This window comes from Helobdella robusta, assembly GCF_000326865.2.
Source record: "Helobdella robusta unplaced genomic scaffold HELROscaffold_5, whole genome shotgun sequence".
Lineage (NCBI taxonomy): Eukaryota > Metazoa > Annelida > Clitellata > Rhynchobdellida > Glossiphoniidae > Helobdella > Helobdella robusta.
In genome coordinates, this window is record NW_008705254.1 from 114,483 (window position 1) to 186,571 (window position 72,089).

The 72,089-nt window shown below is 34.6% G+C and overlaps 10 protein-coding genes across 10 annotated transcripts; 4 read left to right on the top strand and 6 right to left on the bottom strand.

The window, feature by feature from the left end:
* Positions 1–4,649: 4,649 nt before the first annotated feature.
* Positions 4,650–10,288, bottom strand: HELRODRAFT_129502 (hypothetical protein; the record flags this gene model as incomplete). Its single annotated transcript, XM_009027030.1, has 17 exons — positions 4,650–4,765; positions 4,939–5,109; positions 5,286–5,426; positions 5,526–5,598; positions 5,701–5,797; positions 5,872–5,966; positions 6,092–6,279; positions 6,389–6,569; positions 6,756–6,871; positions 7,216–7,355; positions 7,544–7,788; positions 7,860–7,920; positions 7,965–8,167; positions 8,389–8,591; positions 9,408–9,686; positions 9,816–9,941; positions 10,084–10,288. Coding segments are annotated over 17 exons (2,640 nt in total), but the record flags the coding sequence as incomplete, so codon positions are not given.
* A 1,126-nt stretch (positions 10,289–11,414) lies between these two features.
* On the top strand, positions 11,415–13,088 carry HELRODRAFT_163037 (hypothetical protein; the record flags this gene model as incomplete). Its single annotated transcript, XM_009027031.1, has 6 exons — positions 11,415–11,490; positions 11,678–11,775; positions 11,846–11,939; positions 12,017–12,110; positions 12,654–12,747; positions 12,933–13,088. The coding sequence occupies 6 exons, from the start codon at positions 11,415–11,417 to the stop codon at positions 13,086–13,088; spliced, it is 612 nt and encodes a 203-aa protein (XP_009025279.1).
* A 166-nt stretch (positions 13,089–13,254) lies between these two features.
* HELRODRAFT_163038 (hypothetical protein) lies at positions 13,255–14,447 on the top strand (the record flags this gene model as incomplete). The annotated part of the gene is made up of 6 exons (XM_009027032.1): positions 13,255–13,368; positions 13,467–13,656; positions 13,811–13,925; positions 14,031–14,105; positions 14,184–14,265; positions 14,358–14,447. The coding sequence occupies 6 exons, from the start codon at positions 13,255–13,257 to the stop codon at positions 14,445–14,447; spliced, it is 666 nt and encodes a 221-aa protein (XP_009025280.1).
* Positions 14,448–14,721: 274 nt separating this feature from the next.
* HELRODRAFT_189070 (hypothetical protein) lies at positions 14,722–21,567 on the bottom strand (the record flags this gene model as incomplete). The annotated part of the gene is made up of 12 exons (XM_009027033.1): positions 14,722–15,131; positions 15,209–15,357; positions 16,004–16,123; positions 16,355–16,438; positions 17,778–17,995; positions 18,083–18,460; positions 18,579–18,770; positions 19,504–19,638; positions 19,803–19,897; positions 20,546–20,663; positions 20,835–21,061; positions 21,520–21,567. 12 exons carry the CDS (start codon positions 21,565–21,567, stop codon positions 15,111–15,113), a joined length of 1,785 nt encoding a protein of 594 aa, XP_009025281.1. The 3' UTR covers positions 14,722–15,110.
* A 722-nt stretch (positions 21,568–22,289) lies between these two features.
* HELRODRAFT_189071 (hypothetical protein) lies at positions 22,290–29,395 on the top strand (the record flags this gene model as incomplete). Its single annotated transcript, XM_009027034.1, has 18 exons — positions 22,290–22,371; positions 22,544–22,602; positions 22,739–22,831; positions 23,153–23,301; positions 23,388–23,523; positions 23,592–23,800; positions 23,962–24,107; positions 25,452–25,529; positions 25,722–25,952; positions 26,134–26,282; positions 26,351–26,440; positions 26,571–26,674; positions 26,795–27,022; positions 27,130–27,208; positions 27,375–27,518; positions 27,724–27,810; positions 27,903–28,054; positions 28,241–29,395. The coding sequence occupies 18 exons, from the start codon at positions 22,290–22,292 to the stop codon at positions 29,196–29,198; spliced, it is 3,174 nt and encodes a 1,057-aa protein (XP_009025282.1). The 3' UTR covers positions 29,199–29,395.
* A 2,823-nt stretch (positions 29,396–32,218) lies between these two features.
* HELRODRAFT_68265 (hypothetical protein) lies at positions 32,219–36,954 on the bottom strand (the record flags this gene model as incomplete). The annotated part of the gene is made up of 9 exons (XM_009026957.1): positions 32,219–32,281; positions 34,674–34,749; positions 34,881–34,986; positions 35,064–35,212; positions 35,473–35,656; positions 35,761–35,851; positions 36,026–36,139; positions 36,530–36,624; positions 36,855–36,954. The coding sequence occupies 9 exons, from the start codon at positions 36,952–36,954 to the stop codon at positions 32,219–32,221; spliced, it is 978 nt and encodes a 325-aa protein (XP_009025205.1).
* A 1,359-nt stretch (positions 36,955–38,313) lies between these two features.
* On the bottom strand, positions 38,314–39,572 carry HELRODRAFT_163043 (hypothetical protein; the record flags this gene model as incomplete). Its single annotated transcript, XM_009027035.1, has 3 exons — positions 38,314–38,623; positions 38,968–39,121; positions 39,392–39,572. The coding sequence occupies 3 exons, from the start codon at positions 39,570–39,572 to the stop codon at positions 38,314–38,316; spliced, it is 645 nt and encodes a 214-aa protein (XP_009025283.1).
* A 2,217-nt stretch (positions 39,573–41,789) lies between these two features.
* HELRODRAFT_189072 (hypothetical protein) lies at positions 41,790–48,093 on the bottom strand (the record flags this gene model as incomplete). Its single annotated transcript, XM_009027036.1, has 12 exons — positions 41,790–43,603; positions 43,689–43,723; positions 43,903–43,932; positions 44,113–44,211; positions 44,359–44,953; positions 45,125–45,346; positions 45,488–45,850; positions 46,083–46,233; positions 46,379–46,495; positions 46,730–46,827; positions 46,968–47,413; positions 48,051–48,093. 12 exons carry the CDS (start codon positions 48,091–48,093, stop codon positions 42,329–42,331), a joined length of 3,474 nt encoding a protein of 1,157 aa, XP_009025284.1. The 3' UTR covers positions 41,790–42,328.
* Positions 48,094–58,521: 10,428 nt separating this feature from the next.
* On the top strand, positions 58,522–58,829 carry HELRODRAFT_128268 (hypothetical protein; the record flags this gene model as incomplete). Its single annotated transcript, XM_009027037.1, has 2 exons — positions 58,522–58,665; positions 58,797–58,829. Coding segments are annotated over 2 exons (177 nt in total), but the record flags the coding sequence as incomplete, so codon positions are not given.
* Positions 58,830–67,432: 8,603 nt separating this feature from the next.
* Positions 67,433–70,129, bottom strand: HELRODRAFT_68417 (hypothetical protein; the record flags this gene model as incomplete). Its single annotated transcript, XM_009026977.1, has 7 exons — positions 67,433–67,742; positions 67,984–68,144; positions 68,365–68,534; positions 68,745–68,918; positions 69,225–69,370; positions 69,617–69,841; positions 70,050–70,129. Coding segments are annotated over 7 exons (1,266 nt in total), but the record flags the coding sequence as incomplete, so codon positions are not given.
* Positions 70,130–72,089: the final 1,960 nt, after the last annotated feature.

The window sequence follows — 72,089 nt, forward strand, 5'->3', positions numbered from 1 at the left end:
ATTTTACTTCATTATATTTCTCAGTGTCGTCAACTATAGTCGACATTCTCGCTTCGTCGTCTTCAAAAATGGCTTTGATTTTCTTAAACCGTTTAATTTATTTTTACATTTTTGAAACTCGTTCAATGCAATTTATTTTTGATATTATTTTACGAATTCTCATTTTTCAAAAATCTTACCTTATTTAATACTTCATAATAATGGATGTGTGTGTTGATGCATGTGTTTTAATGCATGTGCGTGAGAGTGCACCCATCGGTGCTGTGAAGTGTTCATTATTTTACATTATTCACATCTGCATATGTTGATATTCCGTGACTTACTCGCCCTAGGTAAGTGTGCCTTGCTTCTTAAATTAATTTCGTATCAAATTTATAATAGCCCACTTACTAGAATATTAACTTCCATCATTAAACATTCTGTTTGTTCGATTCATCGCGCGTCTGATCTGCATCATCAACTACCTTATTTAATCAACTTGCAATCATTTTCGTTTTTCTGTTGATCGTTTGTTTTTGACGGCATCTAAGAAGTTGTTATTGTTTCTGAAAAAATTTCATTGTTATTATCATCGTTCATTTTTTTTCTGAGCAAGAAAGATGAGGTGTGTTTGCTTGAAGATGGATATTTGGAGAGGTCCGAAGTTCTCCATTCCTCTGCTAAGAAGCATAAAGCATACATGCACGATATTCCCTTCGTTACATTGCAGGAAACTTCCACATGCATGCCACAATATTTCTTCGTTGTTCCGTACATCCGCCAAGTTGAAATCTCACAACTAACATTATATAATTTATTGTTTTGAGTTTGTTCATACGTATCCATCTGTCTAGCACTTGCTGATTCATTTCAATCAACTAATCCTCACTATTTATTTGGACGTTTATTTGAAATCTAACAATTCAATTGTACCATGGAACGTTCAACCGATATTTTTGTGTTAGTTCGTGTGCGTGTGTCTGTTTTTGTTTATGTAGCGTGTATGTTTACTGGTTTGATTGTACTCTTGCAAGAGCGAATCCTCGTGAATTATTAATTAGCGTAGCTGACTTGAAAAAGAGCTATGAGAACAATGCACGCACGCATGCATGCACGTGAAGGATGTGGTGCTTTCATCATTAATACATCAGCTCACTATTTCTCTTCAAATTATTTACCGTGAGGTTTCTGTTGCATACATATATTTTTATACAATGAATAAATGAATGAAATATATATATATATATATATATATATATATATATATATATATATAATACCGTTAACAAATATCACTGCATTTTCAGCATTGATCAGTTTCTGGTTCAATTTTTCAATATTAAAAAATTGAACCAGAAATTTATATAATTCCATAAGTCGTGTTGAATAAAGGTTTATTGACCATAACATGAACAAGTACTTAACATTATCATTAAATGATCAGGTCTATTAAACATGCAACGAATCAATCAGCCATCCACTCGCCCGATCGATTGAACAATCAATAATTTAATCCATCAATCAAGAAATCGACATCTAAGAAATGATTTTAAAACAATATTATTATTATTGATGCATATATACATACGCTAGTTAGTCATTAGCATCAATGAATATTTAAAATGTGATTCCAGCTTAAATGTCTTGTTACCCATTTACCTGTATTTATTAACGTTCGTATGTTTAGTTAAAAATAATCACCCACCACTGATTGTTATTTATAACCACTTGGATTTCATTACCCTCATTTATGTTTTATTATCAACGCTGACGTAAGTATAGATACACACAGACTTACACACACACGCAAACACACACACACACACAAACATGTGACTGAGGAAATCAAATAGTGACCATCATGCATTTAAAATGAATTTAATGCATACTTCATCATCGTCACTATTATTATTACCATCATAAACTTTCTTCCAACAATGAAAATGTTAATAAATTATAAAATGATTAGTCATCGTTTTGTAATGAACATACATCTAAAAAGTTCCTCAACATTGTCATATGGATACATAATAGCAATCATGTTCTCGTTGTTTCTAATTAACATAATTTATTTGCTCATTAACATAGTTCATGTTGCTTAATCAATTCATAATAATTCACTTTGCATTATAATCCATTTGAAGATCAGAATTAAAAAATAAGATAAAAAGAAATTGTAGTCTGGTTGGTTTAACACGACGAGGTCATGTGCATGGTGCACAATAATCATGTACAATCACCACACACACGGGCAAGCAGGATTAGTTAGATGTTGTGGCAAGTAACATTCTCATTGTATCTCCTGAAGTACAGAAAAGCTCTTCATGTGGGAATTATAATATTTGTTATAATAATTCATCTAAACATAATTCAACATGTTGGATGGTTGATTGATTCGTTGCATGTTTAAACATAGGAGGAAAATTTTGATAAAAAATGAGCTAGGATTGAGAAAAAAAAATAATTAAATGAAAAAGTGGACTTACATTGAAACGCCGATGAGAAATGAGCAAGCATGGGTGATGAGGATGAATGTGATGCTGTTTCTTCCTTCGTTCTCGTACTTTGTGACACTTTCAATGACTGGCGACGGACATCCATCTACGTTACTCTGCATGATTTTGTAGCCAGCATCAACATCGACCTCACTCTGGTAGCCACTCAATGATGCTGCTGCAGATTGCTTGAAGCTGTTGCTGATGTTGGTGGATCTGTCAACCAACTTGTAATGTTTCATCTTGCTCTGCCATGTTGACACCTGCACAATTGATGAGGGATGGATGATGAATATTACAATCACATGCAAGAATGAAGAGCATGTGATGGAAACTGATGTGCAGTGCTGAGAATGTAAGTAATCATGTGACTGAATGGTTTTATGAAAGATTGATTAAATGATGAGGCAGATTAGTATAATTAATAAATGCATGAATAATTGATGAAATGAATGAAAAAATGATTGATTGATGGTACAAACAGAGATTGGGGATGAGGCTTCGGGACGACTCGACCAGTTCCAATTCCATTCCAAGTTTGCCAGCTCCTTCACAATCAATCAATAACATTCAATTTAACTTATATATCTTGTTATTTAATTAATTGATTTAATAATAATTGAATTAATGGGTTAATATTAACTTGAAGTAATAAAATAATGAAATTAAAATAATTGAACATGGTCAGGAACCTGTTCAGCACTGATGACAACATCCGACAAATTGTCAGGCATGATGGGAGCTTCTAAGATTGAGTGTGCTGCCTGAACTGGCATCTCATTCGCATCCACATGTGAACTATGTGTGTTCATAATTTTTGGGAATTGTATGCAGTTCAGTACACAAAAAAAAATTATAATATAATACAAATCAAATTTATAAATAACCCAAATCAAATTAATTATATAAATAAATAGCAGAAAAACAAGAAATCAACCTTATAGAGTTTGGAGGAGTGGACCCCCCCTCTCTAAGAGCGTCCAACAGACATTCTTGCATGGAACTGTTTAAAATGGAATTGCATGGAGATACAGATACAACATGTGAATTTTTCGTTGGAGTTGACAGGAACGATTGATCATCTATCTTCACCCACGAATCTGTTTTGAAGAATCAAACAAAATTTAATTGAATGGCTTCAATTTTCATGTCGTAAGAATTTTTAATTTAAATTTGAGATGCAAAAGCGCAAAAAGACGGAAACGACGACAAAAGACAAAACAATGAAATAAACTCTAAAAGTAGTAAATAGACTAAAAAAATAAACAAAGAAACTGCTTGAACTAGCAGCCATCATCGTCAAGTACCGTCGTCGTTGTCCGTAACTTTTTCGTCAAATGACATAGCAAATTCGTTTAATTTCGATTGAAAATTCGGTGAAATAAAAAATTTGAAATGAAAAATTGCAAGTTAGGTGGAAGTTTTATCTTAAATCTCAACCAAGAAATGAAATTCTATCAACAGCTGATAGTGTTTTGAAGTCACGTGACTTGGTGCAGCTAAACGACGCATATGACCAGAGATGGGCAATTTCTTGAAAAAAAGCTATCATGTTATAGTATACTTATAATACCAAAAATTATTAGTGGTATTAATTGAATTGAAACATCTTGTCTCCCACCTAAAACTCATCCAAGATCAACTAGTAAAAACTCAACTTAGACGTCTGAAACATCATTTTATTGAGAAGTCTTATAAATTGAAAAGCACAATTTTGGTCAATTGATATAATCAGTGAGTTGATTAGTACCACATTTGTAGGTAGATGGCCATAAAATTGGTCAATTGTTGGATTTACCATCGTCCTCGTCCTTACTGAAGTCATCATCATCATCATCTCCATCCACCGCTCCGTAGCCAAGCTCGCTAAAATCAAATATGTCATCCTCTAGCTGGTTTCGTAATAAAAACATTTAATTTTTGATTAATTCATTTAATTGTTATCAATTAAATAATTATTGAATGACCTTATGGGCCCTGAACAGTTTCAACAACTGTGTCTTGACGGTGGCCACAGAGAATATAATCGTATATACGTTCGTCAGAACCTTTTCAATAATTTGTGGCAGTTGTGCATTTTTGTTAATAATATTTGTCATCATCCTAATGATCATCATATTCATCGTCTCCAGCCAGCAACATCACCAGCAAGCAGAGACATCTTCTAACCACTTCCCACAAAAGTTCTCCAACTCCGAATGAAACGCACCACAGCCACTCATCAACCGTCAACTTGACAACGTGAAAAATCTCTACTTCAAATTCAATCAATAATACCTGTGTTGTTGTTGCTGCATTTATTAATGTTGTTGTCACACACACACGCACCCACAGGCACACAACACACCGTACCTACCTGTGCAATGAATGAGGTCAGCCAAATTAAGTTGAAAATCCAATTTCTCGGAAGGTCTGCATAGAAATAACAGCAGCAATCGCAACAAAATAATAATAATACTGAAACTAATAACAATAGACACGCCTCTAAACATGTTACAATCGTCCGATATTTTTCTGCAATTGATCTGGTTGAAGAGGGTCATCATGATTAATGAATTGTATATGATCGTGTTCTGACGGGAATCCACTTCCCTTGGATAGGACATGGCATTGTCTATCTCCAACGCTGTGTGACCTACAATGTTGTTTGCTTGTTCGTTCGTTTGATCGATTGTTCATTTATTAATTTATTAAAAAATAAACTCCCGTTTGTAGTTGAATCGTTCAATTAATATTATACGTACACGTCCGAGGATTTCCAATACAGCATCATCCATCTTCATCATCCCGACAACCAGGCAGGCAACTAACCGGCATATAATAAAGAGAAAAGAACGATAAGCTGGTAGGCGGCGTGCCCGCCAATGTTTCGCATGGCTTCCTTCGTTACGATGAAGTCGCTGTAGGCCGATGGTGGTTTCTTGCAGAGGTGCTTCGTTGGATACTGGGTGCCTGTTTGCCAGTAGAATGTCGATGCTTATGATGCATGAAGAGGATGTGTGTTGCTGGTGACGAGGAAGATGAAGAAAAAGAAGATGTTTATAATGTTACCGAAAGCAAAAGATGCAAATGGATCGATGATAAGGTTGATGAACATCATCTGCATCGGCTTCAATGGAACGTACTGTGTTGCGATTGCAATCATGTGATGGCGGTGATGGCAATATAAATGAGTAACATTTATCACTACCATCATCATTATTATCATCAATTATCATTATTAAACCTTGATGAGACATGCACAGATAAAGCAGAATGACATCACAACCAGATTAACAGTCAGTTGAAATTGCAGGAAATTAGATACACCCTTGTAAACGTTTCTGGGGATATATTAAAAGAAATTTATGATCGTTATAGTTTAAGGATATTTATTATTTTGTTCTTTCTCACTGACCTCCACCACATGACCGAGCGGACGACAGTTGAGAAGCTGTCGTCCAACACTGTCAAGTCACTCGCTCTTATCGCCACATCTGTTCCCGTTAAGCCCTTGTTATGGAAATGATGGTGACGGCGACGATTTCGTTAAGCATATAGAATTGTAGATGATGAAGAATTCGTAATGAAGCTTATTTCAATTTCAATCGGGCACCATTTATCAATTAAAGAGTTACCATGGCAACTCCGATGTCTGCCTCGACCAGTGATGTTCCGTCATTTGTTCCCGACCCGGTAACAAGCACAACTTGCTTTTCTTTCGCGTTCATATCACTTTTCATTATGCCGGAAACTAAATTGAATTTGTCTTGGGGGGTGCAGTTCGAGAGGACCACCAATTGTGGCCAGATCGAATCAAATAAGACTGGAATAATCTGGAAAGGACAAACATTCAAACAGATGAACAAACTAACACGTGAACGAACAAACACACAATGAAAACACAAACGACAAATAGACAAAATAGCATACACTATTATCTCTAGCTCTCCTGATGAGTTTATTGAATTGTGTACTTGTGAGAGCCATCGTCTGTTCCTTGCTCTTCAAAATTCCACACTTGTAGGCCATCGATTGAGCTGATTTCATTTTATCAGTCGTTGTAATTCGGACTTTGATCCCCGCTCGTTGACACAAACTCACATACTCAGCGGACTGCGTGGTGCCGAGTTTGGTATCGTGTTAGGTTTCGTTCAATGGAGTGTCTTGTTTTTCGCGTTTGTCAATTATTTCTTCTTCGCTACAACAACTATCACTACAATAATATTAAACTCGGAACCAAAACTAACACACCTCAAAATCAGAACCATCATCAACATCAGCGTCAGCATCAGTACAAACATCTGGCCTCAAAGGATCTTCGATTCCAAAGACAGCCAGTAGGATGAGGTTCGATTCAATGGTCTCCTCATCGTTGAAGTCGTGATCGTCGAACATGTCACGCACCTCCTCGTCCTCTGCATCTCGCGGCTCTCCAACTACATACAATAAAATTATCATTTGTATAAAAATAATAATTATTTTGTATAATATAATTATTTTATTATTGTTATTATAATTTATTGACTTGTGTGTTAGTGAGCTCATTTGCCGTCTAAACGAATTTTATATATGGAAGTAAAGATGTTATATTAAAAATCGAGCTGAACATTTTTAACCGAACAAGTTTTATTTATTGAACTGTTTGTGTTAAGGCGAACGCGATGCAAATCTATTCCCTTCTGTTCAGTTGTTATTATAAAAGATAATAAAAATAATAATAACAACAGCAATTTTATTAGCAAGGCAAACAAAAAGTTACTGAGCGAGATATCCCTAAAAGCCAGCATAAGTGTCTTGAGGGCGTAATTATGCATTCCGTGTATGATCTTTTCGATGTGATTTCTCTCTTCCTCGTCCAACTCAACAACTGCATCAACGCTGTTTATCTTGTAACGACATCTGTTGCCATGTTGTCAGTAGGCTTGGTGAATGAGTTTACGTTGGTTGGTTGGGTGGAATGTTAATACTGAACGATATCTGAATGCAGAAACACTCCTCATCGTCAATAGCCTCATTATCACTCATTGGTCACTACCATCGTTTCCATCATTTTATTTTTTTTCACCGTCACAAAACCGAAAAATTACTTGGGTAGCAGTTTGATGGCAGCACCTTTCGTCAACACGAGAAATCTTTCAGTGTATGGCGAATAAATCGTTGTCATCGTATTCTTGCCGGGCTTGAATGGAAAGACTTTGATGATGTTTTCAACGGGTACTCTCGTTCTTATCACCTGGTAGTTTATCTTTAACGTGCCCAAAAAACTTAACAGAGCGCATTCGATTTTGTTGCCAATCTGAATCGGTGGCTCTGATTCGTGCCGCTTCGACGTCTGATTTGAATTCATTCATTTGTTTATTCATTTATACACTCGTCCATCAATCCACTAATTCACTAACTGACCATCAACTCAGAGGCATAGTTGCAATTGATGGAGATGGAATCCTCCAAAAGTTCCATCTGCCTCTTCGTGAAGTGGGCGTCAGTAACTTTTGTCGTGAAGTGTACGTCTGAAATGTGTTGAATGCGTATTTGTGTGAGTGCGTCATCATCATCATCATCATCGTCATCTTGCCTCCGATGAAGCACTCGACGACAGTCATACGATCCGTAGATAGGATGCCTGTCTTCTCAGTGATGATGGTTGTCACGTTGGCCAGATTCTCGCAGGCCGTCATGTTCCGTAGTAAGATCTGGTCTTTCATCATCCGCTGGTTGGTCGGTCGGTCGGTCGGTCGGTCGGTCGGTTGGTTGTTTGGTTAGTTAGATGATTAGTTGTTTGGCTGATTTAATTGTTAATTAGTTGAATGATTGTTTAGTTAATCTTAATTTCTTTCTTGAAAGTATTACAAATTCAGTTTATTTTTAGTTTCATTAAAATATTTTAAGCAGAATATTTAAAACAAAAAACCTAACACTACTACACGCACACCTCAACGGTAAAAGCACTGGACAGTATGGAGATCATGGCAGCACCTTCTGGGATGGAGACGACGATCATGGTAAGGCCGAAGAGGAGGAAGCCGATGTAGACCTCGTTCATTTCGCGGGACCACTTCAACTGATCCTTCAAGTAGCTGTACGTGAACTTTATCGAGCATATCAACGTGGTGGCCAGCACGAGGCCCAAGCCTGCTCACGTGATCGTGATGGAGTGTGGGCGATAGAGGTGAGCGGGAATTGAAATTTATTCCCAATTCCCTCCCATTTTTTTCTCATTCCCGATTCTCTCTCGAAATCCTATTTATAACAACGTTCCCGAAAATTTCCATTCCCTATTTTTTTAACTTATTTCCGCGAAGATTTAGCAAAAAAGTGTTTAACACAAGTTAACAAGAAGGGAGAACAAGAAGACGATCAAAAACCGGGGCGTTTAGGTTTAATTAATATATCTGATAAGTACTTAGGAAAGAATTTAGATTGAGACTTAAACATTAAGTGCAAATTTTAAAAATCATTTTATATTTTAAAGGTGGTAGCCAGTGCAAGAAAACAAGACATGAAAATTTATATGAAAAGAAAGGGGCACGAGCAACTAGACGAGCAGCTGAATTAAAAGCAACTCGACAAACAAAACTCCGAAGACAAATCGATGTGGAAAACCAAATGAGATTATTAACCTAATACGATACACGTAGCTAGGCAGGAAATTTCTTTATAGTTTTGTTGATTTCAGGTGATTTCACACGGTTATCTTTTTTGTTAACGTATATATATATATATATATATATATATATATATATATATATAGGCTTTTATTTTAGCACGTAATTCGCACGTAGATGTCATTTTTCCATTTTTTCCCATTCCCGCCCGTCACTCCCGAGCAGCGACTATCTATTCCCTAAAATTTCCATTCCCGATAATTTTTACCAATTTGAAGAGGGAGAACAAGAAGATGATGATGGTGATGATGAGAAAAAGAATGAGTAATAATCTAACCAATAAAACAAATGGCCGTGTTGAATTTGATGAGTTGGTTGCGTATTATCGTCTGCTCTGCGTCGATAGCTGAACGTGTTTGTTTGTGTGCGGCGTGAATACCATTACAAATATTTATTGTCATTCTATAAAAATATGTTAAAATAATAAAAAAAGACGAAAGAGTTTGAGTTGGCATACAAAATCTAACGAAATCCTGGCTGTTGTCCCTCTTGTACTCTGCGATCTTCGTATGCTGGCCAACCACTGTGACCACCATCTTGCCTTTGCCATTCAATATGCCCGTTCCTGTTTGTTGTTCATCAAGTTAGTGCCATGCAAATACTTCTAAATAGTTCATCATAATGATAATGATCATGATGAGGATGATGACGGTAACATGATAGTGATGATGATGGGGTTTGAAGGCTTTTGAACCGGAAAGCATGATGTTGTCGTCAGTTTCGTCTTTTATCTTTAAGTTGGATTCATCAGGCACGAAACTTTCATCAACGAGCATGTTGACTGATTCAATGAGCACACCATCTGCTGGCACTGTTTCGCCTGTGTGCATTTTAACATTGATTGATTGCTTGATAGATTGATTGAGATTGATTGAGATTGATTGATTGATTGATATGTTTATTTTTAATCCATTGAATTCATCCATCCATCAGGGCATCCACTCAGCAGTCGCACAACGAACCGTGAACGATGTTGACGATATCACCGACGACGAGTTCGGAGGCAGGTACGTCGACAAGGATTCCATTGGCGAGGACGGGGACGAAGGGGTCGTTCTGGAGGTTCGCGCGGATGTCGCTGAATATCACGTCCTTCAACCACTTGCAGAATGTCGTGAAGAGCACAAGCACGAAGATGGAACATAACGCTCCCACACACTCAAAGAACACTGCAAGTTAGACGGAGAAAAGGAAAGTTAAAAATAAAGAAGAAACGAAAGGTTGATACGTACAAGTAGACCAACAGAAACCTGATTTATTTCAACAGCATTTCAATAGCACTAAACAACTAACATTTATTTTCTTCGCTGAAGCACCAGCCGAGCATGCTCAAGATGGAGCTGATGACGCAGATGATAATGAAGACTGAATTCTGCAGCGATTTGTAAAAATGATAGATCAGCGATCTTGACGTTCTGGTTTTTATGTAATTCTCGCCAAAGTACATCAGCCTGCGCTCCAAGTCTTCATAATCTCGCACCAAACCTTTCGTTGTTTATTTCAAATTAAAAAAATTCTTCTTTCTTTACAATTTTTTCCTCACATCCTTATCATAGATTTGGACAACAAGGTCTGCACTTGCACGCACATCCACACCACACGACGCACAGAAAGAAGTCTGAGCTAAAATTAGGTAGAATGTATTGGTCCAAACAACTCAAAACATAACATGACACTTCTTCTGTCTTCGCATCATTCACTCTTTTTTTGATAAATTTGCTCTATTACTTACTAAGTATAACTTCTTACCTCTGTCAGGATCAGTGTGAAGGATATCAAGCAGGTTTTCTATTGAGCCATATCTCTTCTTAACAGAATATTTGTTCTCCGATAACTTCTTCAAGTCATGAATTGTAACGTTGAAATCTGTCTGTATGTTCATTTGATTTGATGGCACTCCCTTAACCTCTTAACTTAACAATGCATTTTGTTTTCTATTTATATTCTGCTTTTCAAACATTTATAAACAATGATGACAAAGCATGACTCAATTTAAATTATATCAATCTTTATATTATCCCCATTTGTGATATCTATATTTCAATTATAGATCAAAGTATAAATCACCGTGAAACCGTTTTGTCCAATGTTTAACTCATGAGTTTGAGACCAAAGCAAACGCTTTTTTCATTCTTGAATACTAATTAAATACTAAACGAATGTTATTGTAAATAGTACTGCGCTATTATTAAGAGAAAAAAAACGTTACACTCACTTGGCTATTAGATAGCACTTGCTTAAGAGGAAAGCTTCGTTCCGTTGGCAAGGTAAGTTTATTTCAAAAATTTTCGCAATGGATAAGTTTGAATATTTAAATTTTTGGGGACACTCGCCTGCTCTTAATTTGATTTCTAACTCCAAAATCAAAAGTTAACTTAAACATTTATACTTTTTTAAAATTAAAATTTTTTATTAATTTTTTGTTTCTATTTTTTATTAATAAACAAAAAACATACTTTTTAAAATTGAAACAAAACAAAGTAAGCAGAATAATAAATACAGAAAAGATTAATTCATTAAAATTGAATAATTTACTGCATAATTGTTGATCACAAGAAGATGGAGATGATTCAGTGAACATCTTGGTGGTTGGGGGTGGTGATTGCAGACATGTTCTGCTAACTATTTCTAAAAATATGCACAAAAACATAAACGTAAGTTAAGTTGGTCTTGTTTCATTATTTAAACATTCAATTTTATATGTTGAATTTCTTTAAAACTAAGTTTTTTATAGTGGATAAATCAGTAGAATTGTATGCAAGGCAGATGCTTCTATTAGCTCTCATTTTGAAGCCACAAAGTAAAATTGGACTTCAAGGTTTTTTTAATTTTATTTACTTACTTTTGGGTGTTTTCTATGGAAAATTAATTATTTCAATTTATTCTTCCTAAAAGATAAAATAGAAATGTTCTTAGAAATACATGGTAACACTCTGATAAGAAAACAAACAGCTGACTATGTTGAACAACTATCTAGCCAACTAATCAAGTTGGTGTGGTCTATGTTAAAATAAATTATTATTGAAAATTAAAATGTTGTCAAATGTTAATCCTATTTCAACATGTTCATCATATATAAATTAGTATGATCACAAACAATGACCTTTTGAAAGAAGAACTACCATGCTTCAACATATCTCATTTAAAAGTACTTTTTTCATTATTTAAAAATTTGTTCTTGTTTGCTAAAATTATTAATTTTTTTTTGTCTTGTTTTTCAAAGTTATTCAATTTTTTTAAATTCTCTTCTCTTGCAATCTAGTATAAAGAGTTGGATATGTTGGAAAATTTGTTAAAGTATTGGAGCAAGCCTTTGAAAGGTGATAAGTTCAACATCATTAAATGCTGGTAGGTACACACGTATACACATACATGCAAACACACGCACACACACACACATACATACATACATACATATACACACAGTTACACATTAAAAAACACTAATAGTTTACACGAGATACAATAAACATAACTTCATAATTCAAGTTGATATTGTTGTTAGTTATATTTCCTAATTCAATAATTTCAGGGATTTCAGACTTCGGCAGTACCTCGGCCCCAGGTACGATGCAATTCCGAACGTGTTTGATTGGCACTTCCACATGAAACTTATAGATAGGGATGTAAGTGTAATGTAGGGTTGTAAAATTCGCTTTAAAATATTACAATGGCAGCACGCCAGCCGTAATCATTGCTATCTTGATAGATTGAATGATTGATCGTTTGAATGATTGACGGATAGATTGATAGATAGATTGATGGGTCGATTGATTGATTGATGGATTGAATGATTGATTGATGGACGCAGGCGGAAGTGATAGGGATAAGGAACTACACGAGATGGAGAACGAATGGAGTGGCGTACGAGTTGAGAGATGCAGATTATGACGTGCAGAACAAAACACTGGCATCATCTATAGCTCTTAAAAAGGCACACACATTTTTTATTTCAATTTCTTCTTGAAATTTAGTTTTTAGGAATCGAAATAATTTCGAAAAATAAAGTTTAAAAAACGAACTAACAGTTGAATATATGAGCGAACGAACGAACGAATGATTAAATGAATGAATGAATAAATGAACGAACAAATGAATGAATGGATGAGTGAACGAACAACAAGTCAGGTGATATGGTATCAATGAGAGGATATTGGGGAGATATCATATTGAGTCCCTACGTATCCTTCGCCATCCAATCCGATAATAAAGAATTCTTTCTACGGCGTAATAATAAGCTCGTTAAGGTAGGAACCGTTATTATTGTTATTATTTATTATTATATTATTTGTATTTTGTTAATCTTCTTGTTATTGTTATTATTATTATATTTTGTCATTTGTAGACGAGCCAAGAGGTGGCACAGTACAACACTGAAGAGATTATAAATATGATCTTCAAAAAGTCCTCCAATGTTAACAACTGCTGTGAAGGCGGGGAAGATGATGGAGGGAAGAAAGATGGAGATGATGGAAGGAATGAGGATGATGACGCTGCCCATGAAAGTAAACACTACAATGGCAACGACGACGATGGTGATGACGCTTATGTTGTTGATGATGTTGATGACGACGATGGTGTTGATGATTCTGTGATAATTTTGAAAAAATTATAATAATAATAATTGAAATTTAACAAATCTAATTCATCCATTTGTTAGTTCACTCATTCTTCCATTCAACATAACAGGTTTTCACAAGCTTGATAACGTCAGAATAAATTTTCTTCCGACAAGCATCATGGAGAAGATTCATGATAAATCGAAATTTCAAGAACTGTTCCACGTCGTTTATGTCGGCACAAGGTAGTAACAAGGGTTTAATCCATTTTCCATTCATTCATTCATTCATTCATTCATTCATTTATTCATTCATGCACTCGTTTGTTTTTTAACTGTATTCCAATAAAGTCATTGGGATTGTATAAATGAGAATTTGGCGTCAATTATGAAGTCGCCGTGCAACATCTACGTTGAAACCTGCAAGTTCGTTCCTTCTTTCTTTCTTTCTTAGTCAGTCAGTCAGTCAGTCTGTATTCTTTATATTTATTCATTCGTGGCCAGATTCCTGCTAGATTTGAAAGTTGATCAGATGAAATCGCTGAACGATAACGTAAATAATCTTTTGGCGAAAGTTCACTGTAAGGTCGTTTGTAAATTTTTATCCGTTCATCTATCGCTCTCCCCTTTTTTAACGTTATCACGCAGTTGAGTATTTAGTTATTCATCACCATTCAGGGCAAAGATATGGACGCCAACGATGCACATGCACACTACACATACGCCATACAAACCTCACCAACCAACCTTTCCAACCCATCCAATTAAGACGTTGTTTGCGATAGAGCGTTGTTTGTGGCTGAAAATTATGAAAACTTATCAGAAAAGGACGACGATCGTTAAATTGACAGCTCCCTTAATGAAAATTATAAATTTATTTTGTATTATTTGAAAGAAAAGATTGAGCTGTTTCTTTTTAATGGTGTGTTCGTCCATAACTGGAGCTCAAACATTTTGTAGTTTTAATTTAAAACGTATTTATTCAAACGTTCAACGCCCTTTCACGCATACGGAACGTGAGAGAAGTCAAAACTAGAAAACGTTCGGATGGAAGTCTGTTTATCATTTATAGTCAATCAATTAATGACTGATTCAAATTAAAAAAAAGCATTCAACACAAATTTTCTTCAAAGTTCGTACGTAAAAAAGCTTCTAAACATTGATCGTCAATATTAAACATTAGCTGCTTTGTTGAATACATTCTCATTTCGTTAATGTTAACCAAAAAATGATATTAAGAGAAATTACTTGAATCTGAATTCAACAAATTAGTTTTAGTGGATATTTAATTAAAAAATAATGTCTAAATCTATATTTTTCAATAACATTTTAAAATAAATAAACGGATGACAAAGCACTCACAACTGTTTAAAATGTCAGACATTTCAGACAATAAAAACTGATATGAAGTTGTCTGATCGAGTCCTTTCTTCAGTCAGACGTAGAGCTCCTTTTAATATATTTCGATATTTTATTAGATTTAAATGATCATAACATTCGAACAAACATCTGCTCGGTCATTCTCACCCGCAACTTGAACAACAGAAATCTTGGAACTTCGGCTCAATCCTACAGTGATGACGGCCAAAGAAAGAAATGTAACTTTCGCAATTGTACTTGTTCTCTTCGTTGTCGATGCTTCTGACGATGACTGTGTCGTGGTCGCCGTACATGCACTCTGCCGTCGTGTGTTCATTTTATCAAATATCAATTCAAGCTATGTTTCAATAAAACTTTTAATACATTCTCACGTGTACACAGACGGGTTAAAGTTTCAAACGAAATGATTTCAATAATGATTTAGCATGTTATTAATTATAAATATATTTAACTTTTAAACTTAATTCTGTTTCGTTTTTTATTTATATTGGTTAAATTTCGTTGCAACATTTGATTTTAAATGTTGTATTTTGTCTTTTACTTTTTTCAGTTTTATCTCTATTTTGATTCCTGACATTTCCCCTAATGCGATTTTATTCGTTTCATTTTATCTTTCAGTTTTCGCGTTTGACCTAAGTATAAATATAAGTAGAAGAGATATTTAGGAAAATGTTGAATATCATCTTCGCTGTTCATTCATTACACTGACACTACTACACCCAATATCAAATTCGCTCAAATGTTCAGAACTTTCATTCAATGGATTGCATTAACGAAGAACGCTCTTGCTTATGATGAAAGAAAGAACGCTGAAATCAGCGTTAGTTGCAAGCTATGTGTGATGATGCTAATATAAAATATCATTATAAATCTCTCAGATCCTTGTGAGAAAGCGGTAAATAGCGGCGATGAGCCTGACGTTACTAACAGATATTCGCACTCACTTGGATCGCTGGTTTCGTGTTCCCTACAGGTTTCACAGCACAAATTCCTGTTGTGTTCGATGTAGCAATGATGAGGTCTCAAGCGGTTCTCACACTCATGTTTGTCCGAATCGACACACTCTGTAGAGAGGAAGAAACAAATAAGCATTCAATTGTTTGTTCATCGGTTGTAGAGAGGAATGTATTACAAAATTGCAATCTTAATTTATCAAACATTTACATTTGTTATATAAGCTGCACTTGTTGATGTGCTGACTTGTGCTTCGTTCCTTGTGCATATTTGTAAAAATTTAAGATTTAATAAATTAATTCAGTAACGATAAATAAAATGAGAAGGAAAACCATACGGACGGGCTGAATATGACGGTATCGTGATGAGATGTAACGCCAGGACGGCAAACATGATCTGCAACTTTTTTAATCCACTCATACTCCCTGGTTTATTTATCCTTTACACTTGAACGTCAGATGTATTCAAATTTTAAAAATTTATCCAAAAATTATCAAACTTGAGAAGACAAGTTATTATAGATCCAAATTTTTTAAACGAAGTAAAAATATCCGAGCTTATAAAAATTAAATCAAAAATACTTGTGTCTAAAAAGTGTTAATAATATTTATTATTAATTTTTATTTTTACTATTACTATCATTAGCAGTGCATCTCATACACTTCGTTCGTTGCCAGCCCGTGTTATACAGAGTCCACAGTCTAGTTGAATGTTGGAGGAAAATATGATGCAGATTATAAACAATCAGAATGTCTGTGTGTGTGCCTGCCTGTGCGTTATAACATTTACTCTACAGATATATATATATATATATATATATATGTATATATATATATATATATATATATTTAATAGTTTTCCAATCCATTCTCAACTCTCTCTCTATATATAAATGTTTATATATGTATACATATATGTAAACATTTATATATATATAAAAACTGAATGTAGAAAAATAGCCTGTGAACAGTATATGTAGGTAGAGCAAACATTGTTGAATGTATGAATGAATGGATGGATGAGGCATGTATTTATGTACGAAATGTATGTAGGAATGTATGGGAGAGCAACAACAGTGATATATAAAACAATAAATAACATTAACAAACCCAACATAGAGGATAAAAGGACAATGATAATGACGTTCAGCTGAAATCAATTAGTTAGTCTAAAGTGCCTAAAATGAATGAAAGAGTGAACGAATGAATAAAAAATGAATGAACGGTAGTGGCGCTTTATGATTTATTAATGTTTTAAACAGCAACAACAATAACAAAACTATAAATAGAAACTTTCTTAGAAAAAAGTAAAAGTTTGAAAGCATAACCATAAAAACACACACACATTTATATTTAAAAAATTCAGTTGAAGTTGAACACACACACACACACACACACACACACACACACATGCACTGATATACACAATTAAACGAACTCTGCATGAAATCATTTGAACAATTTTGTTAAGCCCTTAATAATAAGAGAGCACTATTACAATCATATCATCATCGTTGTCGTCGTCATCATCATTATTATTACATTCAAGCATTCATTCAATCGATCAATATAAATACAAAGTCCATAACAATAACAAACAATATTTAACAACAAAACGCTAACAGTAACATCAACAGTAACAACGATATTGATGTTATTATTATTTCGAAGTATTCGGCCCATCAGCAAAGAACAAAAATATATTTCGATTTTCGGTTCTCAGGGAAATGACTGTGAAAAAATCGACCGCAAATTCTTTTAAAACCTTTAGATAAAAGATCAGTTCTCACTCTCTCATACAACCTATCAAACATGACGATGTAAGTTCGATTTGAATTTTGTTTAAGTGTCGACCAATCGTATTGCTCGATCCATTTTGATGGCGAGTTGAAGAACCAATCAGCTTCATCCACATAGTGTATGGCGTGATTCAGGTTCGGTTCGCAGGTTAGAAATTGCATTGTGACGTTCTTGTGTATGTAACTAGATAGAGGAATAAAAATAATTTTTACAGCAATAATAATAATATTCAACATTTATTATTATTATTAATTATAAGTAAATATAGACCTATAGAATGGCGTAGAATGGCAAGGCATGAGAAATAACACACTATCTCGATCGTCGAGATGTTTTGAAAGATATAGCGCTACATCAAGTGGACCCCTCTGATGAATAATGGACAGGTACATCCCTAGAATTATATTAGGAACAACGATCAGTGACACTGACAGATTTTTACACAATGTTCCCTTCAGGTGATGAGTAAGTTTTCCTACTCTATGCGTTACTGACGATGATGGTGATGATGACGACGATGAGTTTAGTGACTTCATTGCCTTGTGTATGATGGGCTGTTGAAAGAGTTTGTAGGCAGTGACACCAGAGACGTGCATGAAGATGGGAAGAAGACCTGACATGAACCTGAACTCCTTGTGACCCAACAGACTGGGTGGGGTTGTTAAATTCAACTCAAGTACACACACACGTACACACCAACACATACTAGCACACATTTAAAAACGCATTAAAACGAATTCATATAAATTAATAGACAAGAACCAACCTATAAATAAAGACGGTCCAAACAATGATGAACAGAAACATCCCATCACTTCCACACTCACTGACGAAGACACTGTCTCCAACAATCATCTCGTCAGTGCTTTTACTCTGCTTGCAGATGATGATGAAGATGCCAATGACGACGAAGATGATGTGAGTACACAGAACAACAGGCAAGCCCTCAGTTAAGTACCTACGTGTGTGTGTGTGTTTGAATACATCTTTGTTAATTTAATAAATTCTCTTTTAAACATTTTCCAGTGGTACCAACAACGAACGTGTACATTTGCATGCTCATAAGATTGAGTACTACACGAAACTATTAACAAACTACCAGCCTAATTCACCATATCGACGCCACGTTAAATAAAAATCGAACTATAGTGCGTGTTCAGTAATACATAATGGTAAGTGTTCGATCGATTCATAATACTATAAAACAAAAACGTCGGGATTTCTATAACCGATTTATACATTTCATGCTCGTGAGATTGAGTGCTACATTAATCTGATAGCAAACCGCCAGCTTAATTCACTACATAAGCGCCACATTAAATAAAAATCGAACTATAGTAACACACAATGATAACTATTCGGCCAATTTAAAAGACTTTATAACAAAAACGTCAGGATCTCCATTGCCAAATTATTCATTTTCATGCTCATGAGGTTGAGAACTTCATGAATCTGGTTAAAAAATCTACCAGCCTAATTCTCCAAAATAATTGTGATAACCATTCGTGTCTAAAAGTTAAAAATGATGAATGTTCCCGCGTAAAAACCGATTTTAACTGACTTTTAATAACAGCCTTCCCACAACGGATCATCCCGACCCCCACCATCCAGCACTCTACATACCGAACTTAAATTAAATTTCTATGAAAAAAAATAACTATAAGGCAGAAGAGAAACAGGGATGTACCAACCAATGCCAGGAATGTACCCCATAAAAGTCGGCCACGTTGTGGAGAACATTGAACTTAAAAAAGTTGTACTGAACGAATGTGAATGAACCGTGCATGTAACTATCAATCGCCGAGAACAACATCTGCAACGCTAAACTAGAAAGTTAAGTGAACAAATAATTGAGTTAACGAATGGGTAATTAATCAATTAACTGAAAAACTAAATAAATAAGTACACAGTTAAACATATAGTTAAATAAATAAACATATGAAATAAACATATAAACATTCAGTTAACAGCAAACCAAATTATAAATAACCTGACAAAAACTGATCGAATGACCAAACTGCTTAACACTTTCAACTTGCCCCATCTCGTATTAAAACTTTCAAACTCGTGCCTTAGTTGATGATGCTGATGATGATTATGTTGATGAAACATTGCGTCATAGAAACACCAACAAACGACGGGAGTGATGATAATGATGCTGGTCGTCCTCATGACAATGCAGATGTTTGCAATTGCTACGAGCGTCATTACGTTTTTCTCACCATTCTTCATTCCTCCCTTCTTCCTCTTCCCGCTTGCCATGTTCGTTTGGATCAATTAATAAATAAGTTAATTAATTAATTAACCCCTAAATGAGGTCAAAGCCGGCGAAAATGACCAACCCAGCAAGGTTCCATAACAGCAGTGCAATCAGGCAGCACTCCACTGAGTTTGTTAATGTGCGAGTTGATGTGTAGAAAATAAACCAATTTGAAAGTTGAAAGAATAACGTCCAGCAACCAATCATATCACTTATACCATCTGAACAGCCAATCATATTTTTCCCACCATCTGAACAATTTTTTTCGTTTGATCCATTCGATTTTGAGAAATTGATTGACATCTTGTAAACTGCATAGTCAGTAATGGCTGCTATTAGTGACTGTATGATGATTGGTCCTCTGATCTAGAAATATTTTTCTTAATTTAGAAACATCAAATATCTTTTGGCATTTAAATACTACTTAAAATACTTATAGAAATGTTTTTGAGTAATAAAACCTAATGACCAACAATCAAAACTGAATAGTCGAGTTTGAAAAGCTTGAGAACGTAAAAGTATGCAGCAAAGATGAGTGGGTAGCTGTAAGATCTTAAACCATTCTTCCACTCCCAGGTCATGTGACCATAACTTAAAATTTTTTTTGAAAAAAAAAGTTTAGTTTAATAAAATAACATTTGTGACACAACTATACACAGGCACACACACGCACACGCACACACAGAAACACGCATACACAGACAAACTAATGTGAAAAATATATTATTAAAGAAATGAAATAATTAAAAGAATTAAACGAACCCAAAGACAAGTTTGTGAGCAACTTCAGTGCACTGCCAGTATTCATCGGGAACATAGAATGTTTGAACGAGAAATGAATTTATAATTCTAAAACATAGAACATAGAGAAATAATCGTCTGTTTTTGTTCGGGGATACACAAATTTGAGTGCAGAGAGGGCCAGTATCACTAATTTCTTCCCCATTTTTGCATGTATTAGACTTTGCTGGCTTCGATAGTGGTTTTTCCTAATTATATGTTAATCATATTTTATTTTAGGCTCTACTTTTAGCTGAATTTTAGTTGTAATTATATAAAAAAAATTAGTAATATTATGTATTCATGTAGTGTAGTTAATCATGTAATTGTAATATATTGCAATTTATAATGCATTTTACATACAACACAATTTCATACATACAATACAACTGTGGGCATACAGTAAAATAAAATAAAATATAAGGATGATAAAAGGAAGGCAATACAATTTAAATATTATTATAAAATACAATTGGGGTGCTTCAAAGATTGCCAGAGATTGTGTTGATTTATTTTCATTTGTAATTTATTTATAATATGAGTGTATTGTATTTTTTATATGTTTTTGTTTTTAGTTTAATTAATTTAATTTAATTAATTTTTAATTAATTGTTAATGATCTGCTAATTAAAATTATAATACATAGGAAGGTGAATAAAAAAGTAACTTTCAAATCGTCATTTTGCTTTTTTAGTCTGAGTTTGATGTCAGTCATTTATTTTCGGCTAATTTGAAATGAATTCTTGGCTAAATATCAAACAATTTAAAAAAAACCACTTTAAAAAAACTTTTACCGGGAAAACCCATCGAGGCTCATAGAAAAACTATCTTTGGCAAAAGTTAATTTCTAATATAAAAGTGATGTTCTGTCTATGCTTAAACATGGACGTTCTATTTAGTGTGTTGTAATCAGTGATACTTTTTTTAATTTTAAGCACGTACGTTTCGTGATAAATTACTGAAAATATTAGATAAAGTTATTAATTAGAGTAAAAGTAGAATATAAAACACCATTCGCCTCAAGTTTTTTATCTTCGATCTTTCTGGCATTCAATCAATTTTTTATGTGGGGAAAGTAGAATAGAAAGTTGTGCTTTTTTATTCCGTTCGTTCGTTGATCAGGGATCACGTTGGCAAAATCATATCGTCAGGTTTCGACAAACTAAACTTTCTCTAGTTTTTAGTTTAGTTAAATTTATTTTTGCTTCAGTTTTGTTGATTTGAATTATAATTGGTAAAAGTAAGACATAAAAATTTTTTTAAATATCCCATTTTATAATAATATAATTATATAATATTATAAATATCATTTTTTTAAAATTTAAAATTAAAATAAATACAATATCGAAATTTTAATTATTTATATTTTCTATTTAAAAAAAGTACAAGAAAATTGTAGTGAGTGAAAATCTGAAAGGTAAATGTTAAGTAAATGAGATGTCTTCCAATCACCGATCATTAAAATCTCCTTCGCCATTTTTGTTCAAAAAGCCTGGCAGATCAAATTCAGTTGATCAAAGTTAGTGTTGTTGTTGTGTGTATGAAATTAATATTAATTATTTTACAATTTGAAATACCAGCATTAACTTAGTAAAATTTAAAATGGCATATATAAAAAAAATAGGCACATTGAATCCATAACTAAATGTTTAGTCTACTAGGATAATTTTTTATTACAATATAATATTCAGATAATGGAATAGATAAAGAGCAGTTTGAGAAATCCTTTGATGACACGCCTTCTATAAATGTAAGTTGTTTCTATTTGCATTCATTTAAATTGAAAATATATAACTTGTATGTAATTTTGCCAACCAATAGTTGTTAAGTGTTGAATTACTTACCAGGAAATTTTAAAAAACTTTTCCCAAATATCCCCCCCCCAGATATACTCTCCTAAAGATGTTGTTGATCGCCTTTCAAAAATCAAAGAATGCATCAACAACCCTGATTTGGACTGGGAGAAGAGAACATTTTCTGTATGTTCATCTATCTACATCTATGTTTATTCAACAACATATATATATATATATACATATATACAATGTATTGAATTTTAAAGTATTTTTTGAGTTCTTGAAAAAGTAATGCTTGTTGAATACTTTCATCACATTTCATGTCAAATTCATTAAAGTCTTCTTATGAGGTAAATGTTTGTCAGATCAGTTATTTCAGTTCCCATGTTCTCAAAATATATATGTATATATACTAATTGTGGGTTTATATTTGTGTGGCTCAACTAGTTTTTTAAAACAAGTAATTGATTTGTCTTAAATTGAATTTAAAAACGATTGAAATAGTTGAAAGAGTTGAGGTTCCTGACAAACAATGGCCACCTCATCAGTATGTCAGACCTAACACAACAACTGAGGTTCCTTGATATTGGACTTCAAACATCTCTCAAGGATTTGAGGTCACAAGTTGTCAGAGAGGCTTGCATTACAATCGCGTTAGTACATTTGTTATTCATTGCCATTGCATTTGCTTCTTCATTAATATTGAGTAATATTTTTATTATGATGGGTCACTTAACAGATGCATGAGCAAGGAACTTGAGGTGAAGTTTGAATCATCCAGTGAACTTCTCCTACCAATCCTCATAGGTCTCATGCAGAATACTGCAAAAGTCATGGCCAATTCTGCTGTTGTCTGCATAAAATTTCTGCTCAAAGTTTGTGAATATGGTTTTCTGATTTCCTCAATTTATCATAAAATAATGAATTTTTTTATTTATCGCAGTACATTCACTCTCCTCGTCTGATAGCAACCATAGCAACAAATCTAACATCCAAATCCAACATAATCAGAAAGTTTTGTTGTGAGTTTATATGGATCGTGCTCTCTGATTGGTCGAAAGTTGAGTTGGAACGCCAGGTGACCATCTTCCAGGAGTTTGTGAAGAAAGGATTGGTTGATGCTGATGCTGATGCCAGGATGCACGCCAGGAAGTTTGTTCTGGAGGATGATTTGTGATTGGCTGCTGTGTTGATATTTGATTGGCTCTTTTTTGTTTTGTTGTATTTCTAGTGTAATTTTATAAGCAGGTAGATAGCTTGCTTCATTGATGCCACTGGAACCACTAACTACAAATAACATTTCATTCCATCAGGGCATTCGCTTCCTTCTCCATGCACTTTCCAGAACTCGGCTTCACCATCCTTTCATCATTTGATGCCTCAAAACAAAAACAACTTCTAGCAGAACTTGATGATCCTGGCATGTTCAATGGAATGACCATGCAGAACCGAGCAAAAAGTACTGAGAGATCTTCTGCCTCTGCTACTGGGTTGGTTGGTTGGCTGGTTGATTGATTGATTATTTGGTGGGTTGGTTTGTCAGTCAGTTGGTTGTTTGTTTGATTTTTTGATTGGTTTGTTTGTTGAATGATTATTGACTGTTTCATTAGATTAGACAAATGTTCATCTAATGCATCTTCTAAATTTAATTTAAAAACAGGTACCAATCAACACCCTTGAAAAAGAACAACATCGGTAAAATAAAATGTCACACACATTCACTTTTAATTATTAATATCACTGTTCCTTATTGCTTTAATTATATTAAAATCGTAATAATAATATTATTTAAAATAATAATTTAATCATTGATTGTTTATGTTAGAATGGAAACCGAATTTATTGTTAATCGTTTTAAATGATTTCATGATTAACAAACAAAACGAATCATACACTGCTTACAGAATCTTCTCCCTTCATAAATATGACTAAATATTTTCAATCAGCTTAATTAATATTCAAAGTTTTATAACAACTCATTGAATTTTAATGTGCATATAATGGTATTCATGCTTATTACTTTTATTAATCCACCAACGCTTATATTCCCATATAGTTCAAAATTAATAATTTCATCTATACCATTGTAATGCTATTTTACCATCCCATGTTACTAATTTTAGACTTCATTAATATTCATTGATGCAACAGTCGATGATTATCTGATGCGTCGTGAAACAGCCACCTGTATATTTCAACTTTCTCTTTATGTTATTTGTTTAATTTTCATCTGATTTTGTTGTCAATGGTAATTTTTTTAATAAATTGGGTTTTTGGTTTATGTAGCGACAACAGCTCGTCACCCGGACGTTGTGCCAATTTGTAAAACCCCAAAGCTTACTAGGACTCAGTCTATTGGGGGGAAAGATGGAGTGGGGGGGTTCAAGCGTTAGTGGTGATGATGATGATGTGAGGACGATGATGATGATGATGATGTGATGTCGATTGTTATGTGGCGAGGTTGACGACAGCGATGATGGTGATGATTAAATGTTTAGAAAAAGTTATGATTAAATGTTTAGAAGTCAGTTGTTTTGTAATTATATTTTCATGCAGTTACCTTAGGACAGTGCTTGCTTAATTGCTTGATATATTAACACAGTATTTCACCACAGCTGAAAAAAGCAAAACTAACAATGTTTATTCCTTCATTCAAATACACTTTTGTATAGTTCATTCAATGATTCATCCATTTATTCATTCACTCATCTATTCATTCACTCATTCCGTCGTTCATCCATAAGCTGATCAATCAAATTTTTTAACCAATCATTCATTTATCCATCTATCCTTTCACTGCTAGAACCATCAACGCCAAGCTCAACACTGATACGAACTATTCCAAGAACACTTCCCAAGTCCAAGATATCTCAATCACAACGTCAGTGCTGCTGCTTCGGAATGCCTGTGTGTGTGTGTGTGTGTGTGTGTGTGTGTGTGTATGTGTATGTGTGTGTGTGTGTGTGTATGTGTAGATGCACGTTTATATGCAATTATGCATACACTCGTTTACAACTGTACATGCATGTTTAAATAACCAACAATTTTTAAATTATTTTTTGTTGAACATTAGCGTCTAGTCGTTCTGGTTCTCCAAACCGAACACCACTTGCTTCAAAAATGGCACCGCCTGACATCACCAACAACAGCAATTGCAAAATAGTTGGAAGCAGCAGCATAAGCAGTAATGCTAATTACCTGAAAACCCTACCATCTTCAATTAAGAAGGGGGTTACAACACCAGTCAGGAAATTTACTTGTCAGAGTCAGGGGAACAGTAGAGATACAAGTCCTGAGAGAAGAGGTTAGACGATGATGATGATGATAGTGGTGATGATGATGACACGTTTGATGATGAAGGAGATAATGATGATGTTGGCGATGTATAAGATGAAGAAGAAAACTATGATGGTAGTTGTGAGGTTATGATGTTGAGGGTGAAATGACGGGAACGATGATGTTTCCATCACGGGACCACGCTGCAGAACTGAAGTACAATGGACTGACGACAATAAGAAGGGGCAGCGAATCGACAACACCATCGCAATCCCACAGAAAACAACAGCATCAGCTGACTCATCAGAGGATCGAAGACTATGGCAGAGATCTCGAAGCTGCCGTAACGGGCGCGTGGGTTTGTACTTTACATCATTCATCCATCCATTCAGCCATTTTTATTAAAAACTGACGAATGACTGGCAGAGACATAGGGAGTTGAGGAGGAGTCAGGACGATGAGTCGTCGAGCATCTGTTCAGAAAGTTCATTCAGATCATACTCCGATCTCTCTGAGGTCACATGAACCTTTCATTTTTTCATTTACTTTGGTACATTCAGCCATAGATTTTTCATGATTCAACAGCAAGCACACGTGATAATTTAAATATTCATAAGGCCAACTAATTATTTCTTCCAACTGGTAGGACGTAGTCGACATTATCAACAGCCTGACGATTGCATCCTGGTCAGACAGGAAGGATGGTCTTATAAGGTTGCAGAGGTTTCTCAGGTCTGAAAGGAGATTGAGGTAATTAATTTTACGTACCATTCATTACTTTTTCATTTAATATAATATAATCAGAGCCGCTAACTCTGCTCATAAAAACGAGTGCAGTATAATTTTGTAATTTAATATTTTCTCCATCAGCTTGCCAGAATTAAAACGCCTGACAGAAGTCCTAACTCGAATGTTTCACGATCCCCATCCAAAAGTCTTGACCCAGTTTCTCGAAACCTTAGTTGACCTTCTGTATGGCTACAGCTGTGACCTTATTAACTGGCTGCCAATCATATTGAATCGTCTCATTTCAAAATCTGGGTCAGATGTATTGGGTAGTTTACAGGCGAAGATCGCTGAGGCTCTCAACACTGTCAAGTTTGTGGTGATGATGATTGTTGAGATGATGATGATGATTGTTAAGATGATGATGATGATTGTTAAGATGATGATGATGATGATTGTTTTGGTGTTGATGATTACAGAGAGACTTTTCCAGAGGACAATCAGTTATCAGCCATCATGAGATTCATTGTGGAGCAGCAACAGACTATCAACATCAGAGTTTGTTCATGCATTCATTCTTTTTATAGATATTTTTATTCATTCATTCCTTCACTTAATCATCCATTCATTCATTCCTTCACTGAATCATCCATCCATCTATCCACTTTTTTCTTTCTTTCTTTCATTCATTCATTCATTCTTCCATCCATCCATCCACCATCAGATAAAATCTTCAATACTGAAGTACTTGCTATCGTTGCTGTTAAAGATGGAGCCGAACGTTCTAGCGAACAACAGTGATGCCAGGCTTGCAGTCTCAAAAATCGTCACCTGGACCTCAGAGCCTAAGAGTGCTGAAGTCAGGAAGGTCGGTTGGTTGGCCATTGACCGCTTGACTGATTAATATATTGTTTTACCATCTATTTGTTCATTTTAGAGAAAATAGTTTGAACCAACTAACCAATCATCCATCCAATCAATGAATGGATGGATGAAAAAATTGATGAATGAATGCGTGAATGAATGAATAAATAATCATTTCTTAATTTGGTTAATGTGTGTTTCCACAACAGGCCTCACAGGCAGTCCTGTTGGAGATGCACGAGCGGAACAGCGTGGAGTTCAGCAAGATCGTATCCGCACTGCCCAAGTCTTTCCAAGTAACTCATCTTATATCACCATTCTGCCCTCTATTGTTATTCTTTTTATTTCAACCACCACCATCATCATCATCATTCTTTTTTGTCGCCAGGATAGTGTCAGAAAAGTTTTTTTAGATGTCAAAGAGTCCACTGTAAATAACCTGGCCAATGGCAATAATAATAATAATTTATGGGACTCGTCCAATCAGTTTGCAGATAGAAAAAGAAGTTTATCACGGTCAAGTAACCCGAGTCCTAATAGGTTGGCTGATGACAAATTATTATGATCTTGAATAAATTAATATGATACATTTTAATGAGTAAATCGTTTTTTAACCAACTCACCGAATCACTCACACCACTCAATCAACCAATCAAAACAATTGCACAATTATTCAACCAACCAACCAATCATGACATTGACATAACTGCATTCAACCAATGATAGGGAAGCAATGCGAGAGAGACAAAACTACAATTACAACCACCACCATGAAGCTGGTTCGAGGGCAGATGGATGGAATGATGTCTTTGATGGAATTAGAAAAACGACAGAAGATATTCAACAGTTGAGTTTGCGGGGTGCCTGCGATGAGGACGACGGTGATGAGGGCATTGGAGGGAGAGGAGGAGGAGGTATGTTCACAAGCAAGAACAACAACTTCAACACCGACACAGACTACGACTACTTCAACAAAGATCTTTCAAAATGGGAGAACGAGGACTTGGGTGCTCTGATCGATGAGATTCGATCGTGCGACAACATCGACGAATGGTGCAGAGGAATGAGCCAACTTGCTAACGTGGCGAAGTTCTGTGAGAACCAATATTTGTGGGAGGTGCATTTCAGGATGGTGTTGTTGTTGCTGTTGGAGTCCATGCAAGATCAGGAGAACAGCAAGCGTCGTTGTTGCTCCCTGCGAGTCATGAAGGAGCTCCTGGAGAAACAACATCTCAGATTTCAAACCTATGCAGAACTCACGGTGATGAACCTGCTGGAATTTGAGAAAGACACGGATAGGGATGTTCAAAAATCAGCAGACGACTGCACATCAGTCCTTTCCAGGGTCATCCCAACGGATCAACTCGTTTCAATTCTCAACCCCATCACCATTACTGCTGACTATCCGATGAATCTGGCTGCCATCAAGTTGGAAACGAAGGTGGTGCAGAATGCAGATGCAGGAAGAGTTAAGGAAATCATGGAGATAATAACGCCAGGCCTCGTCAAGGGTTTCGAGAATAATGAAAGCAGTGTGAGGAAGGCCAGTATGACTTGCCTACTTGCTATCTACAAACACGTTCATAACGATCTCATGCCACTACTCACTCAACTAAATCCTAACAAGATGAAGCTACTGAATCTCTACATTAAGAGGGAATCCGATGATATCCCAGCTAACTGAGAGATCGATTGATTTGTTGATTGATTTGTTGATTGATTTGTTGCTTGTTCGAAAAATTTTTAATACAACTACTGTCACCACCACCACCACTGATACTGCTAGCATTACTACCATTCTCATGTACAGCTGCTACAATGTGTTAAGTACTCAATCTACTGCTTTTTCAAATTCTACTGCTAGTATTATAATTTTACACTTATACACTATAAATAACATTTCCTAATTCAATACTTCCCATTCAGCATCACCACCATTAACAGTGTTATCGGTTCTTATATTTTTTTTACTGCTTTTAATAAAACACATGAAATTCTGAGATAAGCAGCTCATACAACAGCAAGCAAGCACCATGGAATTTTCCATGATGATTCTTTTAATTTACGTTATCACATCTTAGTTCGTTTAGTTCTCTCATTTAGATTTTATAGACTTCAGTTTCCATGTTTTGATTCATTAATTTATTAATTACATTCTACTGACATTATTGCATAAAATTTGTTTATTGATGTGAGAAGTAACATGTTTGTTCATTTTACAACAAACCGGAACGCATATATACATACATACATACATACCTACTTGCATACATTCACATACACATACATACATACATACATACATACCTACTTACATACATTCACATACAAAATACATACATACATGCATGCGTAAATATGAAGTGTGATTGTTGCGAACAGCCTTTGTGAACAGCTCAATAATATGAACGAATCGGTAACACTATGGACAAGCGGTTTTATTTACAGCATGCCTTGTTAGATAATTTTAATATAAAATCTTCATAGATTTTCTCGTTTTGACTTTTAAATCAGTTTTTTTATTCTTATTTAGTTTATATGGTCAACAAGTAAGATGTTTATCGATGCAATTCATCTTGTCCGATTCATCTTATACATGTTACAAAGCGAATTTCTAACATTTAAAAAAATATTTCATCTGTTTTATGTAGATTCTTTCTTCTAATTAATACACATTCAATATTTTTATATAAAATTTTTTAATTAATAAGTTAATTTTAAGTATGTAAACATTAATCTTACCCGTACACGTGTATGTAGTAGATACAATCAACTTATCTGCGCCGTTACGTTATGTTACTTTATAATTTTATTCAATGTATCTAATGCCTTTCAGCAGTGCTTTGCTGTGTCTGTCTATGTTTGCATGTTGTAAGTTTATGCGTGTGTTTGTTCGTCGGTATCATAAAATTTATATTATACCAATTACGTTATCACTAACATTAATAATAATCTGTACAAAAATAGATGTCTTTTGATGGCGGGTTTAAAATTTCAACATTGTTCATTTTGACTGCTTTTTTAACAGAATTATTCAAACGTTTGCAAATATGTACCCTGTTGTGTGCGATGAGAATATATGTATGTATGTATATGGTGTGTATCTCTAAATATTTTATGTATGTATATATGTATCTATGTGTGTATGCGTGCATGCATGTGTGTATGTGTGCGTGCAGAAAATAAAAGATTTCCCCGTCAATCAATCTTCCACCACCTATTAAAATGTTATTCTACATTTAATGTTTCTTAATAAGTATGCAATGTCATCAACTTTTTACATTATTTAAATCAGAATTATATATTCGTTACTTAATTTTCAATCATTTAATTTGAAATTATATTTTATAAATGATAAATCAACGTTCTCAAATGAAATATTACAAGTGCCTTTTTAATTTTTCACACAACAGCCATCAAACTGGAAAAAATTACAAATTGATTTACCATTAACAAATAGTTGTTACAATTAATACATATTAACAAGTATGTTAAGACGCTACGGCTGAAAACATACTTACAGTTACTGAAGCCATTTTATTTATATGAAAATTAGTTTTTCTGATTTGTTATACATCAAGTATTTCTACGTTTATTATTCTTCGTTAAAGAAGTTTCATCAGATTTTATAACGTTTCAATTTGTTATGATAATTAGCGTTCATTTATTTACCTTCCATCTATAATATTTCATTTACCATTCTTTTATTTCCTCGCCTATTCTTTCGTGAATGTATTTTAACGAAATCATCATCTGTAACATCAGCGTCATCGTCCTTTTGTAACATTACATGAAATGTTTTCTCAACTTTGTAAATAAATATTTTATTCGTTACAAACTTCTCGCATGTTTATTATTATTATTTTCGTGTAACATCATTTCTTCGGTTACAATGGAGAAATGTTTAAATATTGATAACATACACTCCTTGTAACGTGAGCAGGGGTCTAGACAGCTTTGAAGTACTACACGAATCTACCGTAGTAACAAACTACCAGCTTAATTCACTATACCGATTTTGAGGAACGAGTCGTTAAACTCAGTTAATTTGTCAAGAATGACTTGAAATCAAATGATATTATGATCAAATCATACTTTATGGGTTCGAAAAGACCAATATTTTAATCAAATCTCAGAGTTACATCATTGTTAACCAGTCAGTTACACAGCTGCCGAATTTCTATTTTAAAAATTTGAATAGGTAACTCAGAAGCAGACGGCCGCTCCTTAGATTAATATTTTTCTATAGTGAAGAACACTGATTCTCAATTATCACTTATATAATATAGTATAATAATTATATTCTCACTGAATACAATAAATACTTCTTGGTCATCATCTATCATCGCGATCGTTGCATTTGAGTAACACCTCATTTTTGTTACACCTCATGTATATAATCTACAGATGATTTCCTTAATAGAATTGTAGAAATACAGATCAGGTATTTACTGTTTGTTATATTTCATAATACGTGAGAAATATGTTATAGAAAAAAATAACATATCAATTTTGGCATCATGATTCGAAGTTAATTGATGAAAATATTAGTTTATTAGCACGTTAATTTCCTAATATGTTGATGGTCATGTTGTCAGGTAACTATATTATGAAGATTAACAGCCGATCATTTAGTTTAAATATTGTTAGCTTCATATTTATTAATTAATATATACGGTTAATATAAACGCCATACCTACGTCTTTACTTAATAGGCTCTCCAATCAAAGCCAGCAAAATCTTTCTGTAATCTCCACTCGTATCGTCCTGACGTGTTTCAATTTAAATGAAATTTAATTAATTTGATCAAATTTAGCATTTCTTAAAAGGTATTATTCATCTTTTCGTTGTTAGCGTAAGTGCAAAAATAGAGAAGCACCTTAATGTATTGAGTTAGGGTTTGTTTGTATTTTGATTCGAATTCGCATTTGATTTGGACCATGTCTATCTCGCACCTGCCAACAACGACCCTGATCAGTTTGCTGTCTCTGGTGCCCAAGCCGTGCATCGAATCGTACAAACTCGTCGCGTAATACGACCTCTCGTCCCTTATGTAGTTCACTGGGTCGAAATAAATTTAAGTGTTCCATTGAATTTTATTGAAAATTTATCTAAACCAATCAATCAGCCAATCAATTAAATTTATATGGCCCAGATTCCAAAAATTTAACTGCGCTTAACTAAAAATTCGCCAAACAAACAACCCTTTTCAAAATTAAAAAAATTGTAATTTAAATTTTTCATTAATCTAACAATGATTAAAGAATAATTAATAATATATACTATTTTATAATATATACTGAATTGGGCCACCAACCAACCAACCAACCAATAGTTGTGAATGCTTTCCTCAGATCACCTGACATTTCAGATTTGATTGAATCGATGATGTCTTTCCCAGCTAACTTCATGTACTCTTCAAAAGTCGCCCTCAATTGAGACGCACTCCTGGGCTCATGATGAAATGAGAATTTTTTTAAATTTATTTTTTGTTCTAAAATTTCTTTTATTCTAATATTTTTTAATTAAAGTTCTGCAAAGATTCAAAAGAAAGCAACCTGGAGCAGAGTATGACGTTAAATCTAGATTCATCAGTTCCAAATTTCTTCAACTCTCCAGCTTCCATCAACATCTGTGCATCCCTACGAGCCATTTTCCGGCTTATATTTAGTGTTTTTGGTCTGTTTGCCTGCAACAAAGATACGAATAGTCTTTTCAAATTTCCCGATGTTTCTGATATAATGGACTGTTCTAAACTTTTGTTGTGTCCTGTTAATTTAATGAAATTTAAGCGTAAACGAACGATATTTAAAAAATTGTAATGGGAAATAAAAAACTGACTTAATTGGTATTCCTTTATTATTTCATTGAGTTCATCATTACTTTTGGTGCATAGAACTTCAATAAGGCAGTCTTCATCTGTGCCCAGACCCTTTTCATCCATGATAAGCATGAGATCATCAAAATATTTTCAACTCACCGCAATGTTAGATTATTTTATTACACAAAAATACAACGTTTTCAGCATTCCATAATTAATCAGTAGAGAAATATTTAGACAAGCAGACGCAGAAAAGCAGAAGCACCTTCATAGCAGCTCTCAACTCGTCAGCATAGAACTGCGGCTTGCTCTTGCACAAGCTCAGCACTACGCTAAGGAAATTACCACTTAATTCTGATTTGAATTCTGACATCAGATCCTTTTCAATTATTAATTAATTTATTTATTTATTAAATATTATTCATCAAGTATTAATATTGATAAGATAAATTATTTTAATTTAATATTTATAAGACGAAAAGTAGAGAAATTATTAATTTATGATCATTAGTAGAGTTAAGAATTATAAAATGATGCCCCCGCCACCTTTCCAAACATAGTTTTAAACATCTGAACGATTTCAGCTCTCTGATCATTACTCCTGTACGACATCACGTTGATTATGCTGCTTTCATCTGTGCCTTTTGTGTTCGTTGTTAATGTTGTCATTGTGGTACACGTTTATGTTAATTAATTAATTAATTAATAATAGAGTAATGTTTATTGTGTTTTTATTGACGCTGGTATCTTTGGGTGGCAGCTTCTTAACAGTAAGGTTGACGTTAAATGTTTTGTTTATTGTATTAACAAGTTGTTAATCGAGATCATCCCCAATAAAATCAGCACAAAAACCACACACAGTCAGGCAACATTCCACTCATCCATCCAACCCACCTAAACCTTTCATAGCTTTCCTCAACACTTCACAATCGGATTTAGCATCAAAGTTAGCAAATGGTTTCACTGTTCCTTCAACCTTTTAGCGTTAATGCCATATCTTTTATTTTTTATTATTAATCAGGCAATCATTCATTCATTCATCCATCTATCCACTAATTCATCTCATCAGTACAAACTGGAATTTTCTTTTCCTCCTCCATCACTTCTTCCTCTTCTTCGTCTTCATCAATCGTTGCACTATTCACATCAACGTCACCATTTTGTTGAGTGGTTGCGTTAGGAACGCTTGATGTTTCACCTGACAGTGGTCTGTCTCCGGTAAGGGCTAGTATGATTGACAGATAGTCCCCGGAGATATCGTCCTAATTTGGAAATGTTAGTTATGACGATGACGTCATTGTTGATTTCGTCGTTAATAAATCTGAGCAGTTGACCTACTTTCAGCCATTGCTGTAGTGGCTGATTGAATTTTCTCTCAAATTCTTTTTTTATTTGCACCATGTCACACTCACACCTTCGGCAAGATTTAATAAAAAAATTGTTCTAATGTAATTTGTGCTAAAATCAATTTTTCCATATTAAATGTTAAAAATTCTATTTAATTGATTTAAAATATAATTAAATTAGACAGAACAATGAGCTAACCTTGAAACGACGACTCTTATCAGCTGGTCATCATTTGTTCCTAGTCCTTTCATCGATTTGTGAAGCAGATCAGCGAAGTACCCCACCTTATTTTCTATCACGTTCACTAATTAATAATCAAAAGTAATAAATTATGTTAATTATTCATCTCAATCAAATCAAACTGCTTGCAAATTCACAAACCAATTGCTAAAAGGGCATTTTTGACGTCTCCAGAAAATTCACTACTAATGGCATCTTGAACGGTTTTGTTTTTATTTGATTTTTTGGAGTATTCCCTGAACAGAGCTCTCAAGTGTGCCTGACTTCTCTGGCACATGATCTTATTGAAACTGTCTCGTTAATATTCCCATTCAAATACTTATGAATATTAAAAAAATGTTTCATGAATATATATTCTCTATAAATAAGCAGTAATATAATGGAGACAATCGTTATAAAACATTCCATACAAAAATATGATTGGATAATAATTAATACCACCGCAAATATTAAATCATCAGCCAATGAAATTAAATTAACACAGTTGTAGGAGTCTCATGAATTTAATCGTAAATTTAAGAGGCTTCACGGATATTAATAAAGTACTGACACGGATTCATCAGTACCCCACTTGTCCTGTCCCGCCCTCAGCAACTCAGTGACGTCATCTTGCACGCTGGTGAGGTCGTAAGTTAAATTTTCGTCCCTGTTGGCCTGCAGCTGCGAGATGAGCAGCTTGCGGAAATGACCTGAGGTGTCACCGCGAATGTCTTTCTCCAGCTCGGATTTGAATACTGCGTTGATGTTGTTGTACACGTGTGCGAGTGTTTGTTCACCCAAATATACATACATACATACAAATATGCATACAGTCGTACAGATACACACACATGCATACATTGTTTGTACGCAATCTTCATTGCTTCAATTTGTTTGTTGGTTCTTGTGCAGAGAATTTCAATCAAGACATCTTCATCTGTACCAAGACCCTGCGATATTCAAGAACATTTAAATCGCTTTACAACACTACTACTACTATTTCTACCACTTCTACTAGCACTATTTTTGCTGTTATATATAACTAATAATATATATAACTTATATATATATATATATAATTTATATATATAAATTATATACATACAATAGGTGCCTAAAGATACCTTGACCGCTTTCTTGATTTGACTGGCATCAAACACGTCAGGAGGCAAGCAGAGTGCTTCGCAACACGTCAAAAATTTACCACTAAGTTCGCTCGTTAGCTCCTTCGCCAGATCCTAAAACACAATTTCAGATGGTAATTAGCATGCAACACGAAAATATTGAGACATATGGGTTAGGTTTAGGGGCCCCTATCCCTCCTAGAATGTTGGCAGGACGCCTTCCAATTTAAAAATCAGTGCAAGCATTTGAATTTACAAAGCACATTCTTATAAAATATTACACAAAAGTTCGTTTTCAACATAAAAAAAAATAATAACGACGCGACCGCAATGTTATTTTGTAATCGAAACAGAAGAAATATACACGTCTGGCTCGCGCGATTACAACAAGTTTTGTAATAATAAATTCCCACCACAACTTATGGCGGAGGCATTTCTTCCTGCTCTCTTCTGTTTAGACATAAATGTTACAAGATAAGTTTCATGAATAATAATATTTGTGACCTTTCCAAACATTGCTTTGAACTGTTTGACAATATGCATTCTTTGAATGTTTGTTCTGTAGCCCAACACGTCAATTATGGATTTCTCATCTGTTCCTGAGCGGTGAAAGTTCATGTCGTATCGCGAAACAAATTTACACGCGAAACAAATTTTCACGCGAAACAAATTTACACGCGAAACAAATTTACACGCGAAACAAATTTACACGCGAAACAAATTTACACTTAATTTACATCTTGTATATTAATTAAACATTATAAAGGATGAAAAAGTTGTTAACAAATAAAGCGTGCAAGCATGCATACGTATGCCTTAAAATACTAACCCAATCCTTTCATTGCTTTCCTCAACTTCTCACAATCATTTTCAGAGTTGAAATTAGGCCATGCTTTCAATGTTCCTTCAGCCTTTGTTACAATTTTCATAATAATAATGATAATTAAAATATTAATCAGTTTAAAGTAAATAATTTCAAAAAATTGTTGACTACGTTATTCAGCTATACCTACAAATTTATACATCAACTAATAACAAATTATGTGAACGTGATAACATAACATGGAACCATTGAAACTTAACTACCAAATATTCTTCAGTCTTATAATAAGGGTCTCTCTTATTTATGGCAGCCTCTTGAACATTTGATGATGAATCTTCTTTTGTTAGTTTTTTCTTTGCATAGCTTGCCATTGTTTTTGTGTTGACTATTGATTTCAATTTGTTCACGTTGTTGTTGTTGATGTCTTTGTTTTTATTGTTGTTTGTGATTGGTGGTTTATTTATAACAAGTGGGGATTTCACAACTGGTTGTGGTTGTTTTGTTGGCGGTGGTTTCACTTTCAGTTTTGGTCCATAAATTTTTTTGAATGTGATTCTCAAGGAGGCATCATCATTTTCATCACTTGCCAGGTCAACATCCATCAGCTGTCAAAACAATGAGCTAAAATTTGATAAAACGTATGTCCCAGTTTTCTTATTCCTATTATAACGACTGATATGTTGTTAATATAAAATATTATCGCTCACATTTCCAAGTTGATAACTACCAAAAACAATTTTCAATCCGTCGTCACTGGCCACATAACTTTTCAGATGTGCATAAATGTGGCTAACTTGTCCCAGCCAGTCACCATTGCCAGGACTACAGGCTGTCAATTCAGGTTCCTGATTAACATAAATTATTTGCGGCTCAACACATTCATTGCTTCTGATAGGTAAGTTCATCTGTGGTTGGTTAATTGAAGCCAGTCTGCTGCTGTTGATTGCCAACAAGCGATCACCTTCTTCTCTAATTATGCCTCTTAAATCATTCAACTGAACTTTTGGCTGTTCCAAGTTCTTAAGAATAAAACAATACGGAACACTTAATAATAATAAATCAAAATTTTAAAAGATGCATGAAACGTGACACAATAATTAAATATATCAAAAAAGGATAATTATAAATGAAAACTCATAACTGACCTCAAGAGCCCGATTCGTCATGTAACCCAGTTGTGAGTAGGATGAGTTATTGTATGATCTGGAGACTCCATTATGCAAATTATGTAAATGGGTCACTGGAATGCTCCACATATTTGCTGGCATTTGTTGATGAGGAATGAATGACGATGAAATGTTGTTGTTGTAGAGTTGTTGTTGTAATTGTGGTTGTTGGTAGGCAGGAACTGTTGGCATAAATATTAACGAAACAATTTCACCTACTTTTTATTCGGGTTATAATTTTTATTCCATCCTGTTATGATGCAAAATCAATGAAATCAAAAATAAATAGAAAAGAAAAACTAACGCAAATTCTGTCCGACATAACTCATGTTCCAATTCACATTGTTGTTGTTGTAATTATTGTTGTTGTAGCCAGGATAGAAATTATTATTATATTGCATGTTACGATCGTTGACGCTGTAGGCAGACACAGATCTAGCCATGGGTACATTTGTGGGAGCAGAAATTGGTCTTCCATCATAACCCTCATCAGAGTTATTATTGCTTTCTAAGTTTTTGTTGTTGTATTCGTTAACATCATCTGCCTCTTCTGCAACAGATTGCACATTAAATGTTTTTGTGGTTACAAAACTTGTTTTCAGCCCATCTCTGTGATGTCATCAAAAGCGTTTTTAAAGGTTAACTTTTGAACTTAGCCGAGTTAGCTACTTAGTTACTCAGTCGGTAGAAATGACATGTCTCGAGCGACTATTACGCTACGTGGCATGGTTCGAATACTGTCTGTCCGAAGCTCAAAGACCATCATACGCACATGGTGCGGCGCTAGCACGTAATGTGCATTGCGTCGTGTGGTGGGTGTAGATAGAGTACAATGCAGCCCTTGCGGCACGAGTTTAATTACAAGTACAGGATAACATGTAGCTCTGTATTTGACAGAGCCGCATTATAAAGAAAAAAAAATTATCAGCATCAAAATATCATGAATATCACACCTTGTGGCAGCAACTGCCTTAACAATTCTTCTACCAGATTTAAGAAGAAATGGTCCTTGGTAGAGGAATGTTGATCGACCTTCTAAACATTTTGTGCTGTAGGGAAGAGGTTTCGAGTTGTCAACTGTGAAAAAGACCTTACATTCCGGAGTATCTATCAAGCAAGTTCATTATATTTTAGATTAAATAATTTAATCTATAAAGTTTAGATGGGTGGATGTATAGTCAACATACCAAACCACATTCAACTGAAATCGATTTATTAGACAAAAATAAAACTAAGACTAAAATGAACTTCCACATGAAAACCAAAATATGACCAAACTTTTATAATTTCGACATGAAATTTCAGACACGGCAAAAAACACACTTCTACAACAAACATAGCAATGGACAATTGAACAGCAGAGAGAGTAACAAAAACCTGTGGTTAGTTCAATATAAGTGTCCTTGTAAATGTTGTTAGCACTTTTATTTTTCCTGTTGTTGGTAACTGCAGATCCGTCAATGGTGACCACATTGTTGTTTCTGCTGCCTGTCTTGTGCTTTCCTTTCTTCACCAGTGCAACTATAACTGGAGGACTAACTGCACCAGCAGACGGCATTCGAAATTTCTATTCAATCTTCCTGACCTGGATCTTAAAAAATAATAATTAGTTCAATTTTTCAACAGATTGATTTTACTCTTTACAGATCTTCTCAAGCACTTTCATTTATATAAGATGAGTAACACAACCAACAAGCATAACAACTCGTCAGCTACATAAAATAATTACCTAATAATTACAAAATTATAACCTGAGAGCACGTACAGAGTGATTGAGATTTTACATCCGAGACACAAAATTTTGTTGATCAATTTGAAGGCAGGTGCCCGAACGATGTCGCCAATAGCAACGGCGAATAAACAACACAATTTCGTGAGCGCTCGAAACAAGAGATTGACAGATGTACGTGCGTTCGGCACGATCATAAACACGTACGATATTAATACAAATGTAACACAAACACGCGAGCATACAATCAAGTACATACACAATTATTTACACAATTACACAAACACACAATTACACAAACATACAATTAAAAAAACAAAAAATGTGTTAGAAGAAAAAATTGTAACCAATCTTTAGCAAACTTGAACTTCAACAATACTTTACCATTTTTATTTTTACAGGTGTCAATATTATTAAAGACAGTTCTAAAACCATTTGAAAATTAGAAATAAACACAATAAGACAAAGAAAAAGTAAAAAAGTCAACTAGATTAAAAATAAATACTTGGAAATGAAAGATAATGCAAAGAAATTATATTAAATGAAAAAATACACAAAATTAAATACACTAGAAATAAATTATTATCAATAAACTATATCATCAAATATTTAAAATTATCAATAATAAGCACACAAACTGATTGATATTATCATAGATCGGATAAGGAAAATAATTCTGAATAAAAAAGTCAAACAAACAGTTAAGAAACTGAACAACAAAACATTATAAAGTCTAGAAATTATAAAAATTAACATCGCAATGAAGATAGCTAATAAGCTAGATATAAAGAGATTGTGTTTAAAAGTATTGAACTATAAACCATGATATTTACATTAAATAAATAAATAAATTAATTAATTAGTATTAAACAAGTTAAAAAACTAAATCTATAAATAAATTAACCAGAACGAAAAACAGAACTCCATTAAAGAAATGTTTGAGTGAAACTTAAAAAAAAAGTAATTTAAAAAGCAAATTATGACTAAGATAAGAAATTGATATAAAATCTTTAAGGCATGTTAGTATGTTACGTGTCATCCATCAAAAAAGAAATTTTTCATGCGAATATTTAACTAAAAAATTTGTTAAAAGTCATCAGTGGCTAGACATAACATATTTATGTAATTTGCATCAGTGGCATATATAATATAGAAGTACAGTAAAGACTCTCTCGCTCTCTTTCTATACATATATATATATATATAATATTATATATAAATATATAGTGACAATAATTAAAAATGGATGGATGGATTAATGGATGGCTGACACACCTGAATTTTTATATGTCATAGTATATATATATATATATATATATATATATATATATATATATATATATATATATATATATATACATATATTATGTATACATATATGTGTGTGTGCAACATTAATAAATAATTTGGTCCATAGAAGTTGTACATATAAAGGAAAAATACTATAAAATATGAATATTTGTTAAAGATTTCAAATAATAACCTTGTTCACTCCATATCATTACATAATTATTACTTTTAAAATAATTTTTGTATAATCATACATCTGCTATATTTAAAAACAAATCTATATATGTAAATACATAGATTTATAGAATACATACATGTATTTATACTTATATGGATATTATATATATATATATATATATATATATATATATATATATATATATATATATACCACATACTTGTATAAATAGAAGATATGCCGGTATGTAAGTTGTTGGGTATACTTAATAATAGATGCAAACGAATTATTTGAATAGAGAACAAAAAACACATTTGAATTATTGACGAATTACGCATGAATTTCACTAATTTACAATTCACTAGTGTCTGAAACATTTGTAAAGTGTATATGTATAATAAATGAACATTCAACATTTAACGATAACGCCATTAAATGTTAATCATGATTATTTAACCACTGATGAAATGATTTCATTGTGGGATGATTAATCATAAAAACGAGGCGAAGACGAAAATAAAGGATAGTCTTTGTTGTAAAAAGAGTAGAGTTTATTCATTTATGGCTCACACTCGTCAAAATTATAAAACAGTAATATTTTATTAGCCATATAAAACCTTTACCAGAAAATTTTAACTTTGTAGGAATACAAATGTTAAGAGAAAATTCAAAAACGAAAATAAATTGAAAAGAGATTCCATGAAACTTCAACAAATGAACAAATAATATAGAGAGGCATATGGCAACACTGCAATCCAAAACAACGGCAAACAGTTTAACTTGTGTAAGGTAATAATTTGACCTTAACATGAACCAAAACAATATGTATGTACGTATGTTTGTTTGTTTGTATGTATGTATGTGTCTATGTTTGTATTTATGTGTGTATATATATATGTAGGTGTGTGCATGTGTAGAAAATCCTATCATAGAGTTGCAACTATAACCAAAGATGACGCTACTTCATTACAAATATCATTATCATTATCATAGATGGAATTTTTGTTTTGAAATATAATTAATATAAATAAATAATTTTTATAAAATCCCTGAATGCAATTACAAATCAACATCATAAGCAACACTAGCCACATCTACATCATAATTATTATCATCATTAATTATTATCATCATAAGTATTGTAGTCGTCGTCTCCATCGTCATCATCACTATCATCTATGTATAATATGTTAGCATGCTGGGGTACAGAGATGCATGAATTACTCTTGCTATTAGTCTTCTTTTTACCCGCGATCTTTCCCCAATTATTATTATTATTACTGTTTCTGCTGTAATAAATATGGTTATTATTATTATTATTATAATTATTCAAAGTAGAGAGTGAGGATAGTTGATCTGTGGATGCGTTGAAATTATCACCGATGGATAAATTATCTTTGGATCTCTTCAACTTCCTGTTGCTCCAATATTTCGACAGCAACCTCGAAGATGGGCCCCCCTTTGAAAATCTCGACTGCTGAAATGTTGGAGATAATTCATTCAGTCTTGTAACTGCTTGCTGTAGGTTGCTAGGCAGCTGCTCTTGGTTGTTAGGCAGCTGTTCTTGGCTGGAAAGCCGTGTTTTGTTGTCATGGCAAATGTTGCTTCTCAAACTGAAGTCGTTGCTTTTGGATCTGTTTTGAAGTTTTTGTTTCCAGTTGATGAGGCCGAGTCTGATTGATGACGAAGTGGACGTTGATGATGTGTTGGTCAGCAGAGACGATGTGGATGAAGTGTTGGTCAGCAGTGATGATGAAGTTCGTGTGCCGCTGACAGCCGAACTGTGCAGGCTGTTTGTTCGTCGGGGTGCCGCTGCTGAAGCTGTCGTTGCTGTATGTGCTGCTGCTGGGGCCTGCAATGATGGTGATAGTGACGTACCATGATGTGATGATGACGATGATGTCGTTGGAGCATGAGATGATGAAGAGGAAGAGGATGATGAGGTCGTGGCTTGTGATGATGACGACGATGCGACATCATCAATGTTATCCTGGGTGGACCTACATTTTCTACTCATATGATAATACTTGTCACGATAATTATATTCATCATTATAAACTTCATCGTCGTCTCCATCATCATCAACATTGTCAACGTTCATGTTGCTAGCAAAATTTTTCGAGTGCAAATTAATTTGAATGTTGTTGTTGTTATTGTTGTTGTGGGTAGGTGATAAGTAAGCTGGCAACCTATCATCAACATTTTCATCTTCAACATCAAATAAATGAGGAGTTGAATGAGTCACAGCTTTTGACTGGTTCTTGTAAATACTGCTCGATTGTGATTGGTTCAAATTTGGACTTTTGCAAAACGATTGGTGGATAGATTGTAGGTCATTGAAATCTGAATTCTCATTGGTTGACATCATTGTGCTGTTACTCAATCTTTTCACCTTTAACCAAAATTAATAAGGCATCATCAATGCGAGAGTTGAAATCTTGATTATTTTTATTCAGCAAAAACAAACAACAACTCACCATGTAGTCTTCATTTGATTTGCATTTCTGTAAAGCTGAATTTGTAATCAGCAAAAGTTGGGTAATTAGAACTAAGTAATGAATATGCAAATTAAATGTAAATTAATTTATATATATTAACAATTCCAATCAGAATGATAAAATGAATTTAATACAAAGATGGAACTGAAGAGTGCAAGATAATCGTGATTAGTAAATAAAATGCAGCACTAACATTTCTTATTCCTCAAAGCACTGGTAAGATCTGGTATGGAAAAATATATTACCATCTATCAGCACTAACTAAACACTCATATCCTGATTGAATTAATACTTCTTTATTATAAAAATTAAGTTAATATAATTTATTACTATTCAATAATTACAATACAATAAAATATAATTAACACAACTAATTAATGTAATTAACATAATTCATTGAAACCTTGCAACTTAGATGATGAAGCAATACGACTGCCTATCTTCTTCTTCCTTCTCAACTCAATCTGCCCAAGCTCTTGTATCAGAGGTGTTGGCAAAAGTACTGATGATGATGACGACGTGGATGATGATGACGATGCTGATGTTGTAGGAGAAAGAAGGAGAAATGAAGAGAGGGGCCTCAATGGACTAGACATCAGTAAAGATGATGTTGAAGATGTCGTTGTTGTTGTTGTTGGTTGTTGTAGACCTCGTTGAAGGAGGTTTGAAATGTTGTTGCCGTTGATGTTGCCGTATTTGTTCAACGTTCTGCTTCTGTAATTGCTGGTAACACTGTAGTCGTTGTTGTATCTGATGTTGTTTTTGTTGTTGATGTTGTTGTTGTTGCTGATGTTAACATTGCTACCACTGTAGTTGATGTTGTCCGAGTTGTTTAATCGGTTTCTGTTGTTGTCGTTGAAAAGGATGTTGTTGTTCCTAATATCATTACAAACATTCTGAGATGATGTTCTGTCTCTTGAAACCTTCACATAATTACTGCAGTCTATGTTACCATTAGCAAAGCTGTTGTTATTCTTGTTTTTGTTGCTATTGCTGTTATTAATATTATTATTGTTGCTACTATTGTTAGCCTTGAAATTATTCAATATGATATTCCTGGCCTTATCAGGTATGTAGGCGCTGCTGTTATTAACAATGCAATTCCTAATTTGATTGCACCAGTTGCTTCTCTGGTCCCTGTTCTTCGCTCTGATGTGGATCTCGAGAGATGGGGTTGGGTGGGTGTGAATGCAGAAACTGAGAGGGCATTTCTGTACTGTCTCTACTATCATTAAGTCAGACCACTGTGGGATTTGTTTTTTATATGCATGAATGTATGTTTGTGTTTGTGTGTGTGTGAGTGTGTAACAAGTTCTATTATCAGATGTAGTAAATATTATAGTTTAATTGTACGATCAATAAAAAATAACTTGTAAAATGTTGAACAAACAAATCAGTGTATAATACTAACTAACCGGTATTAACACTTCAACAATAGGCACTGCTGCACTGTTACTAACACTGCTACTACTACCATTATTGCAGTTGTTATTGTTAGTGATATTAATATTATTGTTGCTTATGTTGTTGCTCGTTTTGTTGATGTTGTTGATGTCATCTTTATACTTCACAACCATCAGTACTCTTTCGAATAAGATCACGTGGCATATGTTTCTTGGATTCTGTCGGAACTTGTCCTAGAGAAAATTATTATATTGTGAAATGAGTTGCAACCACACAGCAACTAACTCTAACTCCACAACCACAACAGACAACATCTGATATCAAATAGAACATCGTCAACATGAGATAAGAGAAGCAAGAAGAGAATGACACACCTCTAGGAGCATCTGCCCACATACATTGGCATCTACTTTATCATTGTTGTTCATGATGGCATCATAAAGGTCTTGTAGTCGTTTGTTGTCGTCATGTAGTCGCTTCATCTCGTTAATAAAATTGGCGACGTCCAACATAATTTTAAAGGCTGACGTCACTAACAACAAGTCGGAATTGACGTTGTTGTTATCATCTGCAGTTGTTGTCAGTTCAGCTGTTATTAGTCTCATGGCAGGTTTGTTTTCATACATGGGAAGTTTAGTAATAGAAACATCATCAGCTTTGCAACCATCCTTTCTAGCACAGTTGTTGAGAGACATGCCATTGTTGTTGTTGATGTTTGTAAGATTTAATAACAGGCGCTGTATCATATATACAAATGTATGTATTATGTATACGTGTGTGTGCGTGTTTGTGTGTATGTGTGAGTGAGTGGGTATGTGCAAACAAAAAAATCAGTGATGGCAAATAACAAAACTGTATGTTTTTGTTGCAGACATGCATAAATGAACATATCCTTTGACATACAACTACACACAAAAGCATACAGGCAACAACACACACAAGTGCATACACACATAAGCAAACAAAAACCTCGAGCATTAAGTGATATCTCAACACGTGTTGTACAGGTTTCAGTAGATATGAATCCATTGACAAACTGTGTCTCAGTGAATTTTGAATACTGAATATAAATTCTTTCGTTGCATCATCCTCCAATAATGACATCCACACAGACTGTGAGCTAAATGATGATTGTTTGGTTGATATCTATTTAAATAGTTAATGATTGGTTGTGGATAAATTTAGTTGGTTGTTTCGATTGAATGGTTGTATATCTGAGTGGCTGTTTGCAATCGTTAAACACGAAATAAGTGCTAAACAACAACCTGCTGAAATTGGTGCAGTAGCTGCAGTAGATCTTAAACTGAGATGAATGCTTGATGAAGCATTTGGCAAGTTCACTTACGTTCATTCCACTCGCAGTCAGATCATTCAACATGTTACTGAGGTGTCAGTTGTAAGACATTATTATTATCATTAATGTTGTTGATATTAAACTACCAGATGATAACTGATATGTGAAGAATAAAATGTAATGATGAAGATGATAAGATTGGATAAAAGTTAGATAATGATATCAACAATGATAGTAGAGAATGATGAGAACAAGGTAATAATAAAAATGATAGTGGTGATAACAATTCAGAAAATGGTGAGTATGAAGACAGGATAATAACTTATGCAGCGAAAAAATTTCCTCAATATTCCCAAAAAGTGTTGAAAATTGAGAGGCCGATATAAGGTCTGGCCTGCCCTTCATTCTGAACATGTAGCCCTGAAAGCAAATTATAAATAATATTTTTTAAAAACTAGATAAGAATTAAGATGAATCTTGGATGTATAATTCATTTAGAAACTTTTTCAGTACTCTAAAGTTGAAAAGTTGAAATTTAAAAATATTTCTGAACATGTAACCTGAATGATTTCACTGAGATCCTTAACATAACTCCTCTCTGTGTCAATGATTTCTTTACAGACAAACTTCCAAGTGTTACCAGAAGATGATGATGATGATGATACTGGGGACATGACATCATTACTTTGATTGATGTCATCAAGAGGTTGTTGTTGTTGTAACTTAATTCTACTGCTCACTTCAACACTTTTACATCTTCTATTTGGTCCTAAATTACTACTATTATCTTTTGAAGTTAGGCAGATGTCATCCCTTTGTTTTTCAGGAATACATGATGAATATGGATCATCAGATGATGATATGTCAGGCACGTTTGCTGTGACAGTATTTTCTGGACTAGAGATGGAATTCTTTGACTTGATGAATAAATTGTTATTTGTTTTCTTACCATCCATCTTCTTATCATACATAGGAATTAAGGTAGGAATCAGGCTGACAGATGATCCTAAAAAATTATTTAATTATTATTAAATTATCTATTTTATCAATTAATCAATTAAAAAACGTCTATTCAATACAATGTTTATTCTTATGCAACAAATTTGAGTTAAAGATAGAACAATAAATTTTAAACAGAGCTTTTTGGATAACAAACAACATTAAAAGAAATAGGAATACAGAATAGCAGAAAATAAATCCTAGACCTTTCCTAAACAAATATGAATAAAGAGAACTAATAGCTGTGAGTACAATCTTCATTATGTTATTTAACAACAATGATCAATTAAACATATAACAAATATTTGAATAGAAGGACATTCCCATATTTATAGAAATATGATAATTACTTTAATAATTAAACTAGTCACACTGACTAAAATGACTAATAAAATCCATACTTTAATATAAAACTTATATGTTCTTTATCATTAAATAATTATTATAGCACTATTATTAGTATTAGCCATTATGTTATCTATATTAATCAATATTATTATCATCATCCTCATCATTATTATTATAACTGCCACACTTGCTCAAAATTGTCAGCAATATCATTTAGATCCATTGACTAAATAAAATGATTATACTGATTAGATTATACATCAAATATTTATATAATATAAATAAACTTGACTAACCAAAAAAATCCTTCCATTCAAGATTTCCAACATTGGCTGCCATGCTATTTTTTTCTTTTTCTTTCTATTTAATAATGTTACTGTGTAAGACTCTGAAAATCAACTTACCACAAATTAGTTGGCTTTTTTGGAACTTAAATTTAATTAACTCCACATCACCAGGGGTCATTTCTTCATTGTTCATGTGTTCCTTTAATAATTAATTTAATAATTTTTAAAAAGTTAGTTGACTAGTCAACTGTTTAATTTAAAATATCTGACATTTTGCGAAAATTAAATCGTTAAATCCTTAATCGGGCATTTGTTTTCAAAAATAAACAAGCGAATAAAATAAAAACATTAAAAAACAAACCTAAAAAATTGAGTCTGAAAAATGGCAAAAATGAAAAAAGGAAGCCAGTCCGTGGTCGGATAAATTGCGTGTAAAAACCAAAAATCTATAAAATCCATTCTCTGAAGTTTTAAAACATGTCAAATAAACAGCGGCATTTAAAAAAATAAATAAACTAATTTAAGATTTAAATAATTATTTTTGTAAGTTTTAAAAGCCACTATAAAAAATAAACATGGCGGACGTGAGACCAGCGAAAGATAAGATTAGAATTTTTCACAAAATTATTGCCATTTCTTGTAAATTCTGTGTATGATTTTAAAGCACTTACACCAATAACAACAACAACAAACAATAGCATCTTCCTATTTGACGACAAGTTGTGATTTAAAAAATTTTCTAAATAAATTTCTTAAAGGCATTTAATTTTATCGGTTTTATAGTAAAAGTCGTAGTCATGTCAAATAACATTCTAAAATGAAAAACATCCTCACCAACAGTAAAATCAGAATATCAACATAATTAAAACAGTTAAGAAAAGAGGAAATTACTATGAATAAGGGATGGAAAATCTAACAACCTCTGGAAAGATTACATAAAGAAGAGATCGCAGTCAGCAACGAATAACATTTGTGAAGTCATTGTGTCACTTGTTGAATATTACCATATTTAAACTGTTACAAAGTGTTGAAGACCGGGTTTTGTGGAGGTCGATGGTCGCCAATGTCCTGAAAGGATGAGGCACGAAAAAGAAAGAAAGAAGAATCCTTGAAAACTCGGAAAACAACGCGTAAAACTCCGTATTCCGTATTGGAACGGTATTCGAAAGTTCCTTCTATTCTTCCTTAATCTTCGTAAAACAACTCGTAAAATGCGAAAAACTTGTGAAGAAAACGCGTAGAACATCTCGATTCTTATTCGTTTTAATCATATTGTCGTAAAAATATTTAGTCAAATAAATTTTCAGACATAGTGGTTTGTAAAAGCAATGCAACTTCATAAGTAAGCCAATCCTGGCTTCAGTAAGCAACTGTTTTTGAAACCAAAAGCAATATTTTTTTTTAATCGAAAAAAGAAATTTTAAATTATACAAATCGATGAATATTTAAGTTCAACTGTTGTGCAGTTCTTTACAGTCAAGTTATCTCATTTGAAAATTCTAAATAAAATGAAAACACGACTAATGTAACAAACAAAAAGTTTAAAGTTGGGCTAAAAATAGATGGATAGACGAATGAATTAGATAAAGGAAGAAAAATGAAAACGTGAAATATGGAAAAGAAGCAGATGGATGGATAAATATGTAGAAATATGAATAGATGGATGCATGTGCGTGTATGTGCGTATCTTTCTATTCATATTTCTAAGAAAAATTTGTCCATTTAGCAAATTGGCTTTACGGTACGCTTGTGATTTGATTAAACATCATCATCATCTCGTATATTAACACACATACATATATACACATACACACATAGGCACACGTACACAAAAATTCACTATTACATACAAACCTACATACACACATATAGATGGTCAATCCAGAACATGCAGACATATTCAAACAAATACACAAGTTATTCAAAACAAACAGCTGTTTTCATATATATATATATACGTATTTATTTATGTGTGTATGTACGTGTGTATGTATGTTTGTATGTATGTATGTATGCATGTATGAATGTGCGAGTCCTAGGTTAAAAACAATATCCATAAAAACTATCATTTAGTCCCGCTGGAATTTTTTTCCCTTAGATTCATGCAGTGACCTCCCGTTAAATTTCAAAATTTAAGCATTTTTAAAATTTTTGTGACCCCCTCAAAGAATTTAGTGTTCCGCCCTACATGGATTTATGGATGGGATCCACCCCCTATGTATGCATGTGTGTGGTCCGCCCCTATGTATATGCATGTACGTGATCCGCTCCTATATTTATGTATGTATGCAAGTATGCATGCATGTTCATATGTATGTACGTTTGCTTGAATGAATGTGTTTGTTTTTTAATCTAGCATTACCTTCAATACAAAGCAAAAGACCTGGGGCTGTATGTCAAACACACACATACACTTTGTGCCTGCATATGTATACTTAACATACACAAATAAACACACACACACACACATGTATATATATATATATATATATATATATATATTCATATTTATATATATTATTTATTTTGCCAAAAAAGCTGAAAGGTCATCTGAGATACGACAGCGGGTTTAATTGTCTATTAGAAAACGCTCGCACTTATGAAGGAGCTGATCTGGACAAATTTGCACGGGCCGAATTTTGAAAACGTTTAAATTTTGAAATTTTTAGACAGGCATCAAGAAACTGACCAAATTTAATTTTTTGGTAGTCTACTTAAAATTAGACTGGAGACTTTTTTTGGCTTATCACGTCAATCTTTGGTCGATTTTCTACATACAATTGTGTTTTTCTTGCGTAAAAACTGAGTTTTATTGACAATACGCTTTAAAGGGTGCTTTACCCACACGGGCCCCACCCCCTTTGATCCACCAGAAACAACATCAAAAACAGAAACACCAACAACAGCAGAAACAACAACAACAGCAGAAACAACAACAACAGCAGAAACAACAACAGAAGCATCAATACATATCTTCGCAAAACATCTCAGACAAAACTCGCACAAACGAACGAACGAAAATACAAGTGAAAGAGTAAAAAAACTCGGCGCTATAAAATTGAAAAACGCGTAACGAGCGTGACATTGGTGAGATAAGTGAACTGACCTACATAGACCATCAACAGTTGACACGTGTATTGACGATTGCCATTTTAAACTGTCCAATCAGATAACGAGCCAGAAAGCAGCCCACCAATCATAAAACAGAAGGACATTAACGTTCTATTAATAGCTCTTAGGCGACGCCCCGTCGATGACGTCAACTCATTAACATAGAATGGCCGCCTCATCAACATAAATGACCGCCTCATTAACATTTTCATCACGTGACCTATCGAGTTTTTATGACGTCATTCTCGTCGTTAACTGTTGGTCGTTTGTTTGCCACGTGTTGTAAGAAGAAGTGTGGCAATGACGATGATGATGACGATGATGATGACGATGATGATGACGATGACGATGATGACGATGACAAAATCGCTAAAATCCAATGAATACAATACTATGGTGAAGATCAACACACTGAAAATTTTATAGACGAAAAAATAGTTTTGAATGAATGAAAAAATAAATGAATGAATGAATCTTTGTTTGAATGAATGAATGAATGAATGAATTAATTAATGAATGAATGAGTGAGTGAGTGAGTGGTGAAGGAGTGAGTGAGTGAGTGAGTGAATGAATGAATGAATGAATGAATGAATGAATGAACAAACGAACAAATGAAATAGGAGATGTTGTTGCTTCGAGACAAATTTTTCACTTTGTCTTTCACTCACTCGTTCACATAATCATTCATTCATTCAACCGTTCGTTCATTTATTCATTTGTTAATTCATTTTTCATTTTTACTCTCTCCTCTCTTTCTCTTTCTTGTTCTTTCTTTTTCTTTTTCTCTCTCTCTCTTTCTTTCTCTCTCTTTCTCCCTTCTCCAGAGTCCGTTCTATTTATTTGCTTTTCATTATTTATTCTGCGAAATTTGTAAAAGTGAGCGCTAAAGAAAGAACGTCGTGATGATGGTGATGATGACGACGATGATGGTCATGATAAGGAAGAAGAAGAAGATGATGGTGGTGGTGGTGGAGGTTAGGGTGGTGATAAGAGTTTCCAAAACGGTGTTGACGACGATGATGATGCTGAATGTTCCTTTTGGTAACGAAATGATGATGACGAAGACGACGACCATGATGATGACGACGACGATGATGATGATGATGACGATGGATGGAAAGACGACCGCGAAATGAGCAAAAGTAACATTAATAATCGAGGACGAGCATGAAAATAGCGTGAAAAGATCTTTTTCCGGTCCGTCAAGCGCAACATAGTGACGTCATATCCTCCTCCTTCTCAGTCACGTGATATTGTTGTTGTTGTTTTTGTTGTTGTTTGCATTTGTCTCGGTGATTTTTGTTGTTTTATTTTGTTGTTTTTAGTTTCGATCGAAATGTTATTTTTTTAAATTGCTATTTCTTCATTCATAAACATTGACATTTTATGTTGAGGTACGATGACGACGACGATGATGATGACGATGATGATGATGACGACGACGAAGATGGCATTGATTAAATGATGATGATGATAATGATTGTGGTGTCGTTGATATTGTTGTTGTCATGTCTAGAACGGCTTCGACATCATTGTTCATTGTTATGCAAATGATGTTGATGTTGTTGTTGTTGATGATGTTGTTGATGTTATTGTTGTTGATGTTGTTGTTGTTGATGATGTTGTTGATGTTATTGTTGTTGATGTTGTTGTTGTTGATGATGTTGTTGTTGATGTTGTTGTTGATGTTATTGTTGTTGATGTTGTGGTTTTTGTTGTTGTTGATGTTGTGGTTGATGGTGTTGTTGTTATTGTTTGTGCTGTTGGCACACATGCAAACAAACATCTCATTCATACGTACAAATAAACATACACACCAGCATACATACAAACAAACACACACACATACGTACACACCAACATACAAACAAACATAGACAAACATAGACAAACATGGACAAGCATGGACAAACATGGACAAACATAGACAGAGAAACATTAGAGAACGCCAATTAAAGATGAATGCCTGAATAATTTAAATGATCCTTGAACCTACATCATCAATTTTTAACATCACGTGTCCGACTATCAAACCTGAGTGGAGGTACTAGTAGTAGTAGTAGTAGTAGTAGTAGTAGTAGTAGTAGTAGTAGTAGTAGTAGTAGTAGTAGTAGTAGTAGTAGTAGCGGCAAGAGCTGTAGAAGCATCAGCAGTAGCTGCACTATAATAATAAAAATAATTAATTATTGATAAATAATTAATTTTGCTATTAACAGTTATAGCATTTGCATTAGCAGTTGTAGTAGTAGTAGTAGTAGTAGTAGTAGTAGTAGTAGTAGTGGTAGTAGTAGTGGTAGTAGTAGTGGTAGTAGTAGTTACATCGGGTGCGTCTTGCCAGTTATTTGAGTAGAAGAGTGAATAGAAAATGTTGAGAAGCATCTTGCTTATCTACACAGCACACATGTTTCATCTTTTATACGTGTCTTTCTTCCTCTCTCTCTCTCCCTCTCTCTCTCTCTCTCTCTCTCTCTCTCTCTCTTTCAACTTCTTCTTTTGCTTTCTTTCTTTTTATCTGTTTAATCATTCTTTTTGTCTTTTTTTCGTGCTCTTTTCATTCTACTCACTCGTCATTTTCTCACTCTTCAGTTATTCTCTCTCTTTCTCTTTCTCCTTCTCTCTCTCTCACTTTCAAAAGTTTTTTATCTTTTTTTTCATAATTTTCGTCAATCCATTTTTACTTTTCGTGTTTGCATCTGCCTGTCGTTCAACTTGTTCCCCCCCCATGTTTCTACTATTGCATTATCAGTTCCAAGCATAATTCATTGAAATATTTATTCACCATCATCACTTAATCATCATCTTCCTCTTTTTCCTCCTCCTCCTCCTCATCATCATCGTCCTCATCATCTTCCTCCTCGTAGGTGTGCCTTAATTAGAGTAGGTGCTAAATTAATTTTGAAGACCTTGTTATATTTGTGAAAAAATAAAAAAATTGGATAAAGGAAGAAAGGAAGGAATGAACTAGTAAACGAATGAATGAACGAATAAAAGAATAAATGAACGAAAGAATGAACGAATGAATAAAGGAATAAAAAAATGAATGAAGGAATGAATGAGCAAGCTTGCAGGTGTCAACAAACGCCTCACGAATCCATTAAACAAATTGAAGACATGAAATGTTCAATCATCATCGTCGTTATCATCTTCGTCGTCTTCGTCATCACCAACGTCACTATCATCATCATCATCATCATCATCATCATCATCATCATCATCATCATCATCATCATCATCATCATCATCATCATCATCCTCCTCCTCCTCATCATCATCATCATCGCCGTCATCATATCATCGCCATCCTCATCATCATTGTCATCATCAAATGCTCTAACTTTATTTAGATATACATATACACACACAGACATTTCCCTGCTTTGAGCAAAAAAAACAAAGATATGAAAGTGAAAAGCGCACTTACTTATCTATGGATTCGAAACCTCACAAGTGAAGCGCTAAAAAATGTCTGCACATTTTATGCTAACGACGACGATGATGATGAAGATGACGATGATGAAGAAGATGGTGATTATGAAGAAGATGATGACGACGATGATGAGTGTAATGATGTTTGTTCATTATTGATTCCTCCATCTTTCCATTTCATTTATTTATTCATTCTTAACCGTAAATTTATTCCTTCAATCATTCTTTAATTCAATCATTCATTATATATACTAAATATATAACATTTAAAAAATAATGTCGTATTTTTATTGATTATTTATTTTATTAAATTATTAATTCGTTCATTCGTTCGTTCGTTCGTTCATTTATTCATTCATTCGTTTATTCATTCATTCATTCATTCATTCATTCATTCATTCATTCATTCATTCATTCATTCATTCATTCATTCATTCATTCATTCATTCATTCATTCATTCATTCATTCATTCATTCATTCATTCATTCATTCATTCATTCATTCATTCATTCATTCATTCATTCATTCATTCATTCATTCATTCATTCATTCATTCATTCATTCATTCATTAATTCATTCATTCATTCATTCATTCATTCATCTGCTGATGCATGCATGCACGCACAAGCGCATGCAGAGATTTTGTGGTGGTCACATTGCATTTAAAATATATTCTCATCTCTGATTGGCTGCTGAAACTGTCAATCAAGATTAAGAGGACGTGGTTCCGAGGACTTATATATATATACATACACCACTTGTTGCTCAGTGTTTGCCTCAAATAAATGAATCCAGCCTGTGTGTGTGTTCAATTGCTGATGTTTGTATAGTTACGGTAGCAACAACAATAACAACAACAACATCAACAATAATAATAATAGTAATAATAGTATGAAGAAGACATCGACGGTAACATGTGGCCAACAAATCATTGGATCGTTTGATCCAAATCAATGAAAATAACATCATCATTTTTTGGAGTATAGAAGCTAGATAATAATAATAATAATAATAATAATAATAATAATAATAACATTAATAATAAGAAGGGGAAGAAAAGGAATACATAGCCAGACAGCTTCAACTTCAACCAACACAGAGCACCGGCGATGTACAAATCATCGATTGATCTCGTTGAAAAACATCGCTACCTACCAATATACCGATCGTATTGAAAAAATATAAATCAACTAAGAATACCGATACATATCGTCATACTCAGAACCGTTAAAAATACCGACAAACACCAAAGATGTATACATGCAACCAGCCATCACTGATGACCATGTCGACCACAAACCATTGGGTTACTGGGGCATATGCAGGTTATAATTACGATGATAATGTTGTTGTTGAAGTTGTTGATGAGGATGTTGTTGATGTTGATGTTGCTGATGTTTTGAGTCAGTAGATAAAGTTTATTTACATTACAAACACACACACACACAACACACACACACACACATACATACACAAACAAACAAACCCATGTTCTTTGTACTATGCAATCAGACAACAAACCACAATGTGTCAACCAACATGGCTTATTTGTAACATACCTTTCAATCCAGACTGTTACGTAACTATTTCGCACAAGCGTAACGAAGCAATCGTCGTTCACTCACTCTTTCTTTACTTTATTCATTTGTTCAATAATTTATTGACTCATTCATACATTCATTTTTTCACTCATTCATTCATTAATTCATTCTGTAATCACTTTGATTTATCAGCTCAAATGTATATTCTATCACTATCATTCAACTTTTCTATGGTGTATTTTTTACCTATTTAGTCTAATATTATTTTAATTATTAAATATAATAATAATAATTATTATTATTATTTAAAATAATAACAACAACAATAATAAAAATGAATATTACAATTCATACAAGGCAAATACAACCTTTGCGTGAAATACAAACAAAGGCGTTACGTAACAAACGAATGCATAATTAATTAATACTAACAATACAGAGATGTTTGAATCATTGTTTTGTGTGTGTGTGTGTGTGTGTTTGTATGCATGTATACATACGTGTACGTGTGTATGTGTGTGTGTGGTGTGTGTTTGTCACAATTGTTCACAAGATATTTCGTACAAAGTTGTTAACAACGTGTAAAGTGAATTATTAATTGTAACATTAACGTGCGTCCTTTATGCATGTGTATGCGTGTGTGTATGTATTTTTATGTGCGTATGTATGCATGAATGTATGTACGTATGTATGTGTGTGTACGTATACCTATGTAAAAGTGTACATTTGCCGGTATATACAACCACAAATTCATCCACACCTAGCTATACATACAACCGCAAAAACGAACATACATGCTAAGATACAAATGAACATACATGCTAAGATACAAATGAACATACATGCTAAGATACAAACAAATACACACACACATACATATAAACACACACACACACACACACAGGCAGGCAGGCACTCGAACTTGCATCACTAGCAACATTTAAACTTTCACTTTATAAGTATAACTTAACACACTTACGTAAGCGTTGGACATGTCAAACTTTGCGATCACGTTAAGTGTACATCAAAATATATACAAATGAACACGTATATATATATGTGACGATGTATATATGTATATGTGTATATGAATATACATGTGTAGGTAGGTGTATGGCTCTTTGGGAGTTATATATGACAGTGTTAATCCGTCGATCATCATCAGACGAACCGAACTTGCTAGCGACAACATGGGCTATCAATTTGGCTTCGTTAATTAAGCAAACGTTTCTTATTAGGCATTGAATTCGTCGCCTTGTTAATTAATTATCTAATTAATCTACTGATTAAGTAACTGATCAATCAATTAATTAAATAATCGACAGGCTAATTAATTTAATTTTTAATTTCTTTTGCAAAAACTGTCAATTGGAAATAGCAGTGACAGTATTTGAATGATATTTCATGATTGGGTTTGATGGTGAGGTAGACATGGCTTCAAATATTGAGACAGATTTTATTGGTGGAGATTCAAATGGAGAAAATTTTTGGACTGGTGAGATTTCAAACAAAACAACGGATCCAAATAGTGGGCCATCAAATACGGAGAGAGATTTGATTGGTGGGCCATCAAATACGGAGAGAGATTCAATTGGTGGGCCATCAAATACGAGGAGAGATTTGATTGGTGGGCCATCAAATACGGAGAGAGATTTGATTGGTGGACCATCAAATACGGGGAAAGATTTGATTGGTGGGCCATCAAATACGGGGAAAGATTTAATTGGTGAAATGACAAGGGCCACGGTGAATGATGCCGTGCAGTCTTTAATTGATATTTCTTTATGTAATGCTCCTGATTTTCATCATCAACAGCAACTTCAACATCATCATCATCAACAACAACAACATCATCATCATCATCAACAACAACAACAACTTCAACATCATCATCATCATCATCAACAACAACTTCAACGCCATCATCATCAACAACAACTTCAACGCCATCATCATCAACTACATGATGATTTACAGTTCTACCACCAAGGTCAGAGGCAGCACGGTTGCTACCAGCCCCATCGTCATCATCCAGACATGCCACGTCATCACTCACAACAAAATTTTTGCTATTATTCACAAAGACGACGACCATACTTTCATAATTTTCCACAACAGCATCAATTTTTCAACATGCCATCATCGTCATCTTCACCACCACCACCACCATCATCATCATCGTCATCATCATCATCATCATCATCAATGCAACAAATTCAATATTCCCAACAACAAAACCCTCAACAACAATCAGCAGAATTACAAACACAACAACAACTATTCTTCAAACAACCAAACCCACCATCTTCACAACAACAACAACAACAACCACCTCCACAACCAACAACGACCACTTCAACTAAAACACCAGGAACTGCGAAAAACACGACGAACCCGCCACGCAAACAGCGAAGAGAGCGAACAACGTTCACCCGGAAACAGTTGGATGAACTTGAAAAGATGTTCAAGGTCACGAGGTACCCGGACATTTTTGCGAGAGAAGAGTTGGCCCAAAAAATTAATTTACCAGAGTCTAGAATTCAGGTAGGTAGCAGCAGTAATTTTTGTTATTGTTTTCTTCGTTGTTTTTTGTTCTTTGGTTCGATGTTTAATCGGTTGTTTGTTTTTGGTTTGCTGATCGATTGTAAAACAAACAAAAAATTAACATCGCACAGGTTTGGTTCAAGAACAGAAGAGCGAAGGCGCGCGTCCACAACAAACTTGAGAAAGTAACCACCATCTCTTCATCTTCCTCATCATCTCCCGCCCGTTTCAGACCGCGCCCACAAAACACCCGCACCTCTTTAACATCAACCAATCACAACAACCGAGCTAGAACTGCAGCCAATGGCAGCCAGTTAAGTAGCAGCAACAGTAGTGGCAGCAGCTTCTCAGCTACAGCAGCAGTTGGCGGCTACGGAAACATGGGTGCCATGTTCAGAATGCATTCGAGTGAGGATGGAGGAAGTAGCAGCAGTCAGAGCATTTCGCCATTGGATGCTGGCTTCATGACGTCACCGTCCCCACTCATGAACATGGCCGCTATAAATGGTCACATGATCGGAATAAATAGCAACAACAACAATAACAATTTAAATGTAGCCAATACTAATAATAATATCAGTGCAGCTAACGGAGAAACTACTATCAATAACACGGATGATGATGAAGAAGACGACGACGATGATGATGGCGGTGCTGACGACGACGACGATGATGACGATTACGCAAGCATGAGTCAATATTCAACATGGTCTTACCCCCTATACAACAACAACAACAACAACATCAACACCACCAACAACAACGATGCTTACATGTCACACGTTGGGACATATTACCCCAACCAACACCACCACCACCAACAACAACATGGTTTCTATAGCAACAACATCAGAAACAACAACAATTCTATGACCAGTATCAACGGTTGCAATGGTGTTAGTGGTAGTAATGACAATTTCTATAGCACCCAACTTAACTGTTATAATAATGATTATTTCTCGAACGCATTGATCCCTTACAACAACAACAACAACAATCATCATCATCCTCCTCATCAAGCCCAACAACATCAACATCATCATCATCAACAACAGACTAACTCTTACCAAGATGACACAGGTGGTTAGTGATTTAGAAAAATTTTATTTGGCTCATAATTATCGTTGTTGTATTTGTGTATAAATTTTGTTGTTTTGGTCTAAAAAAAATGAATGATGGCTTGTACAACACTTCATTTCATTTACTAATTTAAACCTTCTAACCAACAAACATTCTTGAATGCCCAGAAATAAAATAACTAATTTGAGTTTCTTCATTTCATCAACAGATTGCAGTTACAATGCGAGTTCTTCGGGCTGTGATGCCGCAGTAGCAAACAACAACAACAACCTCATCATCAGCGGTTCTCCTGATTGCACGCTGGTCAACTATTTCACCAACAATTTCAACAACAACATCAGCAACAGTTGCAATAATGCTAGCAACATCAACAACAACAGTATTATGATATCGTCTGAGTTAAAAACGTCATCTTCCTCTATATGCATACAACAGCAACACAATTCGTATTACTACAACAACAACAGCCACGCAACATCACAACACTCAACTTACAATAGCAACAACAGTATTTCTACTACCAACAACAATTTTTCCTCGCTAGCAACATCTACAACAACAAAAGCATCAACAACAGCATCAACCGATTACTATCGGTTTTATGACAACAACATCAGTAGTAACAACGACAAACTCGTCAGTGGCAACAACAACAACGACATCTCCAGCAGTAAAAAATTTGATGGATTTGACGATGACGCATACAACTTCGACAATTCCTTCCTTCACATATGCAACACTACCAACAACAACAACATCAACAACAACATCAACAACAACAACATCAACAACAACATCAACAACAGTCAACAATATTTTTCTAACATGAGCAACATTTGTCTGCAGCAACAACAACATAATCACGGAGAATATGTACTTAATAGCAACAACAACAACATAATCAGCAGTAACAACAACAACATCAGCAGCACAAATTTACAAGCCACAACTGTTCAAAATACTTACATTGCTTCCATTAACAACATCGTCATCAACAACAACAACAACATCAACAAGGACAACATCAACAACAACACCCCAATGAATTTATAAATTTATGTTTTAATGATTTTTAACTATTTTTGAACGCTAAATTGCAAATAGTATTCACATGTTTTTATTTACTTTTTCAATAGACGATGTTTAACTATAATTTTTCTATAATTTTTCCATCAGCATCATCATCGTCTTCGTCATCATCACCATCATCGTCTTACTTTTTACTTTTCACAACTACCTCAATTGCAAATAGTGGTCATTATTCAATGGTTTTCTACACACACACACACACACACACACACACACACACACACACACACACACACACACACACACACACACACACACGCACACACACACACACACACGCACACACACGCACACGCTCATACATACTATCATGATTGTTTCTTTGCAAGGGCATACATTCACAAATCAGAACCGATAATAAAAATACTGAAGAATAATTTTTAATCGAATTTTTTATTCTGCAAAATAGAAAAATGGTTATTATCGAAATAAAATCAATCATTGAAAATGTTTTTAGGTTTCTTTTGGTGTTGTTGTTGATGATGTTGCTGTTGCAAATGTATAAATAGACAGAAGATAATTATTAGAACGAATAAATCAATAGACGAACGAAACCAGTTGACGCATAGGAGACACTTGCTTCATTTAAAATGTGACTTCCCAACAAATTGCACAAGGCTGCCTTCCTGCTTTTTTTAGTTCACAAGTTATTTTTTTAATTTATCTAATTATTATTATCTAATTATTTTATTATCTAATTTATCATATTTCTGCTGGCTAGAAATCGTTCATTCATTCACTTTTTTTCTTTAGTCTTGTCTTCTTATATCGGGATATTTAATTTTGTTTTGTTTGCTTTCCTACATTATTAAGTTTAATAAATTCACTGAATGAAACAGACTCCCAAATAGAAATAAAAGCCCGACGAAGCAACTCATTCGCAGAAGTACTTGCCACTCCAAAGTTATTAAACACTGTCCGAACGGTTCCTGCTTGCTACTTGCTGATGTTTGAAACAACCGCTCTGAAATGCTGAAGGAAGTATTAAGTACCATTCAAGTATTCAATTACTCTAAATACTTAACCCCACTGATTATATATATATATATATATATATATATATATATATGTATATACATGAAAAAATAAATTAATTCAAGGCACATGCTCGATAGAATGTTGTACGGGCACTATGGCGGTCAGTCTTAGGAACCATAAACGAATAAAATTCATATCACATGAGTCAGTGAGATAAGCAGTTTTAATCGTTTCAATTGTCGTCATCATCATCATCATCTACGTCATCGTCGTCCTCTTCCTCCTCATCATCATCGTCGTCATCATCATCGTCACAACCTCGTGACATGCCCAACATCGTCAGCATCATTAACATAAAAATCATCATCATCATCAACACCGACAAATTTCAAGAGCAGGTTACTCTTCAAAAATGCCGGAAGCGGAAGTAGATCGAGTGAAGCAATCAAATTTCGACCTAATTTCCTTCTAATTTTGAAAATACACAATTCGAAAAGCGTGGACGGGTTAGAAACCTTGTAGATCAGGTAGGACCACAGCATGCAATTGTTCACCAAAGATTCTGGAATCGCAATCACGTGATTTGCGCGATTGTCGTGCTGATTATGATGTTTGGTATCATCATCAGCAGGTTTATCATCACTATCGAGAGCCTTGTGGCCGAGCAGCAGATAAGAAGCGTCGGTAGGCGCGATGCTGGCGCCGAACTGGAGGAGCAGGCGGCAGATTTTGAAGCTGCCTCTCCTGATGGCGCACTGCAATGGCGTGACGACGATCGTCTGTGGAGTCGGTGACGATAGGGACGATGATAAGAGGGCTGGCGACAGAACTGATGACGATAGCGATGACGCTCTGGTCGACGCTGACGACGACGAAGAGTAGTTGGAGTGAGGAGATGATGATGATGATGAATACGACGAGACGGTGGTGCTGGATTTAAAAATTGATAGTTTCATTTCACCGGGAATGTCCATTCTGCAGTTTGACCTTAGCAAGGCCAAGGTTGTTGCTTCGTGGTCGTTTGAAACGCTGGCCAGCAACGGGGTCACGCCACAGTCATCTGCCAGACAGGATTAAATGGATTTTAAAAGTTAGAGAAAAGAAAGGTAACATCACCAACAATCATTTTTCAACTACTACAATATATGTCTCATATTAAAAACTACAATGTTATTATCCAATTATAATTAAGTCATAATTAAAAATGAAAAGTTGTGTAAACCTGGAAGGTCAGGGTCGGCCCCATTCTCTAAAAATAGATTGACCAATCCGGTGGCTCCTTGTTCGCTGGCCATTTTTAACGCAGTACCTCCAAATTTATGCCAACTCGTTCGTTTCGGGATGTCGTTGAGTCTGTTTTTGTTATTGTTGTTGGGAATGATGGGATACGTGGAAGACCTCTGACGATATCAACAACAACAAATCAAACTGAAGAAAAACAAAAAAAAAACAAAAACAAAAATACACCACCACCAACGCTAACAAACAAACAAACAGACAGACGAACAGACAGACAGACAAACAGAGAGACAAAAAAATACTTGCCTATATTTGGAATCAATGATCAACTTGGCAATCTCCATTTCCTCACTACTGATGTTCATCCCCTTCCTCTTGATCTTCATCAGTAGGTTGAGCATGGAGTTCAAGTTGGCCTCGTCTCTGTGGTTCACATTACTGCCTGCCTTCAGCAGCAACCGCACGTAGTCCAGGCAGTCAACGTTCGAGTATACGATCGCTTCCTTGTTGGTTTATGTGGTGAGAAATTATTTGCCGGTCGTTTGAGTGGAATTTCAAATTATACCACGGGTGGATTTTTAACGTTTTTCACATTTAATTTTGCTCCCTACCCTTCTAATCAATCAACAATTCTAACCAGCTAACCAGGCAGCCAGCCAGCCAACCAACCAACCAACCAACCAACCAGCCAGTCAATCAACCAACCAACCAACCAACCAACCAACCAACCAACCAGCCAGTCAATCAACCAACCAACCAACCAACCAACCAGCCAACCTGCAAAGCGATTCTTTTATCTCTCTTGTCGGGGATGTTGACGTCACTCTTCTCGAGCAGCCTCTGCAGATGGGACTTCCTGCCGTCCTGTGTCACGGTCACCCACAGTGGAGTCCTCCCCACCAGATCCTGAATGTTCACATCCGCCTTTGCGTCGCACAACAGCTTCACGCACCTGCAATTGTTTCAAATATTTAGGAGCACCTTTAATCGGAATAATATTAATTATGGAGGAGGCTGTGTACTTTGGCCGATTTGAATTTGAATGCTACTATCACTAATAATGATGATGACAATGATGATGATGACAAGAGCAACATACACGTCATCGGAGCATTCAGTGGCGATGTGGAGAGGCGTGCGTCCCCTGGTGTCCTGCAAATCGACCGAGGCCTTGACCTCGATCATCAGCTCCACCATGTTGTGCCACTCAGTACGAATGGCATACATCAGAGGGGTCATGCACCACCTGTCGCCCGCGTCCGGGTCAGCCCCAAATTCTAATAATAACTTTGCACATTCGTATCTGGTCGGTTGGAAATAAAAAAAAAGTTTCAGTTTGATCGCTAGAGAGAGACGACTTGCGACCTAGCCACGAGCCGATATACGGCATGCACATTAGAGCACTCACTGGTTTACAGAATAACGAACATCAAAATGACCACGGATTCACAAGGGAGACATCAAAAAGCACACTGATACAGAAGATAGAGTGAACACTGAATAGAGACTGAACAGCCACCCACCTCCCCTTCTCACAGCAGAAATGCAGGGGCGTCCAGAAGAGGGGCTTGCCCAGGGGGTCGAACCCGTTGAAGATGACGTTCGGGTTGAGGCCCTCCTCCAACAACTTCAACAGCGAATCGGGTTCGTTTTTTTCGATGGCGTAGTACAGAGTGGTCTCTGTGACGTCATCCATCAGTTTGTAGGATCTTTTGATCACTGTTGTAGGATGGGTAGTAATAATTATAATGTTTTATGTTAATTATGACGTATTTTTCAAATTATGTTAATCTATTCGTATATATTTGCGACCATAACCTTGGGATAATTTATGTTTATTTCTTATTAATAATTAAATTTTATATTATTTTTAATTATTTTAATAATTAATTAGTTTGTTTATTTATAAGTTTATTATTGTTTGTTACATTTGCAGTTTTATCTTGAGTTTCAAACTTGTGTTGCAATCCCGTCAATAAGAAAAGTATTTATAAGCTCAGAAAACGAATGAATAGTTAAACATAAATTGCGTTATAATTATCAAAATTATATTTTGCTTGTTATATTACGAAATAAAAATAAATTGAATTACTTTTCGAAAATATTGTTGGTTCTTTTATATAGGACAGAAACTTTAAAATAATGACGAAGTTTGATTCTCACGAGCAAGCATTTGCTGCACGATGCAGTTTATGTACGTGTGTGTGTGGTGTGTAATAATGTATGTATGTGTGTGTGTGTTGTGTGTGTGTGTATTAGAGGGATGAGCATGGGAGCGGGAATCGCGGAAATCCCATGGGAATTGGTAAAATTAAATTTTCTGGAATGTGAATTATAGGAAATAGAGAATCGCGGTTCGAAAATGACAGGCGGGAATGGAAAAAAATGGGAAAAATGACATCTACGTGCAAAAAATGAAAGCCTATATATATATATTTAACCCTATATAACCCAATATGACCCCATAACTCTATAAAACTTTATATAACCCAATTAAACTCTATATTTCCTGGCACGTTGCCACGAATGGGGATTCGGGAGAGAATCGGGAATGAGAAAAAATTGGAGGGAATTGGGAATAAATTGTGTGTGTGTGTGCGTGTAATTATTTATGGCTGGTTCCGTGTGAATTTATATATATATATATATTTATTTATAAATAAATAAATATATATATATATATATATATACACGAATTTATCTACACGCATGTACAATTTTCTCCGTAGTCATTTTTTAATGTGCGCATGTCTGTGTGTTTGTGTATGCGTGAGTGTGTATATGAGTGTATGTTTGTGTGTGCGCGAATGAGTTCGTTTGTAGTTGTGAATGTGCCTTTTAAATGTTTTTTTCCTTTTCTTACCTCGCCTAGAAATTAATTTTTTGCGCCACTGAAAAATAGGCTGTTTATTTTTTTGCCACTTAACTCTGAAGCATCATACACGTAGTTCTTTTTTTTAATTTTTATGGCTTCTAGTTCCTAGGGCACGTGATGGGATGTTGTTTTATTTTTTCGCGCCAAACAAATGTTTGCAACGCATTTGGTCATGTGATTTGGTAATGAGTGTTTATCAACAGAACCAAATCTTCCTGGCCCGTGTACTTCAGGTTCCATTCATCTTATTTACGATTCACTGCTGCAATTTTATTAGGCGTCTTTAAATTGTTCAGTGTTGTCTGACAATTCAATTTTTCTGTTAAGCCATCGGAAAGAAAGTACCCAACAAGCAAGCCAATCCCTGCAAATTCAATTTCATGCTCGCTCTAATAGGGAGGAGGCAAAATTTTGTTGTCGTTAATGTTTCGCCTTCTGGCTGTCTTTTTGTCTCTTTATACGTTTGATTCTTTGTATGTTTGTTTATTTGTTTGTCTGATTATTTGGATTTGTGTTTTTTTCCATTGTTAACCATCGCTTGCATACTGACCACACAATCTTCGAATACTGACAAGGGTAAATACTTCGGTGAAATGCCTGCTGCCTGGTTGGAACGCCACGAGAATCCGACTGAACTGCCATGATCATTTGCAACGTCACATCAACAACAACTACGGTAGTAATAATAATGGTAATAACAATATATATTATGATAATAATAATAATATACACATATGAAATATTGATACGTACATATACAGATGGACAGATACATGCATAGATATATAAATACATAGATAGATGGATGGATAGATAGACACATACATGGATACATACACATATAGTTTTCAACGGATACATGCATAAATATATTGATATCAGACTTCAGTATTATAAAGTTTGATTTGAAATTTGGAATCCCACTCGAGGGATAAAAAAATGACGGTATTAAGGTAGATAATTGTTTGAAAATATGTGCATGAATTTCTGTGGCAGTCTCAAATGTTCAGACTGTGGCTGCTCACCGAGGGATATCACAATCTGGAAAAATAATTTATTATGATTATAATTATGTTCATAATTATAATTATTAAATTTAAAACATTGATAGTATCTAATACGTAATATTAGTAAACATACACAGCAGGTAGAAAAATAACAACACGCAATATACGTGAACAACAACCAAAGCAGAAACAACAATACCAAGAATATGAGTAATAATAAAAATAATAATAATAAACAACAACAAAATTCTACTTCGTCTTTGAACTTAATAGCATATTCGAACAAGTCTTTCAAGCCCATCTCTAGGTTCAGATCCGTGTTCATATTTATATCTCTCTGTACAAATTTAAAAAAATTCCATTGTTGATGTTATTAACCACAAAGAATGAGATTGCTATCAGTGCAAAGCACTCAACGTGAATAAATATTATGCCAGTTTTTACAACAACGACAAAATTAGCAGCAACAGCAATAAGAATGATAATCAGAATGATAATTTTAAAAAATGCTTCCACAGACGGAATAATTCTTCTCCATAGTCCTGGCAATCTCCTTGCTCGATATCTCCTTCCCATTTTTAACTCCTTCGTAAAAATTCTTCGCCAGCAGTTTGAATTTTTCATAATCCTTAGCGAACAACAACTTGGATGTAGGCGAGCTCTTGTTCAGTTTGATTTCTTGAATGGAGCACCCGTCCATCAGGGCCTGGCCGATGACCGTCAGACAGGAGTCCAGCACGACATCCTTCTCGATCTCAAACAAGAAGCTCGGGTTCTGGATGAGGTTCACCCAGAATTTCAAGATGAAACTGCGAGGATTGCAATGTTGCAAATATTTCAATGAATAGTTCATATTCTGTTGTAATAATTATCGGTTCAGTCATTGTTCATCGTTACACGTTTCTCGTGCGTGCAGAGCAGAATAGCTTGCAAACAAATTATTCTTTGCTCAGATAGCTGATAAGATGGTCTCTAAGATTCGAACGATCTGAGCTAGCTTGCCAAATAAATTTGTTTATTTACAATGTAACGATAAAAATTCATGCAGACCAATAATTCTTCCATATTGTGGTGACGAGTGGATCGGTGAAAGCCATCTGGTCGGCTATCTTATCGAAGACGTCGAATAAATATTTGACGCTGGGTGCAATCTCCGTGCTCGCGGCGAAGATGCTGTCGAACAATTTGTTGATGTGTTCCTCAAGGTTCACCTAATTTTGCAGGGTAGTCGTTTAGGAAGTTAAAAACCATTCAATGAATAATATATGTTTTAAATATTTGAAGGTTTTACAAAAAAAATAGAAATAAATAAGATAAACGTATGAAAAAGTGAATAGATGGATCTATCCATTGGATAGATAGGTGCATGGTGGATGGATGGATGGTTGGGTGGGTGAAAGGATTGACGGATGGAATAAGGACAAGACCTACTTTAGTTTGCAGTAGTGGATAATAATCTTCAGTCAACAACTTTCGTCTCGATGTCTTCTTACTTTTCCCGCTTCTGTTCATTCTCTCAACATCTTCATTTTTCACCTTCATAAAATAGTTCACCAGAGTAAAGAACTGAATGATGAATAAATAAGCGAGCAGATGAAAGACTGATCCAATTGAATGAAAAATATAAATGACAAACAGACCAGGTGGTATCTCTTCTGATTGGTACGAACGATCAGCGGTTGAACATTACCCACTCCGCCTATTCCTATCTCCGCATCTATTTTGGATAATTACGATAACAATTAAATTATTATAACTAATTATTATTAAACTATTATTACAAAAAAAAGATATATAGTATGACGTCATACCTCCTACATATCTCAGAAAAGCGTCGTCGTCGTCATCTGGTTTCTTGATGAGTTTCAATTGGTGGCCAGTTTGGATGTGGTAGTCTTCGAGGGTTCTCAGCTTCACGTAATCGCCGTTATTTTTCTGGATGTCTACGTCCTCGCTCAGTTTCATGTCTGGGTCTGAAACTAAGTCTGCATAAGTGAATATTTTGTTGGCTGATTCATTCGCTCATTCATTTTATCAATCGTTTATTCATTCGATCGTTCGTTGTTGTTAAAAATGGTGTTGTTGAAAAAAGTGTTATAAAACTTTTGTAAAAGTGGCACTATTGCAAAAGTTGCGTTTTTTTGTTGTCTGTATGTTAGTCTGTCTGTCTGTCTGTTTTGTATCTTTGCATGTCTGAGATCTTTCTATCTATCCATCCATTCCATCCATCAATCCGTTCATTCATCCAGATATCTATCAACATTTATTCATTCACTCATTCAACTACTGACAAAGATCATATAGTCGATAATTGGGTTTGTTAACAAATGGTTCATTTTGGTAGAGCTTGTCGATAATTTTATCTTTGGCCTGCGAGATGGTATCACAGGGTAGAAGTTTGCAGCTCGTCGGCATTTGCTGTTTTTTCTGGGGCGAACTTCTGGCTTCACTTGCGTTTACTATCTGTCCAACAAAATTGAAATGGTTGATAGAATTAAGTTAGTAAAATTAGTGACAAACAAATTGTATCTTCAAGAAAAATGATGAAATATCAGGGGAATTAAAAATAAAACATTAGTGACAATAACATAAACAACAGTAATGAAACGACAAGGACGATCCCAACAACAACAACATCAAAAACATCAACAACGTCATCAACAACGCCATCAACATGAACAACGAACCAACCAGCGGCTCAGCATCGAACTGGTACTCCTTCAAGAAGTTCCTCTCGGAGAGGGTGAACTTGGCCTGATCGGTGCAGGCATCGACGGGTCCGGAGTAGATCTGTTGCTTCACGGCCAGGTACAATTGGAACAACTTCTCCCCCACGTCCCCCTTCAAATGCCGGTACATGGAAACCGATAGCCAGCAGGTGGTCAACCTCTCTACGATGCTTTCGCCGCTGCGTTTGTTGATTGGCGATGCTTATTCAATCAACCAATCAATCAACCAATCAACCAATCAATCACACAATCAATCAAAAACTGCAATTTTATTGGCCTAGTTTTACAGTGTTCTTATGTTCAACGGCAATTTTCAACACAACATGTACACATTTAAAATGTGTGTGTGCGTGTGTGTGTGCGTGTGTGTGCGAATAGTAATGAAACTACCTTCTAAGCATAAGTTTGGGGTTCTTTCCTTGATTTTTGTACTTTTCAGCCATTCGATGGAGTAACAACTCAATGATCCTTACAAGTAGGTTATAAACATTACGAAAATTATACAACGTGATTATAATTATATCAATAATTACATCAACAATTATATCAATTATAATAATGATAATTATTATTGATATTTTTTTTATTGATAATAGCAAAACACGTTCATACTCTATTGAATAGTCCAGCTTGTCTAGCAAGAAGAAACTCAAGAGCGAACCTATCTTTGATCTTTAAATACAAAATTATTAATCTTAATTAAAATTATTCATAATAATATTATAACGGGCTGCAAAATTAACCACGCATATTCACAGGCCATGGTGCCTCTGAAAATTTATAATTAATAAAAATAATATTCTAGAATCATAATTATTAATAATAAATTGCCACTTGATTACGATTCGTAATTAATAATAATATAAGCGAACTTTTCATTGATGGTCGTCGATCTCTCGAGAACCTCAATGAAGGCCAGCATGAAGAACTTGCTGTTGAGCAGCTGCTGGAACTTCTGCATCGGTTGCTCGTATTTGTCCAACTTTCTCTTCGTCTGCGTTCATCATCATCATCATCATCATTACTATTATTACTATTATTATTGTTGTTGTTGGTTATAATTCTTACTTAGTATTAGGCAAACGAACGAACAAAAGATTTAACAAAAAAACAAACGAACGAACGAACGAAGAGCTAACATTAAGGACTTGATAGTCATTAGTGTGCTGGTAGAGTACTTTAAAAGCGTACATTCTGTACGGGTGATACGGAATGCCGCTGTTGGAAACTTTTGGCACCTCATAGCCTTCTGAAATTTGAAGCTCCGCAAACGCTGTATATCGATTTAATTTAATTTAAATTTAATAGTTTTTGTCATCGATATTTACACTGTAGTTAAGAGGGCAGCAGACCTTCCTTGTATTTCTTCCTAGCCTCAGCCTCCAGCATATCCAACTCCACCATCAACTTCCGGTACTGTTTCTTGCTTTTCAGATATTTATAGAGGAGGATGACGACGACGATGACGAGGATGAGCACGAGGGCCCCCAAGCACACCCCGACTGCAACTTGCCAGGCCAGGCTCGTCTGGGCGACCGTCCTTCTTGCTTTCACGCTTTTGCCACATAAGCTGATCTTTGTGGAGTGTCATCATTATGTATGGCGACAAAGGTGAGGATGATTTAAGGCCATAATGACGATGAAGACGATGATGATGATGATGAAAATGACGTCACGGCGATGCTAACAACGAAAACAATTCACAGCCAACCTCGACCCTAACACCTTCAATCATCTAACCAGAATAGGGCTGCCCTTCGCGGCATTCTGTCCCTGGCAAATAATGTTGCCCTCGGCAAAAGACAACTTCTGACAGGGAGTGCCATCTCTGGAAATTTCAACCGGAACATCGTAGAATTCTGCGTTCGGCTTGTGATTTGAATAAATCTAATATAACATTTTTATTATCATTAAATATTCTTATTATCTTGAGTTTAACGTAATACAATATGGTGTTAAGGTTAATACTCTTTGTCAACTGAACCATACAAAACTCCGCCGGCCAACCTTATTTAGGGAGAGAATAAGTTTATCGTCGGACAAACTCTTCAAGCCGAAATCTTTATAACTGCTGGTCATCTTTATGGATACGAAAGAAATCTCCTCGGCGTCGATACTGAAATTGACGTCATCGAGGTCATCAAGGACGGTGACCTTTCTAGATGTAGACCAACCATCAAAGGTGAAAGTCATTTGAACTGTTGCGGCGTCTCGAATATCGGTCAGGTTGACGAGGGCGTTGGTGCTGTCCAACTGGGGGCAGGTGGTGATTGGTTCGTTGTGTCCGCGGTAATGATAATGATGATGATGATTAGAAAGATGAAGATGACAGTTAAAGAAATAAAACTTATCAAGAAATCATGATTCAACATAAACTTTCTAATCAGCAACAATTTCAATAACTACCAACAGCTTTTATTGGGAACT